Source organism: Meriones unguiculatus, chromosome 4 (assembly GCF_030254825.1).
Source record: "Meriones unguiculatus strain TT.TT164.6M chromosome 4, Bangor_MerUng_6.1, whole genome shotgun sequence".
Lineage (NCBI taxonomy): Eukaryota > Metazoa > Chordata > Mammalia > Rodentia > Muridae > Meriones > Meriones unguiculatus.
Genome location: NC_083352.1, coordinates 679,770 through 751,858, shown reverse-complemented (window position 1 = coordinate 751,858; position 72,089 = coordinate 679,770).

Genomic DNA, 72,089 nt, shown 5'->3' with positions numbered 1-72,089 from the left:
ATCCAAGGGAGGATGCATAAATCTTACCTCGAAGGAGAGATAGAACAGGCTGAGGTAGTGGCTGAAGGGAGGGGACAAGGTAGAAAAGGGAGTGCAGAGTGTTAAAAGGGTGGTGCATAGACCTCAGGAGTGCAAGGGCTAGCAGACAGAAGGACTCTAGAGAAAAAAGAAACTAAGAATATGGATATCACTGTGACAAGCTGGAGACCTAAGTCAGGGTAGGCTCCTGGGAGAATATGAGGTGTACTCAAGCAGAGATTCCTAGTATCAGAAGACATAGAGACTGAAGAGAACATCTACTAACTAGACTAGTATCCTAGTAGAGGGAAGGAAAACCAATCCATCCACAAAATCTTTGACCCATAATTCACCTTGGAATAAAAATAGAGTAGAGAGAGCAGAGTTTGAGGAAATTCCCAACCAATGCTTGGTCCAACCAAAAACCGACCTTATCAGAGTCCCAACACCTGGCACTATGAATGATGCTCTGCTAAACTTGCAGACAACAGCCTGACAGAGTTGTCCTCTGAGAGATGCTACCTAGCAGTGTCTCAAAACATATGCTGAGACTCACAGCCAAACATTGGATGATACTTAGGGTGTCTTGTGGAAAAGTAGGGTGAAAGAAAAGGACCTGGAGGTGACAGAAGTTACACAAGAAGACCAACAGAGCCAACTAACCAGGATCCAGAAGGCCTTGCTGAGAGTGAAGCATCAACCAAGGACCCTGCATGAACTGGACCAAGATGTAGCAGATGGGCAGCTTAGACTTCATGTATGCCCTTTGATTGATTTGGGCTGGACTAACTTGCCAGGTTTTTGATCATTACCTCCTGGTGGGACCTCCTTGCCAGGCCACAGGGGAAGAGGACATGCTTAATCCTGATGTAACTTGATGAGTTGGGGTGGATGGGAAAGGAAGCAAGGGAAGGGAATAGGGAAGGAGACTGGGAGGTGAGGAGGGATAGAACTACAAAAAAGGATGTAAAGTGAATAAAAAAAAATTTAAAAAGAAAAAGAATAAAATAATTTATTTTTCCATAAACATAAAAACTATTGTGCACTCCATTCTTGGAAAGAAATAATGCATATGTATGAATATGATATTTTTCTGTTCAAGGTATTGTAGACTTTAGTTGTTCATAAATTCACATATTGGCCTTAACCTTCTAAACAATAAGTTAAGTTATAGAAGTTAAAGCTACCATGAGAAAATAAACAGAAGTACATGTTTGAAGTATGTTAATTTATTCCCAAGCTCAGGTTTTCAGTGTCTTCTAAGACTCAGCACTCACTACATTAATAACAGGCATTGTTTGTCCTCCAGTCAAGCTAGAGTCATCAACAATGCTCTGAACTTTTCCAGGTAGAGGGAAGACGTCGGAAGGAAGAAAGAAAAAACAATCTTGGCACACTTAAGATCATGCACTTGATAAAACTGTTTTCTTAGCCAGACACAGTGTGAAATTCTTTTCATGGATTTTAGCCTGAATAATTTGATCAGATCTCCATTCAGCATGCTGCCCATGCTGCTAGGCAACTCTACAAGACTTTTCTCCTGACCAAGTTTTTTTCTACTGACCAAACGAGAAGATTAACAGAATTAGGTGTCTCTTATTTTTCTCTTTTCTTTTCTTTTTTTTTTCTTTTCAGCATCATTACATCTATTCCTCAACTGGGACATTCTTTGGATTAGACCAATTTAAACTGTTTTAATTTATGGTTTTGGTTTGTTAATTCTAGCCACTTTTCTTCCATTGCACATGTTCAAATACCTTAATATTAGAACATGCAGCTCATGCATGGTCCTTGGTTGATGCTTCAACCTTGCAGTTGTAAGTTACTCAACAAAACATGATTTGACTTCAGTTGGTCAGACTTTTCTTTCATTCTCTGAAAGGTAAAAAACTGGCTGTGGTGTAGACCTTCTGAAAGATACATCCTTATTAAGGAAATATTTTTCTTTTGGTTCTAGATTTTTCAACTTCAGTAGCAGCCAAATCTGAACTGTTTGGTTAAGGTACTGATTTGGATAAAAGAAAGAAAAAGGAAAGACTGGGGGAAAAAAACATGTAAGTTTTATGATATGTGTGTGTGCAGCCATTTTTTCATTTATCCTAATGTCAATTCTAATATAAAGATTTGTAATCCATATGGCTTCTACCTTTACTAACATGCTACTGATGAAATCATTGCTTAGATTCAGCTGCCTTTCAAGTCCGCACCTGCAGAACTCAACATTCTTCATGCCTATCAGAAGTCGTTTTCAGCACTTCACATTTTCTACCCACAATGTGTTTTGAAAAACTCAGCTCCACATATTTGACCATCTTAAACTGTTAGCAAAAAGCCTGGTTCTGGATCAGGTGCCATCAAGCCCTCTTGAGAACTTACTTAAGATTTTGGTCCAGATTTATAATGACGTAAGATCTTTTGTAAAACACCACCTCTCTCTCCACAAGGCACAGTGATAATCACAGAAGATGAGGAAGGAAGATTGTAGTTGTCAGATGTCATAAAAGTCCACATAGAGACATTTTTTCCTGAACATAACATGCTCATTACAAACATGAACTCACAGACACTTTGACTACATGGACAAGACTGCACAAAATAAAATCAGCCACAATCTCAACTTAGGCAGGGAAAAAATTCATTAAGTTCAGTCCTAGATGAGAATCTATTGGCAATTTCAGGCTAAGTATTCTTTAGGGATGCAGCTCTAAGTGCCAATAGATAGTTTTACACAAACATGCATACCCAGGAAGCATTATGCTTCTTTAAAAGAAAAAAAAAATCCACATATATCTGTTTTTAAATTTTATTATTTTTTATATTAATTATAGTTTACTCACTTTGTATCCCAGCTGTAGCCCCCTCTCTCATTTTCTCCCAATCCCTCCCTTCCTCCCTCATCTCCTCCCATGCCCCTCTCCAAGTCTACTGATAGGGGAGGTCTTCCTTCCCTTCCCTCTGACCCTAGCCTATCAGGTCTCATCAGGACTGGATGCATTGTTTTCCTCTGTGGCCTGCCTGGTAAGGCTGCTCCCCCCTCAGGGGGAGTTGATCAAAAAGCAGGCCAATCAGTTCATGTTGGAGACAGTCCCTGCTCCCCTTACTAGGAAACTCACTTGGACACTAAGCTGCCATGGGCTACATCTGTGCAGGCATTCTAGGTTATCTCCATTCTTTGTCCTTGGATTAGCAGTCTCAGAAAAGACCCCTGGGCCCAGATTTCTTGGTTCTGTTGCTCTCCTTGTGGAGCTCCCAACCTCACAAAGTCTTTCTATCTCCCCCTTCTTTCATAAGATTTCCTGCACTCTCCTCAAAGTTTGGTTAAGAGCCTCAGCATCTGCTTTGATACCCTGCTGAGTTGACTCTTTTAGAGGCCCTCTGTGGTAGGTTCCTATCCTGTTCCCTGTTTCCTCCCTCTTCTAATGTCCGTCCCATTTGGAGGGAAAATATTTGGGGAATATAAAGAAAGAATCAGAGTAGAAGAAATAAGGGATAGATTTGTTCAAACCATGTTATATACTTTTATAAAATTCTCAAAAACAAAACAAAACAAAACAAAACCCTCTGCTGTATCACACTTTAACCTTAACAGCCCAGCAGTACTGGAGACCCTCCAACTTATCCTTATTCTTTGTATTTATTTTCTAAATAAGAATATGAATTTGCTTATTTTGGAATAAAAGAATGCAAGCTTGGTAAGTATCGAAGTTAATGTCATAAACTGATTGTTCCATGCCAATCAGGGCCAATGCTAAATAGAAATTCCACTGTTCTTTAGTATCAAAATGAAAACCTCTTTATTGAAAACACCACGAGTTCCAAGGCAATGTTGCAAGCCAGTGTTACTCAAACAGTCCCTAAGACAGTGCAGACTGGCTTCAGAGCAGAGGCAACAAGCTAAGTCTCAGGAAACTGGTTTCTCCAGACACTTTAAAGTTATGTGGATCTTAAGCTTTGCTTTCCCTGTCTAATCCCAGTGAGTAGTGATTATCTTTACTCCTGACTTACAATGTCTTCCCATCCACCACATTAATTCGATCTCATAAAGCATAAAAGATTGTGTAATTATACCACAATTTCTGTATCCATTCCTCTGTTGAAGGACAGCTAGGTTGTTTTCAGATTCTGGCTATTATAAATAAAGCTGCTATGAACATGGTTGAGCCAATGTCCTTGTTGTATATTTGAGCCTATTTCAGATATATGCCTAAGTGTGGTATAACTGGATCTTGAAGAAGCACTATTCCTAATTTTCTGAGAAAGCACCAGATTGATTTCCAAGTGGTTGTACACGTTTATATTCCTACCAGCAATGGAGGAGGGTTCCCCTTTCTCCACATCTTCTTCAGTATGTGTTGTCACTTAAGTTTTTGAGCTTAGCCATTCTAATGAGTGTAAGGTGAAATCTCAGGGTTGTTTTGATTTGCATATCGCTGATGACTACGGACATGGAACATTTCTGTAAGTGTTTCTTAGCCATTCGATATTTCTCTATTGAAAATTCTCTGTTTAGCTCTTTACCCCTATTAAAAATAAGTAAATCAGGAAATTTTCAAGCAAGTGGTGGGAACTAGAAAAGATCAGCCCATAGACTCAAACTCAGTCTCCAAATGAGGACCCTAGTAAGGGAGACAGGGGCTTTCTCTGGAATGAATTCAGTGGCAGACTCTCTGATCACCTCCCCCTGGGGTGATGCAGCCTTCCCAGGCCATACAGGAAGACAATGAAACAAAGTTCTGATGAGACCTGATAGGCTAGGGTCATATAGAAGGGGAGGAGGCAAGACCTCCCCTATCAGTGGACTAGGGGAGGGGCATAGGGAAAGAAGAGGGAAGGAGGGTAAGATTGGGAGAAGATGAGAAAGTGGGCCACAGCCTGGATACAAATTGAATAAATTGTAATAAATGATAATAATAATAAAAGAAAAAAGGCATAAAAATTATGCAGTATTGGGGATAAAAGAGACTTGAAACTGAAAACAGCCTCATATTTTAGTCCATGTAACTTCATGCATCTTTTATGGAAAATTCTCTGGAATTTCACAGGCACCTCATGAAAGGTCTTCTTGTGTGCCTCGCTGAATTCCCCAGTATTTAGTACAGGTAAGCAAACCCCCAGCAACACCAGGACTCTCTGTTCACGTTAGAGGACTGCAAAGTACAGATGTTTACCAACCTTAGCTTGCCTCTGGCTTTTGTTATGAACTTAAATGTGTTTCCTCTATGAACAGCGAAATTTGGAGCAAAAACCCTTGAAGCTCAGTTGCCTTACTTTTCTGCAGTGATCTCCCAGTCCTAAAGAATGAGGAAATCAGTGGGAAGTTTTCTACTAGACATGGTGATTGTGAGATGACATATCTTTAGCATAGAGTGTGATGCTTCTAAGAAATATATTTCAAAAAAAAAAACTGAAAAAAAGAAAACCTCTTTATTATACTTTTTCTCTTTATTGTGTTTCTTCTTTTAAGACTTTCCTAATTTTAATCAACCAGGAACCATTTCATTTTTTCAATCTGTTTGATTTCTGTTTCCTATCCCTGTGTTTCTCTTTATGTCATATTTGATTTCTTTTTAAGAGTTGTTGATCAGTGGAGTATGTACTTCATCTCTGAGTTGGGGAATTCACATTGCTTTCTTCCTCCTTTGCAGAACTTGTCTCTTGTCTGTAGAGAGAATTCAGGACAGCTGAGACACCAGAGCTGACTTTCCCATCAGCTTGAAACCATCTTAATTACTGGTTCTTGTTAGAATTTCATTATATATTTACAAATCCATTAATACACATACTTAGCAAGTTTTGCATTCACTTTAAAGTATGTTTCTGTAGTACTTCCAATACTCCTAGGCATTAGAGTAGATTTTCACAACATTCTAATTTTATTTTATTGTCAGAAGCAGAACTCTGAAAGAACAATATTTGAGTCAAGTTCAACTTCCTGTATTATATAGATTACCTTTGGTCTCATGGATAATTTCTGGGGATATCAACAATATTTAGAAGAGAATAACATTACAATTAAGAATGCAGGTCCTTCTCTGCTGTCATGAGGTTGACATTCCTAATCTTCATCTTCAGTAAAATCTGTGGAAAAAAAAAGAAAAGAAAAGAAAAGAAAAGAAAAGAAAAGAAAAGAAAAAGGCCCTCACAGACACTGCATTTACTGGTAGTTCCTGCCTTTAAAAAAAGACTAAAATAATATTTTGAAAAAAATCTGTCTTCAAATTATGATTTGGTCAAACTTTGGGACCTAGGGAAATTTTATGACACTTGATGCAATTGCTGTCTTGCATTGCTTTTTGTTTTTAGTTTTAGTCCTTGTTGTCTGGGTTACGACTTTATCCAGTCACCTTTCATACATTAGAATGAACTTGGTCCATTGTCAATATTTTCTTTTGTTTAGTTAGTATATCCACTTTCCAGAAATGAGAATATATTCATCAAGGGTGGAAAAGTCTAAAATCTTCCTTTTTTTTATGCCTGCATATTACTGGTTGTCAGAGTTCTCATCTCCTTACTCTTATAGAATGTGTTCACCTCCATCAGACCCTTCATTCCACAATGAAGGCAATGTGGAAATGGTAGCCCCTAACCCTGACTAGACATGGGTTAGACACATGGGCATTAAATCCAGTGCTGTCTCAAGGGCTGCCTCTAAGACAAGAGATATAAAATCATTTCCAGATTTATTATGCTTAGCACAATATAATACTACCATTATATGTTTATATATGGATTTGTTGACAGCTTGTTAATTCATCTGTTGATTTCAAATATTGTTTTATGAAAAGAAAGCATTCCAGTATTCTTTTTAAAAGCTCATGTTTCATCAGATTGTTGTACATTTTGCCATTCAGTTCCCCAAAAGTTAGTTATGCTAAAAGAGCAAATGAACCATGGTTAGTTTAAAAGGTCGTAACACTGAGTCCATGTGCTGAAGTGAAGCATGTGCCTTAACAGATGAGAGTAAAAATTATGAAAAAGCCCATTCTGTTTACCAGGGGAAGGGGAAAGAGCTCCAATCTGCCATGCAGAAGATTCCACTTACTTACAGTAGATAGATCTGGAGAGTTTTCAAACCCTGTCAAGGACAGAGGTGACCCATTCACTCCAATTATATATCCAAGTAAGAAAGCAATATAAGGCCTTTCTCATGCTAGGATCAAACTCAGGATATGAACTACAGTCTCAGTCTACAAATGACTTTTAATATACGGTCATTAGTACAAAAATGCAGGTTTCTCAAAAATAATACATTTTCCTTTTAAAAATTATTATTATTATTATTATTATTATTATTATTTATTACAATTCACTTTGTATCCTGGCTGTAGCTCCCTCTCTCATCTCCTAGTCTCACTCTCCCTCCCACTTACCCCCTATACCCTTTTCCTAGTCCACTGGTAGGGGAAGTTCTCCTTCACTGCTCTACTACTATCTGACCCTAGCCTAACAGGTCTCATCAAAACTGCCTGTATCCTCTTTCTTCATGGCCCACTAAGGTCACCTCACTAGGGCGAGGTGATTAAAGAGCAGGCAACCCAGAAACTGTCCCTGTTGCCCTTACTAGGCAACCCCATGGAGATTGACTTGCCCATGGGCTACATCTGAGCAGGGGGTCCAGGTGTTTTCCATGTATGGTCCTTGGTTGATTCATCAGTCTCTGTAGGCTCCTCCCTGGGCCCAGATTTTTTTGGCTCTGTTGGTCTCCTTGTGGAGCTCTTGTCCCATCCAGGTCTTTCTATCTCCCCCTTCTTCCATAAGATTACCTGCATTCTGCCCAAAGTTTGGCTTTGAATCTCAGCATCTGCTTCAATACCCTGCTATGATACTGGCATAGAAACAGACTGGTGGATCAATGAAAACTAATCAAAGATCCAGAAATAAACCCACACACTTACAGATACTTGATTTTTGACAAAGAAGCCAACACCATACAGTGGAAAAAAAGATAGCATCTTCAACATATAGTGCTGGTCTAACTGGATGTCTACATGTAGAAAAATACAAATAGATCCTTGTTTATCACCATGTACAAAAATAAATTCCAAGTGTATCTAAAACTCAACATAAAACCAGACACACTAAATTTGTTAGAAGAAAAGGTGGGGAAGATCCTTTACCTCATTGACACAGGAGACAATTTCCTGAACAGAATGCCAACAGCACAGTCTCTAAGATCAACACTTAATAAATGGGACCTCATGAAATTGAAAAGCTTCTGTAAAGCAAAGGACACTGTCAAAGGAAAAATAATACATTTTAAAGCACTTCATGTGACCATTGAACTGAATGCCAGAGAAGGCCTGTGTGAATTTTCTAGGACACTAAACAGCTCTAGAAAGGACAGCTTTAGCTTGTTCAGAATTTTCAGGTGTGGCAGGTGTGGCTCTCTCAGCCTCTAGAAGGCATTTTCTCCTAGGCCAAATCATAGTGTTTCTACACCAGGTCATACCAGCACATGTTCTCAGTTCTCAGATTCAGGTCGCCAAACACAAGCTGGAGCAAATTCCAAGTTAGTCAAGGAACAATATTTATAAACAAAGACATCAGTGAGGAAAAACAAATGAGGACTTCCCAAAACTCCCTGGGAAAACACTTGGACTATACACTTTTTAAAACTGTCAAAGGAATTTGGTGTGAATTTTTCCTTCCATTCTATGTGAATAGCAGGTTAAACTAGTTTATAATCCATTTTAAATTAAAATGACAGACTGACATTTCCTAACACCTAGTTTCACTTGTTGACCATTCTGCCAACAAATACTTAAAAGACTATTAAGTCACCACACAAAACAAAATTTGGAACTGTACATCTAAAACATGTTGAGAGTTATGCATTATTACCAGTTCTATAAACAGTAAATTTATGTTTAATTAGTCAGTCATCTTCCAAACTATGTATACAGACTGGTTAGTTTAGTATATAAATCAACCCAGGAATAGTTAATATTTGCTTCATGCCACAGTGCCTTAACTGTTGAAGATATAATCATCAAACCAGTTTCCATTCTTAAAGTCTCTACTGTTACTGTGTCCATTAAAAATAATAATAATTAAAAAATCACTTCTCAACATCATACTGACCTCCAAGTATTTATTTCTCCATTTCTACTCCCCCCCCCACACACACACACTGCCTGTATTATAAACCTTTCCTTTCTTGGGGATGGAATTCACAGTCCATATTCTGGTCAATTTTTTTGGAGTACACTTTTTTTTTCTTTTTTCCTCCCTCATACTTGAAAAATTAAAACCAGCCATTAATCTAATAACCATCTGGTTTCTGTATATTGCTGGCTAAAATCACACAAGAGGTGATTCATCACCAGCCAGTGCTTCAAACTCAATTTAGACATCACTAAAAGTCTCCCTGTCTCTCTATCTTCATCCCTCCTCTTATCCCCTTCTTTCTCTTCTCCCTGCCTTTCTCCATCTCTACCTTCTAAATAATATTTTTATAATTTTAAGTTATTTCTGATTTTTCGCTACGTTATATTTATTCCCTGATAAAATAACCATTTGTCCTTAACAAACTTAATTCTGTTCCTTGAATAGACCATCCGAACTCTTCCTTCTGTCTCACATTGCTCTTACAATTCACAGGACTTACCCTCGTCTTTTCTTTTTTTTTTTTTTTTTTTTTTCCTCTTCTGAAAACAGAAGAAACACCTTTTCTCATAGAGAATGTGTCTACTTAACTCTTTGAGGACAGGCCTGTAATCACCTTTGGCTGAATTCCTGTTGAACTCTCAGTCCCTCTCTTGTTGCCAGTACCATCTCATCACACAAGCTGGTGCAATAAGTTCTATTAAATAAAATAGAGAGAGAGAAAAAAAGACAAAACCTGTGTGTGTCTTCAAATACTCAGACATCTCCTTCCTTTAAAGATCACATTGTTTCAACACCACTAGCTCATTAACTCTGTTCTTAAGTTTCTACTCTGTGTACCAATTTCAATCTGGAAATGTGAATTTTCTCCTTCTTATTCCAATTAAAAGCTGATTGTGCCAAAGTCACCAATCACTTACATATTTCAAGTGTAATAAATATTTCCCATTTTACTACCAAGTAGCAACTGTGAAACTGTTGATGACTTTTTATTTCTTTGGGTGCTTTTTTTTTATAATTTTATTTTTTTCTTATCAGTTACATTTTTTTAACTTTAACTCTGTATCCCAGCCGTGTCCCGATCCCTCATTCCCTCCCAGTCCCTCCCTCCCTCCCTCATCTCCTCCCTGCCCCTTTCCAAGTCCACTGATGGGGGGACCTCCTCCCCATTCATCTGATCCTGTTTAACAGGTATCTTCAGGATTGGCTGCAAAGCCCTCCTCTGTGGCCTAACAGGACTGCTCCTCCCTTGGGAGTGGGGAGGCTAAAGAACCAGTCATTGAGTTCCTGTTAGAAATAGTCCTTGTTCCCCTCACTTTGTGAAACCAATTGGTTACTGAGCTACCACAGGCTACATCTGAGCGGAGGTTCTAGGTTATATCCATACATGGTCCTTGGTTGAATGTCAGTCTCAGAAAAGACCCTGTGCCCAGATATATTTGGTCCTTGTGGAGCTCCTATCCCCATCAGACTAACTCCCCTTCTTTCTTATGCTTTGGGTGCTTTTTTATTGATTTAGTATGGACTAAATATTTGTATCATCCTGAAATCCATATGTCAAAACTTTGCATTTGGAGATGGGTCCTTCAAGGAAAGAGTTAAGTTTAAGTAGTATAATATTGGTATTAGATAGATAAGAATGGTGTTGTAGTAAAAAGAGACCTCTACTAATTTTTTTACCTGTCATCTATATTTTTAATCTCTTCATAATTTATGATCTATTATATCATCTCTTTCATCTATTATATGCCTAAAGCCTATTATCTTTCTGTCATGTATCTCTCTAACTTCTACTCATTTCTTAATCATCTACTATCACTTATTATCTATTATCTGACATCATCTATTTGTCTGTCTGCCTGCCTTATCTATCCACCTCCTTAACTATCTATCTCTCCCATCCTACATTTTCAGAAGGAAGGCATATAAAGACCAACTAGATATATGGAATCTAGAAGGAAAGATTTCACTAGCTACCAACCATGCAACCATAGACTTGACCTTGGATTTCCAGCCTCCTGAACTATGAGAAAATATATTTTCATTATTTAGGTTACTAAATGTGTGGTATGCTATTATGTTCATACTAACAGATCCATAACTATCCTTTTCAGATTCTCTTCTAACTCTTTCATTGCTTCTTTACATTCCCAGCTTCTCTGCCTTCATTTAACTATGGAAATTTCTTACAGCTAAAGGCCTGCTTTCTCACATATCTTCTGCCAAAGCATTCTGAATGTCAGGACTTCTGTCTTGTTATCCAGTGTATCCCTGCGACTTATTACAATGTCTTAATAAATTGTTCAATTAGTAAATGGCAAACACACAAATTGTGAACTTCGACTTATTATTTACTTAAGCAAAGAACAAATATAAACTTTTTTATGTCTCTTGCTATTTCTCTCTTTCAGTATATGGTCAATGAGTACAAAAGAATCGCATTTTTAATGAGCACACATAAAATGTTTTTTAATTAAAAATGAACCAATTATAAGCAAATATCTGAATATTTGTAGATTGACCTTTGACTTTGAAGTTTGACATCATTTGTAGCTAATATTGTATGATTTTTTTTTTTGCTCAAACCTCATTCCTAATAAGTGAGTGGCATATGCCTTTCTCATCTTCTCATTATTTCCATGCCATTATGAACATTTTGTGTCCAATCTAAGTGCTCAGAAAAATACTCCCTTTTATAAAAATTAATCTTTTTCTCTGGTGTTTCTTTTTTTGGATATAGCATGTCCTAACTACAAAGAAAATAAAACTGCCACATCACATTTTATATATATTTATTATGTTTTTATTATTTATAACCAGAGGAATTAGAGCATATGAAATAGCCTGCTATCTAATTACAAACAAAAAGAATTAAAGATCAAATAGTCTAAAAATAAAGGTATTGATAACTATTCCCCTTTTCAAACAGATTATAAATAATAGCCCAATTTAACAAGGTAACATTTGGTTAGACTGGCATTCATTTTAAACTATTACCAAAGTAGCATAGCATTGAGCTTTTCAGTTAGTCATGAGGAGTATCAGTTTACATGTGCCTTGAAGGCTTTCCAGGATACCTGCCACATAAAGATTAAAATCTCTGGACATTAGCCACCTTTTTCTCTATTCAGCAAAACAAATTTAAAACAATCATTTAAGTTAAATATTGGCCTCCTTAAAAGCACAGTAATAAGATAATCTCAAGCAATCATGGGTAAATTTTCTCCTTTCTGGGCTCATGGTGAGTAACTCAGGCTCACAATACTGAGCAGCTGTGCTCACAGCTTATTGCTGCCAAAGCTACAGAAAAACAGACTAGCTCCTTCAAAATTAGTCAAGGAAAACTGTATTCCAGAGTATTTCATAGAGTAGATGATCTACCCATCCTTACAGGTCAATCAACAAAAATACTATGGTGAGTAAAGGGTTAGTTAAAACTGTGACACTTGGCAACTCCACAATAGCAGGATTTTTTTGGGCTGAGTAGCTCTTGCTTTTACCTTATGAGCCTACACTGAGGTCTACTCAAAAAGATGCAATAATGCACACTGTGAGGTCTTTTAGGAACTTTTTCCCCCAAAACAGTGTTAATTGCTCCACAGATTTTATTATTTTTTAATGAGAAAAATGAATACCAGAGGTTACGTCTATAATTTTAAATAATTAATAACTGACTGCATTATTTTGATTTGTTTTTATGTCTTCTTTTTCCCCATTTTCTATTTCTTGTCTTTTCCTTTGCTGGGTATTCACCCTCAGAAACATTGTTGAAATAAGTTAAAAAAAAAAAAAAGGTAAAAGATTAGTAGATCAATAAATTGATAGACCTTTAGATAGATTGATGGGTAGATAGATGAAAAACAGGTATATAATAGATAAATATACATACACATATTAAAGAATACATATATAAACATGTATATGCATATATGTATACGTGCATGTGTGTAGTATGTGTGTGCAAGAGAGACTTGCCCTTCCAACTGCTTCCTATAGCTGAATTATTTTCTTTTGTTGAGGACATAAACCAAAAAACATATCTCAAATAATACAATTTTACCAGAGTGGAAAGCATAGGGAAGTACCTAACGAATATTAGGAATGATATCCAAGTAAGATTTAAATCATAGCAATTTAGCAGCGGCCGGTATCCTCTGGCTACAGATCCATACTGACACATAACTTAGTGTAAATCATATGTGAAATCTGCATTCTCACATTACTCCCCTTACTGACTTTCTGTGACAATCACTAAGTATATATTAGCTGGCCTAATCCTATTTTCTATACTCAGTAAAACCATAATGAATTCATTCTCTATTACACTGGCAATAAATAAAGAAATGCAATAGAGATAAGCAGTGTTGATTTTCTTGGGAAAGAGGGTGTCTGTGTTGATACTAAAAAATCCATCTATTACTTGAACATTAAACTAAAGAATTATTAATTAGTTATACAAGTTAAAAATAAACATAACCATATGCTCAGTCTCAAAGTGGGGTCCCTAGTAAGGGGAGCACGGACTTTCTCTGGCATGAACTCAGTGGCAGGCTCTCTGATGACCTCTTCCTAAGAGGTGCAGCCTTGCCAGACCACAGAGGAAGACAATGCAGCCATTTTTGCTGAGACCTGATAGGCTAGGGTCAAATAGAAGGGGAGAAGAACCTCCCCTACCAGTGGACTAAGGGAGCAGCATAGGGAGAGAAGAGGGAAGGAGGGTGGGATTGAGAGGAGATGAGGGAGGGAGCCACAGCTGGGATACAAATTGAATAAACTGTAATAAATGATAATAATAATAATAATAATAGAAAAATTAATATACATGATGGCAAAATTAATTAATTAAGATGGTAGAGATATTTTAGAAAGTATGTTACAGTGCAAAACAGGTTGTAATTATAAGCATCTTGTACAAAATATATAGAAGAAGTTGAAGATGTAGGTATAATACTAGCAATAATATTTAGCATTTGTTTAAGCTTTTACATTCAAAAAGTTCAGCTCATTAAGTCCTCACATAAATAACTTGTTTTCTTATCACTTGCTAGGTGTTACCTGTTATTACTTTTGCTATTTTTGTTCTAGTTGTTATATGTGTTTAAGTAATCAAGTTGGAAATAGAGATATAATATAGATAGACCTTAATGCCTAATATTAACCACACAAGAATAGAAATAGGTGGCTGTGGAATATTTGAGTACTAATTCGATGAGTCTTAGTGATATGCTGTCTTCCTTGCAGGTTACAATTCCCATAGGTTGTAAGAGGATTTTGAATGCTAAACCACTGGTCCTTGTGGGTCTCTAATAACAAAGGGAACAAGAAAGCAGTACTGTAGGTATGAAAGGCTACAGGGAAGGATATGGCATTGAACCTCCTTTCATACACTCCCAGACACACTCTGTGGAAAAATTACCAAAATCAAAGATGCTCACCTGCAGGTTCAAACCAATCTCCCCAGGATGCTTTTGTCCCACTGTCCTGCAGCGCCTTCATCTGTAAGGTGAAAGTGATGATGGGATTGATCTCTGAGAACAGTCACTCAGCTGATGCCCCAAAACACTAGCCCCATTTATTGAGGTTTTTAGGTCACCACAAAATTATTTTTTTATAGCCCTCTCTTTCACTGTGACTCTTAAGCAGATTTCTCACTATTATAAACTTCTTTCTTGGTTGAGATCGTTAAAGGCAATATTTTAAAAGAATAAAATAAACATTCAAAATTTATAGATAACATGTTTCAGATAAAAAATGAACTGTGTGTTGTAAGAAGTACAGGCAAATCTTAGACAAAGAAATAAAGGGTTTTGGACCAAAAAAATTATACTGCTTTCATGCCAAACAAAGTAATAATAAATGTGAAGCTAGCAACTTTATTATGGACTAAATTATTTTAAAGAAGTCTATCCTTTGTTTCTAAATATGCAGTCCTCTAAAAGACAGTCCAGAAGAAGAAAAATTGAGGAAACAGGAAAAGGCAGTTAATGTCATGAGACAAAAAAAGCGATGTGAATACTACTACTAATAATAATAAATGTTAATCAATTGTTAATATCCCGAAATTTTAACAGATTCTTATAACTCAGACTATTCACCTGAAAGTTTTGTTCTGCATCTTTGTATACATAGAAAAATAAAACACTAATTTCCATGATCCTGATATTTCAGAGAGCTGAAGAATGTTGAAGATAATGAACTGGTGACTTAGAAGACACTAAGAAAGAGGGTATCTTTTTAAAAACTAATAATCAGACTAAAAAAAATCACGGTAAGTAGAGCATATTTATGCGTGAGGAAATGCATATGTCTGTCTGGGAGAAATCCAGAGCATCTCAAAGGGACAATTAAATTTCTTACCATACTATAAGGGAGGATTTTTTTTTCATTTTAGTATAACACTTTATCAAGTAGAAACACTGATAAATATTCAATAGATGGATAATCAGGAACACATAATTTTTCTAGGGGCTAATTATTTATATTTTAGTTGCACACTGGTATTATGATGTTCCTAGTAAAGGAAAGTGCTAATTTATATGATGCTATATACTTTAGTAGTATAGGAAGTTTCTGTTTTATTCCTTGTCAAGGAAGTTGGACTTGTCTTAGCAAAAAGAGAGGAATGTATTTTAAGGCATATGCTATTTCTAAGAAGCAATATTTATTCCTTGATGGCATTTTATCAAACAATTTAGGATTCTCAAGTCAGTTTTGTAGAATCTTGTGTGACTTCCAACTTTTTGTGAAAACTGTAAGAAAATCCTATTGACTTTCACATCATTGTGTACATTATTATCATCAAAACATTATTTTAAAATGTTTTCTTTCCCATTCTCTTTCCTCTCTGCATTCTTTTTTTAACTCTTATAAAGATAAACATTTAATTGGAGCTGGCTTCTATATCATCATGGTAGAAAGCATATCTGCACACAGGCATACATGGTACTAGAGAAGTAGCTGAAAGTTTTACATCTGGACCAGCAGGCAACAGGAAGAGAGCCTTCTCTTCATTCTTCATCTTCATCGTCTTCTTGTTGTTCTTTTTCTTGTTGTTCTTGTTCTTGTTCTGCTTCTGCTTCTTCTGCTTCCTCTGCTTTTTTTTTTTTATTCAGTTTATATTCTGATCATATCTACCTCTCTGCTCTCCTTCTGGTCCCACCCTTCCTCCCTCTTCTCTCTGTCCCCACCACTCCTACCTACTTCCCAGAAATGGAGAGCCCCACCCCAAATCAACTCACCACAGCACATCAAGTCTCATCAGGACTGAGTGCATCCTCTTCCACTGAGGCCAGGCAAGGCAGCCCCACCAAGTGGTCTTGATAGGAAAGCAGATAAAAGAGTCCAGGTCAGATACAGCCACCCCCCAGCCTCCCCTTACTAGGGAATTCCACAGAATACCAATCTGCCCATTGGTAGATTGTGTAGGGGGCCTAGGTCCAGTCCATGTATGGTCATTGATTGTTGCTTCAGTCTCTGCAAGCCTTCTTGTGGAACTCAAGATAGATAAATCTGTATTCTTTCTGTTCCTCTTTCCCTCCCTCCCTCATTCCCTGTCTGTCTTTGCCTGCCTCTCTCTCTCTTGGTTAGTTTTTAAATTATAATACTTAAAAATACAGGACACAATCTTCCAAGCCTAGGTTTTTGTCTTTCAGTGAGTAAAATTATTCTTTAGAGCATGATAAAAAAATGAATTAACTGTTGCAACAAATGGTAATAATGTGGATTCTTTTTCTTCTTCTTCTTCTTCTTCTTCTTCTTCTTCTTCTTCTTCTTCTTCTTCTTCTTCTTGGGGTGGCAACAGATGGGATTTTTTTTTGTTAAACAAGTGTGGAGTGAAAAATATTCTTATAGTTAGTGATAGCTTAGGTGCCGATGATTTCACAGGTGTAATAGGAAATTGTTACTACTTTTATAATCTTAAAATACTTGTAACTTCTTTAAAACACAAAAAAAACTGTTTTCCCTTCTAAATCTTTTTCTAAAGAAATATGTACATATTTGTTTTCTTTGAAGTTGTGCACTTAACACTGTGCTGAAAAACCCAGAACTATCTTATTATAAAAGCTGCAACTTTAGTTGATCAAGATAATATTTAATCCAAACTGGTTTTTAAAGTCTTACTGTAATTTTTCCCATTAAATCGATGCTCTTCTTTAAGTGTAGACTAGAAGTGTATCCTAAATTTAGGATTTTGCTTTCTTATCCCAATTTTGTACTTTTCACTAAAATGAATAAAATAGAAGATAAAGCAAAAATATGAAATATACTTCAAATAATTCCACTTATTGAAAACAATATATGTTTTGTCACTGGGTCTGGTGATAGCTGAAGCCATTTCCTTTTTATTTTTTTTTCCTACAGCCATCCCCAATGAACAAATAGATTCTTTTTTTAAACATTTTTATTTTAATTTTTATTAATTACACTTTATTCATTTTTCATCCCCCTGTAGCCCCTTCCCTCCTCCCCTCCCAATCCCACCTTCCCTCTCCTTTATCCACACATGCTCCTCCCCAAGTCCACTGATAGGGGAGGTCCTCCTCTCCTTCCTTCTGATCCTAGTCTATCAGATCTCATCAAGAGTGGCTGCATTGTCATCTTCTGTGGCCTGGTAAGGCTGCTTTCCCCCTCAGGGGGAGGTGATCAAAGAGCAGGCCAATCAGTTCATGTCAGAGGCAGTCCCTGTTCCCATTACTATGGAACCCACTTGGACACTGAACTGCCATAGGCTACATCTGTGCAGGGGTTCTAGGTTATCTCCATCAATGGTCCTTGGTTGAATTAGCAATCTCAGAAAAGACGCCTATGCCCAGATTTTGAACAAATAATTTTTTAAATGACCACTATAAAGTCCTGTCTTGTAAATACTAGTCATACACCATGTACAGAAAATATTCCTCAGCTCCAGAAAATCAGTTGTATTATGGCACATTTTGCTTTCTAGATTTATAGAACTTTCCAAATTTCCATAATAATCATGATGTAATGAACTCTCTTGGTAAGAGAGCCAGAGGCTCTAAAATGAATTATTTGGTTTAAAGAGGAAAAAAGTGAGTGAACATAGACACAATATTAATTTGTTGCTCACACTGAATTTCTTGGTTTCCTTTTCTGTTATTAAAATATTCTATGATTATTTACATAGCACATGCAGGTTTTCTACCAGAAAATATGCCATAAAATAAAAGGGCACGCTGGCATCTCATGTGCATTAAAAGTCATCGCTGTGTGAAGTGATATATTTGCTAAAATTAAAATGCATTCACCAAATTCATTTTCTCTAGCCCTGTGCTAGTAGCAGAAGCTCAAACCAAACAAAGCAAGCCAATATGCCCCCTGCCACAGTTTCAATAACAAAGTAACAAATAACAAGCTTATTAATATATTTATAAAAATATCTTCTGTGGGTTTCTTATGCATGTATGGCAACTCAGTAACAATATGAAATTTCTATTTTAGGATTAGCACAGAGTAATATTAGTGTATATAAATTACTAACACTTCGGAGATAAGTGGCTCCTAAATTTGTTAAGCCCTTTCTTTTGTTATATATGAAATATTCATATCTATTCTATGAAAATACCTAGGTTAATTCTTTTAATTTAAAAAAAAATGTGTGTGTGTGTGGCATATTTTGGGAGATGAGGAGAGCATAAAGCCAACAATCTCAGGGGTTGATCATCATCTTCTATACTGTTTGATAAAAGTTCTCTTACTATTCATCACTTTATATGACAGGCCAGTTGACTCCATAATGTCATAAATTCTCCTGCCTCTACCTGTGATTATTCATTCTAAGTCCTAGGATAACAGGAGACATTACTAGAATCCTAGTTTTCTAGAGTTCTCAGATTCCAAGCTCAGATCCTCACATTTGCATGGCAGGTGCTATGTCCCCAACTCATTTTTTTTTCCTTGAATTTCTGTGTAAGGTAGGATGGCCTTGTATTTTGGATCCTCTACTCCAGAAAAACTAGGATTACATGTATTCAGTATGTATTGAGAATCAGTACATGTGTTCAGTAATGAGAAATAAACTCAAGGTCTAATGAACGCTTCAAACACTTTACCTCCAACCTCAAATCTAGGCTATGACAAATGACTATGGTCCCAGATCTGTATATGTTCATGCCAGAAGTAACACAGAGAACCAAAACAGTAAGGCTGAGCACCTCAAGACACTGGTGAGGCCTCATGCTGTCATGCATCTATGAGCCTGTGACAGTAATTTTTCTCTTGCTTTAATTAATTTCTTGTTCTATTAAAAAAAAAAAAAAGGAATGTCATTTGAGTTAATGTTAAAATAGAATCAGGTTTTCTGACCATAAAAAGATAAGAGAGCTATTCATGACACTGAGAACAACTTGTGAAAAGACCAATAGAGCTGTTAAAACTGGGAGCCATTGTGTTAGGGGATTAATTCTAAGAATCTAGTATTCAGTAGGGGGTCAAATGGCATAGAAAACGAAGCTGTAAGACTATGTGGAAAAGGTAAGAGAATTCCTCAAATGACATACTGTGGAAGTTGGACTGCTTTTTGTCATTGCTGGTGGTAAAGATCCATAGAGAACTTTAGATCTAAAGTGTTACAGTGAACTTTTTACTGTAGATTACTCTCATAGCAGGATAAAGACTGTCTTTGAAATGTGAAAGACTAAATGCAAGAAAATACAAGGTTTAAGTTGTGGTGGTTTGAATGAGAATGGCCCCCATAGGATACTATTTGAATGCTCGGTCACCAGGGAGTGGCACTATATGAAAGGATTAGGATTAGGAGGTGTATAGCCTTGTTGGGGGAAGTGTGTTCAAAGGCCCATGCCAAGCCAGTCTCTCTCTCTCTCTCTCTCTCTCTCTCTCTCTCTCTCTCTCTCTCTCTCCTCTATCCCTCTCTCCTCTCCACGCCCCCCCCCGCCTGTGGATCAGAATGTAGCTCTCAAGTATTTCTGTAGTACCATGCCTGCCGTGCCCTGCTGCTGTACCCATGATTATGGAATAAACTTCTGACACTGTATATAGGCAATCCCTTAATTAAATGTGTTCTTTTATAAGAAAAAAAGAAAAGAAAAAGAAATGTCCCAAAAATATGAGATGAAAAAGAAATGCTCTCCTTTATTTTCCTTCATACAGTGCTTATTTCTATTATGCATCTAATACTGTCAATTTATTCTTTTAAAATGATCTCAGGTCTCCAAACACCCCCAATTTTGAAGTGATTTAAGCTGTGCTTTATTTAAAACCTGCCTTTGATAAAGACATTCTTTACATTCTACAAGCAAAAGCATTTGCCAGGAAATGTGAGGAACCTGTCAAAGCAGTGACCTAAGTAGATGCAACTATATTAAGATTTTAATATCTCCATATTGGAGTGGTTCACAATCAGTCCAGTTATGATGGCACTTTTCTTCTATTTCTTCAAGTCAGGATAAACTCTTTTTGCTCTGTCTTTAATTGTCATACCTGAAAATGAGTTATTTGCTGTTTTAGTTTCCTTAGCCAGAGGCTGAGTCATAGTACAGGCAATTTGCTTCTAGAACGTCCTTGGGGACTTTCTTTACTTCCTTGCTTTCAGCTACCCTGTACGTGCCATTAGAGAGCTCTGCCATCATTCCAGTGCACATTTCCATCAGGGCTAAAACTGAATTACATGAGGTACAGCTTCAAAGTTGGACTCATTCAGTGTTACAAATGATTCTTAGCTGACAGTGATGAAACCCCTCAAATGTCTGATGGGACATTGTTGACAAAGATAAATTTCTCAGCATGTTTGCAGGCAGGCATTTGTCTGAGTTTAGGAAAAGTCAGTCATTTGAGAACTTCAGTGTACAGGTCACCTCTAGATGAAAACTAATTTCAACTGTTATCAGCATTTAATTCTTTTTTATTCAATAATGACTATAAGATTGATAAACTTAATACTCATGCCATAATAAAGTAGTGGTACACTCACTTATTAAATGACCTTATGAGGAACATTCTCCAGCATTTCAGAGGTCCTGCAGCAAGTAGCATAAATGCATTATCATTTTAAATTCATTTTAATAATTGATTATCTACCTTTTCTATGAGATCAAAAGTTCTGAAGGATAATTTAAAATGTAAATAATTGAATAAACTCCATATGTTCTGTCTTAAAGAAAAATACAATTACTATTGACTATTAAGAAAGAAGTATTTATTTTCCCAAATGGGAACTGATCATTTCACGTATTTCTATTAACTCTATCAGTTGATCTCAGACTTTAAACAAGGACCTCCACTCCAGAACTGATCCCACTTGTGGGTCTAGCCTCATCTTCTGCTTAAATGATTTGCTTAAATAATGAGAACAAAGCTCTGTCACTCCACTTGAAGGCTCTAGGCTCGCTGCCTTCACAACGTGCTTCCTCTCTATGTGCGTAAACCTTTCTCAGTTCCAGGTGTGGCTCAGAGCCCCATCCCAGTTTAAGAGATTCTCAAGACAGGAAAGGATGCACTTCAGCCCATCACACCTGGAGCTTGGACCTTCCCTCTTCATGTTTCTATGGAGACATTTCTGCTGTTAGCCACATTTCCATGACAAAACTAGCCTCTTGAGCACAAATATTTCTTACTAATCTTTTATTCCCTTGGCTTGATGAGGTGCTTGACTTACAGGAAGCATAGAATGAATGGAAATTGACCTTAGCTGAACTTTCTGGAACAAGCTGGCTCAATGAGATTAAAAACTACTTTCCCCCAAATAGCCCATCACAGCATTCAATCTTTAACAGATTACAACTCTTTGCTTAAAAATGACAAAATAATGATAAGCAAAATAATACTCCTTATTTTGAATTTGCCTGTTTTTATCAAACAACTGAACGGCAGGCATTTAAACTATTTTCTTGCATGTATTTTTCTGAACGTTGTACCTGGATTAATTTCCTAACCAAAGCTGACTATATAATTGATCTGTATTTGCTTCAGTAAGAAAAGAAAAAAAAAAAAAAAACAATAAAATTACTTTTTTTTTTCATTTTGGGCATTTCAGTTCCACATATGTTTAAAATTAAGCTCATATAATACCTCCTGGCTCAAATTATTATTAATAAAAATATAAAATCTCCAAAAGTAGAAACTTGGTAGCCAGTCCACAAATTCTTGCACTTAGTTCAGAAGAACTGATCCTATAATAAGCTGGGAAATTCGTGTTCATGTTTGTTGTTGAGAATATATGCATCTTTATCTTAATCACAAAAAAATTCAAATTGAACTAAAAATATTATTGCACAATGATCAGAGTAAAACATTGGCAGGCACTTATCTGGCCATCCTTTCACCTCAGACAAGGGAGAAAGACAAGCTCAGCCCTTTTACTATAGCCTCATATAGTTGGTACTTGTGTTATAAAATCATCAAAAATAACAAACACATTATAGTCTAATATTATATAAATATTTAAGACACTAGATCAAAAGGAGCCACTTAGTATTTTACAAAGTGGTATATCTAAAGCACAAAACAAAGAAATGACAGAAAAGCCATTTATGAAGGCTGACTTGGACTTGCAGAAAGACAGTGTAATAAGCCCTGAGTGATGACTGCAATCAGGTGTCTATGACAGACCACTGAGATCTGAAATGAAAAACTGAATTATTACTACATAAAAACATTGAGTTTCATTGCTGAATTGATTCACATATTTATGAAAATTTAGTTACATTTAGGAGTTATATTGAAGGTCAAATAATAATACTGAATTCTTTTCGCCTATTTCTTAGCTGGTGAGGACTTCTTTCTGGACCTAGAAGCTTAGCTTGTTTCTTCATGTTTCTAAGAAAGTATAGATTTTCTGGAAGGACACAGGGCCCAAGACATGGTGACAAAGGAAGAGAGAAAGAATTACTCAAGAGGGCTGCCCCCACAGCTGGATCAGACATCAATGATAAAGCTAGCTGTCATCCATGGTTTACTCTGTGAACTCTATGTTTCCTCTGGACTGTATTGAGCATCTCACTGTCCACTCTGCATCATAATTCTATTATTACTGCTTCATTTTCTCTTTTCAAGAAATTTATTCCTATATATTTTGTTCAATAATCCTGAAAATGAGCTATTACTTTATACTTTAGAAAGAAAAGATAAAACAAGTACCTAATACCTCAACCTGCTATGGTCAGTGTAGTGTGGCCTTGTGCCTCCCTTCTATTTCTAGAACAGCCCAAAAGGAGAGAAATTATTTTAAAAAAAGAAACAACAAAAATTGTTTTGAACCAAGTTCCACTACACTGTTCTCTTATATTGGATATAGAGCGGCATGCAACACAATCAACAGTGCAAATACTGCTAGCCGCCAGCTTGCTCTAAGATCAGTCCATTCTTATTGTTTCGTTTTTGCTGCTGCTTTGCATTTGCTGTCACGTTGTCAGGTTATGTCATTGCTATGTATGATACTAAAATTCAATCACAAAGTCACATACTAACATACCAGTAGTCATAACATACTAAAGAGCAACATGGAAACCCCATGTCATCTGTAGTTTTATCATAACTTTCAACATTTAATTTGAAGTTGGAAAAATCATGAATGAACATGAAATTCACAAATTGCCAAAAAACTGCATGTAAATATGGTTCTGATCTAAGAAATGTTCTTTCACTCATTCCCTAAGTAATTGTTAAATACCTAAAAATTCTTTTTTCAGCTTTATTTAATATTTTTCCATATCTTTATATAACAAATATGATTAAAGTGCTTATACACTGGCTATCATTTTCTCTTAAATAAAATAAGAAAAGACATTGGAGAAACAAAGAATATTAATTTTTTTGTTTATGTCTTTCCAGAGAGCCACTTTTTTTCCAAATGAATAATTAATTATTGAAAGTTAGTTGATATGCTTTCAACATTAGCCAGATGATGCAGGGGATGTTTTTGTTAGTTTGGCCTCTGCTCCTAAAATGGTTAGTTTAAATCAGTTAGTTAACGGTAAAACAAAAAACAAAAACAAACAAAACCTTCTGTAACAACTGACATTATCAATGGATTGTACACAACAGAAGCGGACTAAATTAATGGTATTTGCTAGATCTTAACCTTGAAGTGCCAATTCACTTGCCAAGAACAAGGAGGCCAGGGTGGGGGACAGTTAAGAACATACTAAAATCTATGCTCCTAAAGAAGCCAAACAACAAGGAAGGTGCTAGGGAAGATGCTCACTCCTCATTCAGAAGGACAAACGAGATAGACACCAGAAGCAGAAGACAGGGAACAGGAGAGGAGCCTACCACAGAAGGCCTCTGAAAGACTCTACTGATCAAGGTAACGAAGCAGAGGCTGAAACTCATAGCCAAACTTTGGGCAGAGTGCAGGGAATATTATGAAAGAAGGGGAGATAGAAAGGCCTAAAGGGAACAGGAGCTCCACAAGGAGAGTAACAGAAAAAAATAAAATAAAATAAACAAACAAACAAAAAAAAAAAAACAAAAAAAAAAACCTGAGCCCTGGGGCCCTGAAGAGAATGCCACCCTAAACAAGGACAATGCATGGAGAGGACCTAAAACCCCTGCTCAGATGTAGCCCATAGACTCAGTATCCAAATGAGGCTCATAGTAGGAAGAGCAGGGGCTTTCTCTGGCATGCACTCAGTGGCAGGCTCTCTGATCACCTCCCCGAGTGTGTGTGTGTATGTGTGTGTGTGTGTGTGTTGGTTGGGGGTAGCTGAGGAAGACAAAGCAACCAGTCCTGATGACTAGGACTAGGGGAGGGGCATAGGGAAAGAAGAAGGACTCAGGTGGGATTAGGAGGAGACAAGGGAGAGAGCCACGGCCCGGATACAAATTAAATAAACTATAATAAATGATAACAATAAAAAAGTAATTCAAAAGATGTAAAAAGAAAGAAAGAAAGAAAGAAAGAAAGAAAGAAAGAAAGAAAGAAAGAAAGAAAGAAAGAAAGAAAGAAAGAAAGAGAATATTTTGAGTAGAGCAGTTTACAATTACCAAACTTACTAAAATAAATTCGGTTTTTGGAATTTAGTAATATTTCTATTTAATTCTACTGCTGAAGGTACAAAGAATTATAATTTTTGAGTCTTTTTAAAATTTATGTTTTTTTATTGCCTTGAGCTGAAAATTAATGGACTTCCTCTTCCTTTCTTTTTGGAGTACTTGTCTTCTAAAGGTTTGTTTAATTTTGTTTTATGCATATGTGTGTTTGCCTGCGTTTGTATCTGTGCACCACATACATGCGGTGCCGCAGAGGCCAGAAGAGGGTGTCATATGCCTAGAACTAATGTTATAGAATATTGTGGGCTGCCACCATGGTGCTGGGAATCTAATCGCAAATTTCCTGGAAGAGCAGCCAATGCTTGTAATTGCTGAGTTGTCACTCCAGCCCTATCTATAATCTCCTTTGAACTACACACACACACACACACACACACACACACACACACACATTATTTGCAGCTATTGGTTTAGTCTCTCCTACCTTCCCACATCACATGATGCTATGGGTTGTAGAACTTAGTCTTCTGTGCCTCCATCATGTATTTCTCCGTATCACCTAGCTAGGGACTTATAAAAATAAATGTACTTTTTTTGCTTACAGTGGTTACCCAGGCCTTTGAATTTTGTAGATGCTTGCTAAACACTGACTAAGTATATACTGAATATAGAAAAATCATGTTTTGTTTGTTTGTTTGTGTTTTGTTTTTTGTGAGACTCCTGCAACTTTTCTCTAACTAATTGATGTTGCACCACTCATCAGGACAGTTCTTGGAATGGCTTTGGACAGACTCAGTCGTCTCTCCATTTCCTATTTATACTTCTCAAGAATAACTGGACAGTGTATCAAGCATCATGACATTGAAATAAGTTGAAGCTGACTGAAACAACATAGATGCAGTTCTACCATTAAGACAGGAACTTTAACCCAATGAATCACAAGCTTCAAGGTATGTGAGGTAAACAGAGCTGCATTTGGAGTCCCCTGTGACTCAAGTACATTACCAAAACAAGACTACGAACACTGGGAAGCCTCCTCAGGCCTAGTCACAAGGTTTCTCTTCTCTTAACTTCTCTTTACAGATAGTAATACTTGTTTTGTGTAACATACTGTTGATAGTTATGCTACACTTTGATGTACTTTCAAGCCTGTGTCCAGTATGTAGTAAACTGTTCTGCAACCTGTATTTGAGACCAGTAGAGTCTCATAACTGAAAACTCAAAACTATATTTGAGATTTATAAACACAATCTTCTAACTGCAAAGTATTTCCATGCATAGTTCTAACAAAATGTGAGTCATTTGTTTGAGGTTCTAATTCTGAGCAAGAACCAAGGTTTATGTCTCAAAATTCACACCTAAAAATATTAAATAAACTTTTAATCCCCAATTAAGTGAGAAAATTTATTCTGTGTGTTCTTGATTAACAGAATATCAAGTGTGTTCTGCTTTATCAAACATATTTAACATATTAAACAGTCAACTTCAATTTTTTTCTTCTGTGGCAAATTTATAGGTAACATCATTCTTAAATCTCTTTCAAGCTGTTACATTTTTGAATCAAAAAATAACCATTGCTATTCCCCCTTGATCTTCTGCCCTGAGGAAGCCCACAGTGGATCAATCAGTATCCTAGCAGGAACATGACAGCTTAATGTGCCGAGCACCTGAAGGCATTAAGCTCATTCAGTCTCTACAATGAGCAATTTGTATCCTAAAATTCCATAAATATATGGAGCCCAGACCCCATATTTATTATCAGGGAAAGTTTAAATTCTTCATTATATTGCTACTTTATGTATAATTCATAAGTAGTTCATAATCTTTTATTTTTTCATTCTTCTTTCTCTTCATCTTTACTTTCTTCTTTACCTTCCTTTCTTTCTTTTTAATTTCTCTGTTGAGATAGTATCTCTCTGTGTGACCCTAGCAGATCTAAAACTTTCCACAAAGACCAGACTCCTCTTGAACTCACAGAAATTCACCTGTACTGCATCCCAAGTGATGGGATTATAGAAAAGGGCCATTATACCCAATTGTTAACATTTTCTTCTTGTTTATATTTTGAAAATCCATCATTACTTTTGTTTTTCAGTGTTAATAGCTGTATATATCATCTTCATTGTTTAAAACTACATTATCTCTAGGAAAGGCATAATGTGAGACAGGGCGAATATGCAGAGAGAAGCCAAATGAAAGTTGGAAAATAAAACCCTTGAGGCCCATGACCCAGTTGATTTTGAGGATTGAGGTTCAGATACATCCGTTTTTATTAAATAGCCTCAATTAGTTTCCTTTAAAATAAAGTTTGCCAAATTCAAGATGGACTTAAAACCAATTTGGTAAATCATTAAAAACTTCCAGTAATAATACATATTCATATCTAACCAACTTTTTTCTTTTTTACTTATTTTAGCTACATATCTTCTGATCACATCTGTTTTAGCTACTTAACTTTGCAATTTGTGTCAAACATGTCCCAACTTGAAAAAACATTTATCTATAACTGAAAGAACAATATAACAACAACTACACAACTATTCCCTCTTTCTTTAATAAGATTTTCTAAATACAAGTGTAGCAAGAAGTGTGTATTTATAATGTATTTAATATATTTTATATGTTGTTATTTGCTTCACTTTCTTCATCATGGCATTCTAGTAAAGGTTCTCTTAATTTTCTTTTGCTATATCCTCAGAGTATATATTCATTTATAAACATTAGCGCTTGTGTATTTCTGTACTTGAACAGTATAAATTGATTGTGTTTCTCTAAAACTTTCATCTCATGAAAGACAACATATTTCTGTAACTCAAAATGTAGGAAAACAAAACCATCATATTTTGTTATTGGGGAGTTTAAATGTGACTGACTGTAAGTAGTCTTTTCTGTACTTTGCCATATTTCCCTAGGTAGTTCTCATTTCAAGTTGTTCATCATGCTGTCTAATTTTTAATGATTTGAGAGCAATGCTAACAGCACTCACTGGACTTGGAAACTTTCACTTGTTTTTGGTGTTTGTTTTTTATATATACATCCCAAGGGTGCCTCTTCCTTCCTCTCCTCCCAGTTCCTCCCTTCCTTTTTAAGTACTAAACTGTCCATTCATCTAGTACTAGAGAAAACAGTGATAAGATTCTCATCTGAGAAAGCGCCCGATTGACTTCCAAAGTGGTTGTACCAGTTTACATTCCCACCAGCAATGAAGGAGGGTTCCCCTTTCTCCACAACCTCTCCAGCATGTGTTGTCACTTGAGTTTTTCATCTTGGCCATTCTGATGGGTGTAAGGTGAAATCTCAGGGTCATTTTGATTTGCATCTCCCTGATGGCTAAGGACATTGAGAAATTCTTTAATTGTTTCTCTGGTACTTTCTCAGACAATTAGGAATAGTGCTTCCTCAAGACCCAGCTAGACCACTGCTAGGCATATACCCAAATTTTGCTCAAGTACACAATAAGGACATTTGCTCAACCATGTTTGTAGCAGCTTTATTTGTAATAGCCAGAAACTGGAAACAACCCAGATGTCCATCAACGGAGGAATGGGTACAGAAATTGTGGTATTTTTACACAATGGAATACTACTCAGCAATCAAAAATGAGGAAATCATGAAATTTGCAGGCAAATGGTGAGATCTAAAAAACATCATTCTGAGTGAAGTATCCCAGAAGGAGAAAGACAAACATGGAATATACTCGCTTATATAGACCTAAAAGATATGATAAACATAATGAAATCTATAACCTAAAGAGGATAATCAAGAAAGCAGACATGGGGTATGATGATCTATCCTCATTTAGAAAGACAAATGGGATATGCATTGAACGTATGACAGGAGACTACCACAGAAAGCATCTGAAAGACTCTTCCTAGCAGTGTTCCAAAGCAGATACTAAGACTCATAACCAAACCTTCGGCAGAGTGCAGGGAATCATATGAAAGAAGGGGAGTTTGATGTGTAAAGGATAGGAGCTCCACAAGGACCAAACATATCTGGGCACAGGGTCTTTTCTGAGATGGACACTCAACCAAAGACCATGAGAGGACAAAACCTAGAACCTCTGCTTGGATGTGACCCGTGATAGCTCAGTAATCAATTGGTTTCCCATAGTAAGGGGAACAAGGACTATTTCTAACAGGAACTCAATGACTGGCTCTTTGACCTCCCCACCTCCCAAGGGAGGAGCAGTACTGTTAGGCCACAGAGGAAGACTTTGCAGCCAGTCCTAAAAATGCCTGACAAAACGGAGTCATATGAAAGGAAGGAGGTCCTCCCCTATCAGTGGACTTGGAAAGGGGCAGGGAGGAGATGAGGTAGGGAGGGTGGGATTGGGGAGGGAATGAGGGATACAGCTGGGATACAGAATTAACAAAATGTAACTAATGAGAAAATAAAATTAAAAAAAGAAATAAAAAAATAAAAATAAATAAATAAAAATTTAATTGAAAAAAGAAGAAAATAACTCCAATAAAAAAATGACTTCAACAGCTAAAGAGAAAAATATAAAATGTCTACTGTATAAAGATTGTCCTACTAGTTGTGATTCAATTGTTTGTGTGTGTGTTGCTCTGCTTTAACAATGACTTCCTCCCTTCCTGTGAGACGAACACAAAAATATAATGAAAAACAGCTACATTTTTACCTCCAATTAATGCTTTGACTTGATAAATTCCACCATAAAATTTTATGTGAAATTTCAGGTACTCTCCCTTGCTGCTGAGTGGATGTGAATGTTCCCTGTATCAGCTAAAATATGTAGGGCATTCAAGTTGTACAAGCACAGTTGAGTCTGGATGAAGGGCTGAACAGGCATTGCTGTCTCCTAATCATTAATCCTGGAATTTGTCTTGGCTACATTACGTGCAGAGTTATGCTAAAATTTTCTCTTTTTTACACAGGGATAAATCTTCAATCTTCCATTGCATGGAGGAAAAAAAAGATGAAAGCAATTATATACTTCAAGTTCAAATTTGCCCAGTCCTAATCTCCCATAGAAGAGAAATAAAGTGGCTTAGTGATGGAATTTTGAAGTTTGACTTGGAGAAAGGCATCTGAATCAAATTTCCTATTTAGCTGCTTCTACTTTTTATAATGCCACTATGATAACATTTCTCATGTTATCCTTGTAGCTCCAGTAATGCTTCACAGCTATTCACCCACACACTACAGTGGGGCTGATGTGACAAAGTTCTTTCTTACAGCATAATAGGTTGAGAGCAAGACTTCAGCTTAATTACACTGTCATGAGAAAGGTCCAAAATTAAGTAACTTGATCAAAAATTATAGAGCTAAGAATGGCTGGCTAAACAGAAGCAATAGAAATACATCTTCACAAAATGCTTCCAAAGGTCATAACCATCATTAATAAGATTATATGTCACTACCAAAGTCACCTTTCAACATCCTTTCTTGATAATATTCAATAACACATAAAAAACAAAACTATTTAATTGACTTTGTTGAAAGTTGATCAGGAGAAGATTTGTGTTGACCTGGTAATTATTATCTTTTCACATACAGTTTTAAAAGAAAAAAAATACACAGAGCATGGACAAAGAAAGAGAAAATCTGTAATTTCACTCAACTCTTGTGTACTGAATATTTCATGTTCAGTTCCAAAATATAAGTGGGCTGAGATGGGATGAGGCTCACAAATGTATTCCAAGATGTAACTGGTTTAAAAGATATAAAATAAACTTATTTCAGTTTTATTTATTTTTTTAATTTTTTAACTTTTATTAATTACACTTCATTCACTTTGTATCCCCCCATAAGCCCCTCCCTTCTCCCCTCCCGATCCCACGCTCCCTCCCCCTTCTTCACGCATGCCCCTCCCCAAGTCCACTAATAGGGGAGGTCCCCCTCTCCTTCCTTCTGATCTTAGTCTATCAGATTTCATCAGGAGTGGCTGCACTGTCATCTTCTGTTACCTGGTAAGGCTGCTCCCCCCCCTCAGGGGGAGGTGATCAAAGAGCAGGCCAATCAGTTTATGTCAGAGGCAGTCCTTCCTCCCATTACTAGCATTACTAGTTTTATGTAATACTTGAAATAATTTTAATTTGGATGAGAAATATACTTTAAAACTAAAATTAAAACTAAAAAAAAAAGAAGCTCTACATAAAACCCCAAATATGTGGTGATATTAGCCATTTAGCCATTTTCTATCTCTTTCTGCACACTCATGGGAACCATGGAGTTGTGATGAGTAACAGAAGGTCATCAAGTGGACCCTTTCTTTCTCACTTGTGGCAAATCCTCTTTGTTAGCTCTGAAGTGGAGAATACAGGGAAACAACTTGTGTGGTTTGGATAGCCTTTTAAGTTCCCCCACTCCTGTGAGGCCAAGTGATTGGCTACCTTGGTCCTTGAAATTCTCCATTTCCACTGAAGTAAATGAAGCCTCTCAACCCCTGGGATATACAAGGTAGTTACAGATAAATATTTAAAGTTACATTCTAGTTGAGAAAAGCCAGCCAGTCCCAAAAGCTATGCAATGTTTTTCCACAGGTTCAGGGGCTACTGGTAAAACATGAAGTCGATGAAAAACAAGTGAGGCTATCTTTAAAGGATGGGTCTTTTAAAGATCCAGAAGTAAGGACCATGTAACCATCAAACAAAGAATGGTGACTGAACACTGGAAACACTATGGTAAGGGTACAGAATCATAATCAGACCAGATGTCCTGAATATTCTAGGGGGGATAGAGAATAGTTTCCTGCTTGTTCTTTTACAGAGATGACTAGTGGACAGAGGGGACTAGTAGGCAAAGGATGTGAAGGAATGATGCTAGTAAAGAGCAAGCATTACTGTCAAAATACAGAGTTCTTGACAGCTCAGTGTCCAAGTGGGTTCCCTAGTAAGGGGAACAGGGACTGTCTCTGACATGAACTCAGTGGCTGGCTCTTTGATCACCTCCCTCATGAGGGGTGCAGGTGCAGCCTTTCCAGGCTGCAGAGGAGGGCAATGCAGCCAGTCCTGATGAGACCTGATAAGCTGGGGTCAGCTGGAAGGGGAGGAGGACCGCCCTATCAGCGGACTGGGGAGGGGATGAGGGAGGGAGGGTGGAACTGGGAGCAAATAAAGCAGGGGCTACAGCTTGGATACAAAACGAATAAACTGTAACTAATACAAAAATAGAATTTAATTTAAGAATTTTTTAAAAAGAAAACAGATGAGGCAATAAATAAATACATAAACAAACAAACACACAATAAAGATTAATGAGTCACAAAAAATTGTGTAGTTCTTGGGCTTGGGGCATTCAGAAAGGATTTCGTTGGCTGGCCACAGAGCACCTGGCTAACCCAGGATTTGGCTGGTACAGCTACGATTTCATTGTGTCCTCTTCTCTTGTAGGAACCACCCCTCACTGCACTCCAACTGCCTGCTAAGGCTCACTAGAATATTTGTCAACATCCTTGTACCTGTAAATATGACTTTATTAAAAAAAAAGAAACAGCTAGACAATGAAATTATTAGAGAGGTTGAAATAGGATCATTCTGCAATCACGAGTGATGCTTAAATCCAATGATAAAGTTTACTGTAGGGTACTTTACAAAAACAGGGAGGTAGAGATTGGAATGTTTTAGCCACAACCCAAGTGTGCCTGTAGCTACTAGACAATGCAAAGAACATCAGAATGAAATGAAGTTTTGCTGACTCCTTAGGTTTCAGGACTTGCAGCCTTCAGAACAGTGATTAAAGTTTTATGCTGTCTAGTCATCATACTCCTGGTAATTTGCCGTAACATCTACAGGAAAGGAAAGCATTACCCTTTTTCGCATGATGCAGCTGTGTCTCATGTGCTGTTTATTTGCTTATTGGTTTGTCCTAACCCTAACCGTAACCCCACCCTAAACAAATGTGAAGACAGAGTTTAAGCATGATGGTTTTCCTGCCTAGAACAGTGCCTAACACACGGCAGTCCCTTAATGAGAGTAGAAAATAAACATCTCAGTAACCCACTGGCCAGGTCTACCCTGCTGCACTGCATTTCTAGGACAGATTGACTACACAGTGCCACCCCAAGTGCCTCAATAGGCCTGAGAATATAACACCACTCAACCACTCACATTCTTTACACCTCCCTGTGCCCGCAGCGCTACAGGAAACATCACAAATCCCTCAAAAGAAAAAAAAAACCTTTAAACTTCATAGATTTTGCTATGCCAGAAATGTCACTGTAATTCAATTTTCTAAAAAAATCAGAACTGACTCAAGAAATAGTGCAAGGCAAAAGTACTGGCCTCAGGAATATTATTGAAACAAGTATTGGACTTAAGGTTTCCTGGCTTAATTTGAGAGGGATACTTTGGACTTGGACTTCTTTTCTTCTTTCTTCTTCAACAGAGCCAGCATGCAGCAGCCAAGGGATGCCACATGGTGGTTGCTGCTGCTACAACAGTCACTGTCAAGGTTAACAAGTGTGTACTTAGGAAACCAGTACAGACAGGAAGAGTGATGAGCTTGCTGACTCTGTCAGTGAGAAGCAGAGAGATGTGACGCTGTGTACAAAGGCATTCACTCGTGTCACTACAGGCCTCCAGGCCTGCAAACATGAACACCTGTCTCAGATAGCGGAGTTGAAGGGACTCCTCCCATTCCTGAGTTTTCCTTGCGCCAGGATCAACTCTGGCAACACAAGTGTTTCTGTTTAGAAGAAACAAGGAAAAACACAGCTACAAACAGTTTAATTCAGCTGGAAGCTAAACAAGTGTGCAGGGAGGAACAATTAAAAGCAGGATCGCTCAAGGTGGAAATAATAGCATGTGCAGGAGAAACTGTACTTTTATGAAGAAGACAAGAAAGACTCCAGAAGGTAGAAGGAGAACAAAACTTAAGGAGGATCACTCGTGACGGGCATTTGATTGCCATGGGCTTAGGCAATCTTCATGCCAACTTAGAGGTCACACCATCAAGAGTTAGAGAATTTAAGTGACTGTCTCATATCACAAGAAAAGCAACTATGATGCCAGCAGTTTCCTTAGCATCTATCTGTCTGCCTATATCAAATTATAAGTACAAATATTTTACCCTTCATAAAAGAAATTGGCCCCAGTTTTCAAAACTATTTTGACCTTGTGACTAAAAGAAATATAATTTGCAAATTTGTCTGTATACCTCATGAATATGACAAAGGAAAAGAAAGTAACTATACACATAGGCACCTAAGAAATATCCAGGAAAAGACAGTTTGTGTTATGGAAAAAAGATGACAAAAGGTGGGAATTTTTGGATTCACCTCTTACCTCTGTGACTTTGCATATAATTAGTACATTCTCAGAAGCACTTTTACTTATCTAGTTGATGGTAATAACGTTCATAAGGATATCAAAAAAAGTAGCAATCAGTATGTTCCAGGTTGTCTGGTAACTTTTACCAAGAATTCAAAGCAATTAGAAAAATGTATATATTGCAGGATCATAGGTGTAAAAAGTTGTAACATGTGGAGACAAAGGAGGCTGCCACCACTGGAAAACTCAGAAGGCAGAGGTGGGCAGAATAGCTGAAGATGACTTAAAAGTCAGATTATTGGGAATTCATGACTGATATCCAATAAACCTAGGTTAGACAGTATGATGAATCACTTAGTAAGGCACACAGAGGTTTGGTAGCTGCAACAGTTAATCTTGTCATTTTATTGGGATTAAAATTATCTAGAATACGCACCTCCAGATAAGTCTGTGAAGGTGTTTCTGCAGAGATTTAAGTACAGTGGGAAGACCAACCATGAATACATACATCACTACCTCATGTGCTGGTGTCCTAGACCAAAGGAAAACAGGACAAAACCTGATGGTCACTACCGTTCATACCTCTCTGCTTCCTGAATGTAAATGAAGTATGGCCAGCCTCATACCTACCCTTCACTGTTCTTTCCCTGCCATGATGGTATTCCCCTACATCACAATCCAGAATAAGTCCTCCTTTAGGGTGCTTTGTCACAGTACAAAAATAGCAATAATTAACATGATAGCTATTAAATTTTGATTACTGTGTACATCCTTTACCTAAATCCTTTACATTTATGTAATTATGTGATAACATGAAAGTACTATTTAGATTAAAATACTTTAAAAACACTAGCCTACATACCTACTTTAAAAAAAAAGTCTTGGAATTTGTTTGAACTTGGGATATTTATAGGAAAGCTTTAAACTTAGTGATATAATTTAAACTACCTAACATATAGCATGTGAATAAAAACATGCTTCTCTTTCTGTAGCTGTCTCCTGCACTGATTCTAACATTGATTGATGCATAATTTGCAGTATCAAAGTATCAAGACCACATTTCTTCACTGACTAAATTATCTAATACCTTATAAAGTTTTGTTTGTTGACCATTTCCTTGGATCACTAAAATTTATTTTGTGATTTCAAGTATTCTCTGAAAGTTAGATGTATATTACAGAAGTTGACAATCAGCAAACTTCCTGAACCTACTTTGTGCTGCCATTACTTGCACTGTTTCATTCCTGAGACAAAATAGATTTGATGGCTTTTTAAATTTTTTCTTGTATTATCTTCACAGATGTCAAATTACTTACTAATAATTCTGCCTAGAAATTATCTATGATTCCAGAGAGAGAGAAGCTACAAATTTATTCAATAATATACCTGCCTAATTATTTTTCTCTATTTTTAAAACTATAATTCTAGATGATGTTTCTAGTAATTAATTCTACTTAAAAACTCAAATATCTGGCTTATACTTCTCTGCCCATAGTGAGTACTGGTGCTTAACTACTCAGTGCATATATAGATAGATATTATATAGATATTATATAATAGATATATATAGTATTTACAGTACATATATATGTATACTGTATATATCTATATGTATCCACATACAAGTTAAGCACTAAAACTAAATAATATACATTTCCAGTAGATAGCATTCTCTGAGGAGCTATTATAAGCAGAGTTCAAGATTTGTCCTTTCTGTGGGTCAAAAATTATGACACAAGCCATTCAAAAGTGGGGTATTTCATACTAGGACTCAAGAGTTTTGTGTGTGGAGATGTGGAATTAGCATAGTATTATATTTTCTTTTGTGGTCTACTTGGGTCATGTTATCTTTGGGATAATTTTTGTTTTCTTTTTTCTTCAGATATTGGCAAAGGCCACAATATAGATGCTTTATAACTGCTAATTACCATTTCCTGTCTATGATTCTCTGATAAGGAAAGCCTTCCTGGGGCTTCTAAGTAGACAGGCATGAAGAATAACAAGTCAGAGGACAAAGTTATATTCTAAAGCCCTCTAAAGTGATATCAGTGAAAATTGTATTTTGGATGCCAAATTTTACCAGCATTCTTAATTTTTCTGATAGAGTTTATCCAATTATTATATGAAGGTTGAAGGCAAGCCTTGTTGGTTTTATCCAGAAGTGAATTTTGAACCGACAACACCTTTGTTGTGAAATAGAAAAATCAGTGATATGTCTACCAAGAGGAAGTGTTTGTTAGATGCAGTTTGAACCAATTATTTAATTCCTACCCATCTAATTCTCATCTCTGCTAATGTCAGATCCCATGTACAGAATTTCTAATCAGATTTAGGAACAAACAATATTTAACTTTCACTTCTATATTCTTTGGCAATAGCACCTTTAACAATCATTCATTAATATGTCTAAACGCATTTTTAGAATTTAATAAAAATAAAACATGGGTACCGTACCTATTGGTTACCTCCTCTTCTGTCACCTCCGCTATTGTAGGTCTATTTCTTTTGGGGATTATGTAGAGTTTGTAATGGATTTGGAAGAGAAGGAAAGAGGCATGGGAGAAAAGAAAAAAGGAGGCAAACTTCTATTCATTTATATTGAAAGACAATTTTATAAATAAATAGCATCCACACATTTGCAAGAATCACTAGAATATTTATCCTTGTTTTCAGTGTATTTAATTTGTTGCTTCTCTCAGCCTAAAACAATCTTTAAATTAAAAGAAGAAAATAAGTTAAATGGCCACTAAACTCTAGAATCATATTCTCCAAACATATAGCAATGTGAATTTAAGTTCAATAAATTTGTCTGAATTTTGAAAGTCATTTCTTTAGTGACCTGAATCACGTTTTAAGTGAAGGGGATCATCTGTAGTTTAGCATCCATTCTGTTGCATAGTCATGTCAGGGGCAAAACGTTCTCATGAACAGAAATTATCTCCAGAAATATCATAATAAATATGTCAGTAGAGAATTAATTCACCGAAAAGCGACTAATGAGGCACAGAGAGGGTCTCCTTCCCTCCTCTTTTCTGTGGTAATTCTTATTTAAATGGCCCTACACGAGGTTTTAGAAGGAAATCAGCTTTACACAGCTCTTTGATGACCATGCGTACTGACTGTGGCTACTCTGACATGAAGAGGTGAGAGAGATGACAGGGCATTCTGGGAGTCAGGAATCAGGGTCTCAAGGTTCACACTAACCAGACTGGCTCACAAATGTTGAGAGTTTTAAATTACTTCAGAGAACTTTCTAACACAACAACCTGAGAGAGGAATTTGACAAGAGCACTGTTCATTCAGAGTCCAAGGCCATCAGTGAGGGAGTACCAGTAACAGCCTATGTCACTCTCTGAGAACCTATCCATGAATATCCAACTGCAAGCTTCAATACCAAGAGGTGATAAAGAAGGCTTCTGGACCGCCCCAGGTCTTGAGGTTTATCGATTTTATTATACATGTTTTTTTTTGTGATGGATTGAGTAGTGCCAGGATAGAAATCAATTTATAGATAGATTTTTTAATTTAATTTAATTTTTTATCATTAGTTACATTTTATTAACTCTGTATCCCAGCTGCATCCTGCTCCCTTATTCCCTCCCAATTCTACTCACTCTCCCTCATCTCCACCCTGCCCATTTCCAAGTCCACTGATTGGGGAGGACCTCCTTCCCTTTCATCTGACCCTGTTTTATCAGATATCTTCAGGACTGGCTGCAAAGCCCTCTTCTGTGGCCTAGCTGGACTGCTCCTCCCTTGGGGGGTGGGGAGGTCAAAGAGCCTGCCATTGAGTTCCTGTCAGAAATAGTCCCTATTCCCCTTACTATATGAAAGCAATTGGTTACTGAGCTACCACAGACTACATCTGGGCAGAGGTTCTAGGTTATATCCATACATAGTCCTTGGTGGAGTGTCAGTCTCAGAAAAGACCCCTGTGCCCAGATATATTTGGACCTTGTGGAGCTCCTATCCTTTCCCCATCATACTAACTCCCCCTTCTTTCATATCATTCCCTGCACTCTGCCGAAGGTTTGGATATGAGTCTTGGTATCTGCTTTGATACACTGCTAGATAGAGTCTTTCAAAGGCCTTCTGTGGTAGGTTCCTGTCATGTTACTTGTTTTCTCCTACATCCAATGTCTATCCCATTTGTCTTTCTAAGTGAGGATTGATCATTTTACCTCCTGTCTGCTTTCTTGTTTATCTTCTTTAGGTGTATAGATTTCATTATGTTTATCATATCTTATAGGACTATATGAGTGAGTATATACCATGTGTGTCTTTCTCCTTCTGGGATAAATCACTCAGAATGATCTCTTCTAGATCCTAACATTTGCCTGCAAATTTCATGATTTCCTCATTTTTGATTGCTGAGTAGTATTCCATTGTGTAAAAATACCACAATTTCTGTATCCATTCCTCCGTTGATGGACATATGGGTTGTTTTCAGGTTTCTGGCTATTACAAATAAAGCTGCTACAAACATGGTTGAACAAATGTCCTTACTGTGTACTTGAGCAAATTTTGGGTATATGCCTAGGAGTGGTATAGCTGGATCTTGAGGAAGCACTATTCCTAATTGTCTGAGAAAGTACCAGATTGACTTCCAAAGTGGTTGTACCAGTTTACATTCCCACCACCAATGGAGGAGGGTTCCCCTTTCTCCACAACTTCTCCAGCATGTGTTGTCACTTGAGTTATTCATCTTAGCCATTCTGATGGGTGTAAGGTAAAACCTCAGGGTCGTTTTGATTTGCATCTCCCTGATGGCTAAGGATGTTGAGCAACTCTTTAAGTGTTTCTATGCCATTCTATATTCCTCTACAGAGAATTCTCTGTTTAGGTCTGTATCCCATTTTTTAATTGGATTGCTTGATTTATTGCTTTTTAACTTATTTAATTCTTTATATATACTGGATATCAGCTCCCTGTCAGATATAAGGTTAGTGAAGATCCTTTCCCAGTCTGTAGGCTGTCCTTTTGTTCTGATGACAGTGTCTTTTGCTTTATAGAAGCTTTTCAGTTTCATGAGGTCCCATTTATTGATTGTTGCTCTTAGAGCATGTTCTGTTGGTGTTCTGTTCAGGAAGTTGTCTCCTGTGCAAATGAGTTCTAGGGTCTTCCTTACTTTTTCTTCTAACCGATTTAATGTGTCTGGTTTTATGTTGAGGTCTTTGATCACCTTGAACTTTAGTTTTGTGTAGGGTGATAAATATAAATCTATTTTCATTTTTCTGCATGTAGACATCCAGTTGAACCAGCACCATTTGTTGAAGATGCTGTCTTTTTTCCATTGAATGGTTTTGGCTTCTTTCTCAAAAATCAAGTATTCATAGGTGTGTGGGTTTATTTCTCGGTCTTCTATTCAGTTCCATTGATCCTCCTTTCTGTTTCTATGCCAATACCTTGCAGTTTTTATTACTATTGCTTTGTAGCACAGCTTGAGATCGGGGATGGAGATACCTCCAGATAATCTGTTGTTGTACAGGATCATTTTGGAGATTCTGGGTTTTTGCCACAAGCATTTCTATCACATAAGGTTAAACAGATTTTCTTTTCAGGTAGTTGGATTTCTACAGCTAACTGGAAGTGATACATCTTGCCTGATGCCTAAGAAACTTGGCAGTCTATAAGCAAGAATTTGAATCAAGTGTTACCTGTATTATCTGAGATACACACACACACACATCTTTTAGGGATATGATTGTGGACACTAGAAATAGAATTGGCGGAGATGTGGAGGGAGTTGGGGAGGAGATGGTGAGTGAGAAGAGTAGAAAATATGTGAACAAGAGTTGATTGCACGGTGAATGAACCATGGAGTGGGAGAACCTGTAGAGCAATGCCTTGTCCCATGTTACTTCTGACAACTGAGCCTAGTAATATTAGTCAGGGATCTAGCTTATTTGTCCTTAGCCAGGGTTCTTGATGACTTTTTTAAATATTTATTGAATGGTATTCAGAGCTCTTCATAATCCACCCCAGACTCCATTAAAAATCTGTCATCTGAGCTGAGAATATATGAACTCATCATCTGATCATCTCCCTTGACTTTCTCTTCAAAATGAATATCTTTCCATATGTTATCTAATCTTTGCAAGCTCACAGGTGGAGGTGTCTCTGTCTACTCATCATCAATGTGTACATTAGGTATCCTTCTTAGTACTTAAAAAAAAATAAATTTCTCCCTTAACCTGAAAGGTTAGGTTTTTACTTTACCTTTCTATATCTAACTCCTGTATACCTTCTTAGCATATCTAAACTCTTCCATTAAAAAAAAAAATCTTATATCCTTCTCCAGTGTTCTTAATCTTCAATTTTGCTTTAGATGTTTTGTGATTCTATGTATCCTGGAGTATCCCCTCTTGAAATAATGTTTGTAAATAATTATAAACAATTTAGCATTAAGAAAGAAGATAGACAAACTCTTAGTCAAACTAACTAAAAGGCAGAGAGATAATATCAAAATCAGAAATGAAATGGGGGATAAAACAATAGACATTCAGTAAATCCAAAGAATCATTAGATCTTATTTCAAAAGCCTGTACTCCACAAAATTTGAAAATCTAAATGAAACAGACAATTTTCTTGATAGATTCCACTTAACAAAGTTAAATCAAGATCAAGTAAAAGAGTTAAATAGTCCTATAATCCCCAAGGAAATAGAAGTAGTCATTAAAAGTCTCCTATCCAAGGAAAAGCCCAGGATCAGAATTCTATCAGACATTTTTTTCCTTTTCTTTTTCTTTAAAAAAAAAATTTTTTTATATATTACAATTTCTTCACTTTGTATCCCAGCTATACCCCCTCCCTCATACTTTCCCAGTTGTGCCCTCCCTTTCTCTTCTCCTCCCATGTCCTCTCTAAATCCACTGATAAGGGAGGTCCTTCTCCCCTTCCCTCTGACTTTAGCCTATCAGGTCTCATCAGGACTGGCTGCATTGTCTTCCTCTGTGGCCTGGTAGGGCTGCACCCACCCTTAGGGGTGCATGACTGAGTTCATGTCAGAGACAGCCCATTTTCCCATTACTAGGGAACCCGCTTGAACACTGAGCCTCCATGGGCTACACCTGTGCAGGGGTCCTAGGTTATTTCCATGCATGGTCCTTGATTGGAGTAGCAGTCTCATAAAAGTTCCCTGTGCCCAGAATTTTTTTCTCCTGTGGAGGTCCAGTCCCCTCCAGGTCTTTCTATTTCTCCCTTCTTTCATAGGATTCCGTGCACTCTGCCCAAAGTTTGGTGAAGTCTTAGCATCTGCTTTTATACTCTACTGGGTAGAGTCTTTCAGAGGCCCTCTGTGGTAGGCCCCTAACCTGTTCTCTATTTTTTTCCTCTTCCGAGGTCTCTCCCATTTGCCTTTCTGAATGAGGACTGAGCATCTAACCCAGGTCCTTCTTCTTGATTAGCTTCTTCACATGTACAGAGTTTAGTATGATTATCCTATATTATATGTCTAATATCCATTTATAAATGAGTATATACCATGTGTGTCTTTCTGCTTTTGGGATATCTCACTCAGGATGATCTTTTCTAGTTCCCACCATTTGCATGTAAATTTCATGATTTCTTTGTTTTAAACTGTTGAGTAGTATTCCATTGTGTAAATGTACCACAATTTCTGTATACATTCCTCCGTTGATGGACATCTGGTTGTTTCCAGGTTCTGGCTTTTACTAATAAAGCTGCTAAGAACATGGTTGAAGAAATTCCTTGTTGTGTACTTGAGCATATTTTGGATATATGCCCAAGAGTGGTATAGCTGGATCTTAAGGTACCACTACTACTAATTTTCTAAGAAAGCACCAGTTTGTTTTGCAAAGTGGTTGTACAGGTTTACATTTCCACCAGCAATGGAGGAGGGTTCCCCTTTCTCCATATCCTCTCCATAATGTATTGTCACTCAAGTTTTTTTATCTCAGCCATTCTGATGTTTGTAAGGTTAAATCGCAGGTCGTTTTGATTTGCATTTCCCTGATGACCTAGGACTTTAAACATATCTTTAAGTATTTCTCTGCCATTCAATAGTCCTGTATTGAGAATTCTCTGTTTAGCTCTGTAGCCCATTTTTTAATTGGATTACTTGATTTGTTGTTTTTTAACTTCTTGAGTTCTTTATATATTCTGGATATTAACCCTCAGTCAGATAGAAAGTTGGTGAAGATCCTTTCTCAGTCTGTAGGCTGTGGTTTTGTTCTAATGTGTCCTTTGCTTTACAGAAGCTTTTCAGTTTCATGAAGTCCCATTTATTGATTGTTGATCTTAGAGCCTGTGCTGTTGGTGCTCCGTTCAGGAAGTTGTCTCCTGTGCCAATAAGTTCAAAGCTCTTCTCCCCTTTTTCTTCTAACCAGTTTACTGTGTCTGGTTTTATGTTGAGCTCCTTGATACACTTGGACTTTAGTTTTGTGTAGGGTGATGAATATGGATCTATTTGCATTTTTCTCTATGTAGATAACCATTTAGACCAGCACAATTTGTTAAAGGTGCTGTCTTTTTCCCATTGTATGGTTTTGAGATCTTTGTCAAAATTAGCTGCCCATAAGAGTGTGACTTTATTGCTGGGTCTTCTATACAATTCCATTGATCCACCAGTCTGTTTCTATGCCAGTACCATGCAGTTTTATTACAGTTTGAGATTAGGGATGGAGGAGATACCTCTAGAATATCTTATATTGTAGAGGATTGTTTTAGCTATTCTGGGTTTCTTGTTATTCCATACGAAGTTGAGAATTTTTTTTTTTCAAGGTCTGTAAAGAATTGTGTTCGTAAGTTGATGAGAATTGGATTGAATCTGTAGATGGCTTTTGGTAAGATGGCCATTTTTACTATGCTAATCCTGCCGAGCCATGAGCATGAGAGATCTTTCCATCTCTTTCTTCAGAGACTTGAAGGGTTTTTTGTTTGTTTGTTTGTTTGTTTGTTTGTTTCATACAAGTCTTTGACTTGCTTGGTGAGTTACACCAATGTACTTTATATTCTTTGTGGCTATTGTGAAGGATGTTGTTTCCCTAATTTCTTTCTCAGCCTATTTGTGTGTGTGTGTGTGTGTGTGTGTGTGTGTATGTGTGTGTGCACGCGTGTGCACGCGCACACAGGAAGGCTACTGATTTTCTTTGAGTTAATTTTGTACGTAGCCACTTTGGTGAAGGTGTTTATCACCTGTAGGGATTTCCTAATACATTTTTTGGGGTCATTTATGTATACTATCATATCATCTGCAAATTGTGATACTTTGACTTCTTCCTTCCTGAATTTAATCCCCTTGAACTCCTTTAATTGTCTTATTGCACTAGCAAGGATTTCAAGAACTATGTTGAATAGGAATGAAGAAGAGTGGGCAGCCTTGCCTTGTCCCTGATTTCAGTGGGATTGATTTAATTTTCTCTCCATTGGGTTTGATGTTGGCTATAGGCTTGCTGTATATTGCCTTTACTATGTTTAGGTAAGTTTCTTGTATTCTTGATCTCTCCACGACTTTAAACATAAATGAATGTTGTTTTTTCTCAAATGCTTTTTCATGGTGGGAAGATTATCATTTGTGGTTTTTTTTCCTTTCAATTTTTTTATATGGTGGATTACATTTATGGATTTCTGTATAATGAAACACCCCTGCATACCTGGGATGAAGCCTACTTGGTCATAGTGGATGATATTTTTATGTGTTCTTGGATTCCGTTTGTGAGAATTTTGTTGAGTATTTTTGTTTATTTGTTTGTTTGTTTATTTTTTAAGTTTTATTAATTACACTTTATTCACTTTGTATCCCCCCTGCGGTTCCCTCCCTCCTCCCCTTCCAATCCCACATTTACTCACCCTTCTTCACACATGCCCCTCCCCAAGTCCACTGATAGGGGAGGTCCACCTCTCCTTCTTTCTGATCTTAGTCTACCAGATCCCATCAGGAGTGGCTGCATTGTCATCTTTTGTGGCCTGGTAAGGCTGCTCCCCCCTCAGGGGGAGGTGATCAAAGAGCAGGCCAATCAGTTTACGTCAGAGGCAGTCCCTCTTCCCATTGCTATGGAACCCATTTGGACACTGAACTGTCATGGGCTACATCTGTGCAGGGGGGTCTATGTCATCTCCATGCATGGTACTTGGTTGAAGTATGAGTCTCTGGAAAGACCCCTGTGTTAAAATTTTCTGGTTCTGTTGCTCTCTTTTTGGAGTTCCTGTTCTCTCCAGGTCTTACTATTTACCTCTTCTTTTATAAGATTCCATGCTCTTTGCCCAACAGTTGGCCATAAGTCTCAGCATCTGCTTTGATAGTCTGCAGGCAGAGCCTTTCAGAGGCCCTCTGTGGCAGGTTGTAACTTGTTTCCTGTTTTCTTCTTCTGATGTCCATCCTCTTTGCCTTTCTGGATGGGGATTGAGCATTTTAGTCAGGGTCCTCTCTCTTGATTAGTTTCTTTAGATGTACAGATTTTAGTAGGTTCATCCAATATTATATGTCTATAAGAGTGAGTATATACTGTGTGTGTGTCTTTCTGCTTGTGGGACAGCTTACTCAGGGTGGTCCTTTCCAGGTCGAACCATTTACCTGCAAATTTCATGATTTCCTTATGACTCAATGTTCATAAGGGAGTTTGGCCTGAAATTCTCTCTTTGTTGGGTCTTTGTGAGGTTTAGGTATCAAGGTAATTGTGGCTTCATCAAATGAGTTTGTAGTGTTCCTGCTGTTTCTATTTTGTGGAACAGTTTGAAGAGAATAGGAATTAGCTCTTCTTTGAAGGTCTGGTAGTGCTGGGAGCCAAGGCCAGCTAGTGGAAAGTTACAGACAGCTGCAACAAGGTTGTAGGTGAGAGATTTACATTTCCGGAACCTATGAGACATCTGTGTGTCAGGCTAGACATTGTGAGATATCTTGGCTGACATTCTTATAGTATCTCTTTTAGTAAACATTCTTGCGGTGTTCTGTATCATCATTAATCACCCTGTTATGTTTTGTAAACTATATTGCTGACACATTTTCCCTTCCTGCCTTCTCCCTATAAAGTTGTGTGAAATTTTTCAAATAAACGAGAGCAAGATCAGATTATAGACTTGCTCTCATTCTTTGTGTCTCCTTGTCTCTATTTCATTCTTTTTTGCCCCTCCTTAGGAACCTGTTGAACTCCTGCTGGACGGGACATGGTAGAATTCTGTGCTGAAACCATCTGGGAGACTTGTGGTGACATCTTCTATTTCTGTAGGGGATATAGGACTACTTAATTTATTTATCTGGTCTTGATTCAGCTTTGGTAAGTGGAATCTATCAGGAAAATTGTCCACTTCATTAAAATTTTCAAATTCTGTGGTATAGGCTTTTGAAGTAAAACCTAATTGTTTGGATTTCCTCAGTGCCTGTTGTTATATCCCCCTTTTCTTTCTGATTTTGTTGATTTGGATAGTGCCTTTTAGTTAGTTTGGCTAAAAGTTTGTCTATCTTGATTTTCTCAAAGAACCAGCTCTTGGTTTCATTGATTCTTTGAATTGTTTTTATTTATTGAAGATAGAATTGGAAAAAATAAAGAAAACATAAACAGAGCCACGAGTTTCATTATTTCTAGCAATCTACTCTTCTTGGGTGTGTCTGCTTCCCCCGCCCCCCCCCAGGGCTTTCAGGTGAGCCATTAAGTTCCTTTAATGAGATGTTTTGAATTTCTTCTTGAAGCACTTAGTGCTATGAACTTTCCTCTTAGCACTACTTTCATTGTGTCCCATAAGCTTGGGTATGTTGTGCCTTCATTTTCATTGAATTTTAGGTACACTTTAATTCCATTCTTTATTTCTTCTCTGACCAAGCTGTCCTTAAGTAGCGAATTATTCAGTTTCCATATGTTTGTAGGCTTTGTGCTGTTTCTGTTGCTGTTGCGGTCCAGCTTCAGTCCATGGTGGTCAGACAGGATAAAAGGGATTCAATCTCCTTGTATCTGTTGAGGCTTGCTTTGTGACCAGCTACACTGTCCATTTGAAGAAGGTTCCATCAGGTGCTGAGAAGAAGTTAAATTCTTTTGTATTTAGGTGAAAAGTTCTGTAGTTAGCTCCATTTGATTCATGACTTCTGTTACAGTCATTGTTTTTTTTTTTTGGTTTTTTTGTTTGTTTGTTTGTTTGTTTAATTTCTGTTTTGTTGATCTGTCCTTTGTGGAGAGTGGGGAATTGAAGTCTCCCACTATTAATGTGTGGAGATCTTTGTGTAGTTTAAGTTTTATTAATGTTTCTTTTACAAATATTTGTGCTCTTGTATTAGGGGCATAGATGTTCAGAATTAAGATGTTTTCTTAGTGGAAATTTCCTTTGATGAGCATGAAGTGACCTTCCGCATCTCTTTTGATTAATTTCGGTCGAAAGTCTATTTTATTAGATATTAGAATGGCTACTCCTGCTTGCTTCATGGGTCCATTTGCTTGAAAAACTATCTTCCAGCCCTTTACTCTCGGGCAACAGCTATCTTTGTGACTTAGGTGTGTTTCTTGTATGCAACAGATTTTGGGGGCTTGTTTACACATCCATTCTGTTAGTCTGTTTCTTTTTATTGGAGAACTGAGTCCATTGATGTTGAGAGATGTTAATGACCAGTGGCTTTTAGTCCTCTTATTTTGGTGTTGGTTGTGGTAGTGTGTTTGTGTGCTTGGCTACTTTTAGTTTTGCTGTAATGAGGTCATTTATTCCCTGTGTTCCTATAGCTAGCTTTCCTGGGTTGTATCTTTCCTTCTAGTATTTTCTGTAACACTGGATTTGTCAGTAAGTATTGTTTAAATTTTTGTTGTTGTTGTTGAATATCTTGTTTTCTCTACCTATGATGATTGAGTGTTTTTCAGAGTATAATAGCCTGGGCCGACACCTATGTTCTCTTATGGTCTGATATATCCATCCAGGCCCTTCTTACTTTCACAGTCTCTGTTGAGAAATCAGGTATGATTCTGATGGGTTTGCCATTATATGTTACTTGGCCTTTTTCCCTTGCAGCTTTTAGTATTTTTTTCTTTGTTCTGTATACTTAGTGTTTTGATTATTATGTGGTGGGAGGATTTTCTTTTCTGGTCTAATTTATTAGGTGTTCTGTAGGCTTCTTGTATGCTTATAGGCCTCTCCTTCAAATTGGGGAAATTTTCTTCAATGATTTTGTTGAAAATATTTTTCTGGGCCTTCGAGACAGGAATCTTCTTTTCCCTCATTTTCTATAATTATTGTGTTTTGTCTTTTCATCTTGTCTTGGATTTCTTGGATAGTTTATGTCAGGATTTTTTTTAGATTTAACATTGTCTTTGACAGATAGATCGATTTCTTCCATTGTATCTTCTACACCTGAGATTCTTTTTCCCATCTCTTTTAGTCTGTTGGTTATGCTTACCCTTGTGGTTCTTGTTTATTTCCCTAAGTACTTCCATTCCATGATTTTCTCCATCTGTGTTTTCTTTAATTTTTCCAATTCTGTTGTCAGATCTTGAATCATTTTGTTGACTTCCTTCACCTGTCTGACTGTATTTTCCTACAATTCCTTCACCTGTTTGTTTGAGCATTCTTCTGTTTCTTTAATTTCTTTCAGTGATTTATTTATTTCCTCTCTGAAGATCACAGCTGTTTGCCTGTATTTTCCTCTATTTCTTTACAGATGACCATAATCTGTTAGACTTTTCCTTCTCTATGTCTTTATTCATTTTATCTGTTTCCTCCATTATCCTCTTCATAAGCATAGATTGAATTTCACTTATGATAGGGTATCCATGGCTACTTGCCCCCTGGACAGCTGGGTTCTGGTGATGCCATATTACTTTGCCTTTTGTTGGTTGTGCTTTTATGCTGCCCTCTACCCACCTGGCTGTCTCAGGTGTTGGCTGTCAGTTTCTGATCTCTGGTGGGATCCTGGGGTGGGGAGAATCCCTTTGGCAGGAGGATGGTTGTTCCTGAAGACTTCCTCAGCTTTTTGGGTATAGTCACTGAATAGCAGGTGCTTCTCAGGAATTGCCACAGCTCACCTCAGGCTTATAGACCTGTGTGGTAACTATGGTCGGTGGTAGTCAGGGGCTCTCATCCCACCAGGAGACGTCCTGGAGACAGCTTCCCTGCTGCTGGGTTTCTTGTTCTGAATTTAGTGAGCTGCTGCTGCTGCTATTAAACTTATTTTGCTGAGCTCAGCCCTCTTGAAGAACCAAAAAGCCCTTCGATTTGGTCAGTTTAGCTAGGGAGACAGGTTGCCCTTTGGAGTAGTGTCTGGGGCCCAATCCCTTGGATCCCAGGCTTCTGTTGGTCTAAGGTTGGAGCTCTGTGTCCCAGTACCCAAAGGGTAATCAGTGGCAGGTGAGTGCAGCATTCATGTGTATGGCAGGAGGTAGAGCCTGAAGCCTGTGGGAATCTAGAAACTTTTCCAGGGATTAACTGGGTGTCCTGATGTTTCTCCCACTGTGGGGTTTCCTCCCAACAGGGAGACCCTGTCTGTGGCATTTTGCGGTCTACTGTTCAGTGTGGGATAGTGAGTAGAGCATGTAACATGAGCAGGTAAACGGCTCCACACTGGGGACTGGGCTCCTGGAGGGACCCAGAAACTCCCCCCCAGAACTTTTAAGGGTGGGGGTGGGGAGTGGGGGGAGGGAAGGGAGGCAGTTTCAGCTGGGTACCCTGAGGTCAGACCTGATGTTTCCTTCACTGTGGGTTTTCCTCCCACTGTGGGTGATTTAGGGCCCACAGTTCTGTCTGGGATAGTGAGTTGGGTACACAGGCAGGTCTCTGGGTTTGCAGCTGAGTGCCAGCCGGGGATTATCTGAGTGACCTGAGGTCAGTCCCGATTGATTCCTTCAACATGGGGTTCTCTCTCAACTGGAAAACCCAGTCTCTGTTGTTGTGGAGTGTCTGTTGTTGACTGTGGAGTCCACAGTTCAGTCTGGAATAGTGATCAGAGGATTCCAGCATGTGTCACTGGGCTGGCAAATGAGAGGCTGCTGGGACCCAGGAACTCTTCAGGGGTTTAGCAGGGTGACCGGAGAATGGACCCAATTGCTTCCCACAAAGTGGAGTTTCATCTCAGCTGGGAAACACAATCACTGGTGTTTTAGGGCCCAGAGTTCAGTCTGTTGGTAGCTGTGCAATCACTGCTGTCCTGTTTGTCCAACACAGTGTCCTCTCAGTGCCTCCATCTTGGATTCCCCCCTTTATAAGATTTTCAAAGAAGAGCTAATACCCATAATTATGGCCATAAGATTATTTTGTAACTGTATGCCTATAAATATTCTTTAAGCTATTCCACAAAATAGAAACAGAGGGAACATTGCCAAACTCATTCTACGAGGCCACAGTTGCCCTGATACCTAAACCACACAAAGAACCAATAAAGAAAGAGAATTTCAGACCAACTTCTCTTATGAACATCAATGTAAATATACTAAGTAAAATACTTGCAAACCAAATCAAAAATATCATCCACTGTGATCAAGCAGGCTTCATCTGAGGCATGCAGGGCTGGTTCAATAAATGAAAATCTATTAACAAACAAAGAAAAAAGCATACATGATCATCTCCTTAGATGCCAAAAAAGCATTTGACAAAAATCCAACACCCTTTATGTTAAAAGTCTTGAAAAGGTCAGGGATATAAGACACATAACGAAGCACAATAAAGTCAATGTTCAGCAAGCCTATAGCCAACATCAAATTACTTGGAGAGAAACTTAAAACAATTCTCCTGAAATCAGGAACAAGATAAAGCAGCCCATTTTCTCTATATGTCTTAAACATAGTAGTTGAAGTTCTAGCCAGAGCAATAAGACAATTAAAGAAGATCAACAAAATACAAATTGGAAAGAGAGAAATCAAAAGTCATTCTTCACAGATGATATGATAGTATACATAACTGACTCCAAAAATTCTACCAAAGAATTCCTACGGCTAATAAACACCTTCAGAAAACTGGCTGAATACAAAATTAACTCAAAAAACAATCAGTATTCCTCCTGTATACAAAAAGCAAATAAGCTGAGAAAAACATTAGGGAAACAACACCCTTCACAATAGCCACAAATAATATAAAGTATCTTGGTACAACTTTAACCAAGCAAGTGAAAGACCAGTGTGACAAAAACTTCAAGTCCTTAAAGAAAGAAAATGAAGAAGATAACAAAAGATAGAAAGAAGTTCCATGCTCATGGATTGGTAAAATTAACACAGTAAAAATGGCCATTTTACCTAAAGGAGTCTACAGATTTAATGCAATTTCTATCAAAATTCGAACACAATTCTATACAGAACGAGAAAGAATGATCATAAACTTCATAAGGAAAAGAAAAAAAAAAACCAGAATATCCAGAATAGCTAAAACAATCCTATACAAAAAAATAACTTCTGGAGGTAACTTCATTCCTGATTTTAAGCTGTATTACAGAGCAGCAGTAATAAAAATGGCATAATACTGGAATAAAAATAGACTGTTTGATCAATGGAATCAAATCAAATATCCAAAAATAAACCCATACATCTATGGGCACTTGATTATTAACAAATAAATCAAAACCATACAATGAAAAAAAAACATAGCATGTTCAACAAATGTTGCTAGTCTAAATGGATGTCTGCCTGTAGAAGAAAGACTGCAAAAAGATACATATTTATCACCCTGCCCAAAACTCAAGTCCAAGTGGATCAAAGACCTCAACATTAAACCAGAAACAGTAAATCTGTTACAGAAAAAAAGTGAGCATCAGCATTGACTCATTGGCAAATGGACAACTTCCTAAACAGAACACCAACAACAAAAGCTCTAAGATCAATAATTAATAAATGGGACCTTATGAACCTGAAAAGCTTATGTAAGGCATAGAACACTGTCAATAGAACAAAACAACAGCCCACAGATTGGGAAAAAAATATTCACCAATTACACATACAACAAAAGGCTGATATCTAAAATATAAAAACAACTCAAGAAATTAAACACCAGCAAACCAAATGATCCAAGTTTTAAAAATGGTCTTTCTATCTCCCCCTTCTTTCATAAGATTCCCTGCACTCTGCCCAAAGTTTGGTTATGAGTCTCAACGTATGTTTTGATACCCCCTAGTAGAGTGTTTAAGAGGCCCTCTGTGATGGACCTGGAAGGGACAGGAGCTCTACAAGGAGAGCAACAGAATCAAAAAATCTGGGCACAGAGGTCTTTTGTGAGACTGATACTCCAAACAACAACCATGAATGGAAATAACCTAGAACCCCTGCACAGATATAGCCCATGGAAGCTAAGTGTCCAAAATAGTTCCCCAGTAATAGGAACAGGGACAGTCTCTGACATGAACTAATGGGCTGGCTTTTTGATCTCCTCCACCTGAGGTACAAGTCCACAGAAGAAGACAAAGAAGCCAGTCCTGCTGAGACCTGATAGACTAGGGTCAGATGGAAGGGGAAGAGGACTTCCTCTGTCATTGGACTAGGGGAAGGTCATAGGAGAAGAAGAAGGAAAGAGGATGAGATTTGAAAGGGATGGGAGAGGGACTACAGCTGGGATACAAAGAGAATAAACTATAATTAATAAAAATAAAATAAAAATTTAAAAAATGGAGTAGAAAGGTAAACAGAGAATTCTCAACAGAAGAATCTCAAATGGCTGAAAAGGAGTTAAAGAAATGTTTAATGTCCTTTGTCATCAGAGAAATGCGAATCAAAATGACTTTGAGATTCCATTTTACACCCATCAGCACATACTGGCTCACGCTGGCAAGGAAATAGAGAAAGGGGAACACTCCTGCATTGCTGGTGGGAGTGCAAACTTGTACAACCACTGTGGAAATCAACCTGGTGCTTTCTCCGAAAATTGGGAATCGCTCTAACTCAAGACCCAGCTATACCACTCTGGCCATATACCTGAAAGATGCTCCAGCATACAACAAGGGCATTTGCTCAACTATGTTCATAACAGTTGTATTTGTAATAGTCAGATACCTGAAACAATCCAGATGTTCCTCTACTAAAGAATGGAAAAAGAAACTGTTGTACATCTACACAATGGAATACTGATCAGCTATGAAAAACATGGATATCACGAAATTTGCAGGCAAATGGAAGGATCTTGAAAAGACCATCCTAAGTGAGGTAACCTAGACCCAGAAAGACACATATGGTATATACTCACTTATAATGTATTGTAATAACCATAAAATACAGGATAACAATAACCATACTGAAATCCACAGACAAAAAAAGGCTAAGTGACAAGGAGGACCTTAGGGAGGATGATTAACTCTCATTGAGAAGGTTAAATAGAATAGACACCAGAAGCTCTTGAAGAGAGGGAATGAGGTGAGAGAGGAAGCACAGAGAGAATGATGGTGGAGATAAGACCTGTGGATGGGAGTCAGGAGGAAAGAGGGCTTCTAGAGAGAAGAGAAACCTTGGGCACCGGCATCTCTGTAACAAGCTGGATATCTAAGTCAGGGTATTCTCCTGGGAGGACATGGAATGCCTGTAGCTGAGACTCCTAGTAGCAAGCCTCATAAGACTGAAGAGGCCACCTTCTAACTAGATTGGACCCCTAGTGAAGGGAAGGGACATCAACCCACCCACAAGAACTTGGATCCAAAATGTATCCTCCCTATGAGATGTGCAGAGATAGAAATAGAGAAGCAATTAAGGGAATGTCTAAACAATGCCTGGCCCAATCTGACACCCACTCTATGGGAGAGAACCAACCCTGGACACTATTGATTCTCAGGTATACCTGCAGACAGGAACCTAGCATAGCTGTCCTTCGAGAGACTCCACCCAGTAGTAGATAGATGGAAACAGATGATGAGACTCACAGCCAAACACTAGGCTGAGAGCAGGGAGACTTATGGAAGAGTCAGGGGAAGAATAGAGGAGAGGGGACAGGAGTTCCACAAGAAGACCAAGAGAGCCGACTAATCAGGACCAAGCACCAGCAAGGACCATATGTGAAATGTAAATAGGCCCCCTATCAGTCTTCATGTGGGTTCCCTAGTAATAAGAGCAATGTCTGTCTCTGAATTGGACTCTATTGTTCTTGGAAGTGTCTGCCTGGTGAGACTGCCTCTCCAGTACACAGGAGAAGAGGATATGCTCAGTCCTGATGGGACTTGATGTTCTCTGGTTGCTTGGTGGGCGGATCCCCTTTTCTGAGAAGTGGGGGAGAAGTTAGAAGGAAGAGGGTAGGACCAAGATAAGAGGAAAGAGAGGACTACAATATGGATGTAAAGTAAAAAATAAATAAATAAGCAGATAAATAAACCAATAAATAAATAAATATATTGACACATTTACAAAAATGTTTATATAACCCAATATATGCTTCTGGAGCAAATAATTAATTAAAACATGACAAGTATAGTAACTATTACAATTTGGGGATCATAATGAATATTGATAATGTTTTCTATTATTAACTGCCACATGCTACAGAAATGTCTGTAATTTCTGTAACTGTCCAGTTGGAAGTAGCTGTAACTATATAGCTTGCTACATTTCTTTTTGTTACTGAAGGAAATGCTGGCCTACAATTAGAAATTAGTAAAAATGAAGACAGTCTCGTATCCATTGTTGGAAATTCTCTATAGTTATCTTCATGAGAACGTGGTCCTCCCCTGTCCTTACTTTCTCATCACTTGTTTTTATTCTTTCTTGTTTGGATTTAGTCTCTATCCTTTGTGATGATGAATTGGGTAAAAACACAAAATGAATCTCAAAGTATCTTATCAGTTCATATCTTACCTAATCTATAAATTATTCTTACACATGCTATGCCACTCTGCGGGCAGCCACTTTCATTCTCAACAGATTGTGTTCTCTCAACCTATTTCTACTCACGTAGAGCTGCTTAGATGACACATTGCCCTGAGATACTAGCAAAATGATACTGTACACCCAAATCTTCCCACTCTTTGGGACTAAAAGATTTAAAGGAACCTAAAAGCAGAAAATAAATGAACATTTACAAGGTACTTAATTGTGGTAGCATAACACAAAGTTAACACATCATATTTTATTTACCCCTTCCAACAATCCAAAAATTATTTCTCTTTGAAGAATATGCTTAGCTAAAGTGAGATGCAGAATTTTTATATGAATCAGCTATTTTTTATTATTTTTATCATTTATTACAATTTATTCTATTTGTATCCAGGCTGTGGTCCCTTCCCTTGTCTCCTCCAAAATCCACCCTCCTTCCCTCTTCTCTCCTATACCCCTCCCCTAGTCCACTGATAGGGGAGGTCCTCTTTCCTGTCCATCTGACCCTAACCTATCAGGTCTTATCAGGACTGGTTGCACTGTCTTCCTTTGTGGCATGGCAAGGCTGCACCATCCAGGGAGGAGGTGATGAGAGAGCCTTCCTCTGAGTTCATACCAGAGAAAGCCCTTGCTTCCCTGACTAGGGACCCCACTTAGAGACTGAGTCTATGGGCTACATCTGAGCAAAGGTTTTAGATCCTCTCCATGCATTGTCCTTGTAGGGAAGATGCTCAGCTCTCATTAAGAAGGGCAAATGTAATAAACATCAGAAGCAGGAGAAGATAGGGATCAGGACAGGAGGCCTCTGAAAGAGGGACTCTACTGATTGAGGTATTGAAGCAGAAGCTGAGACCCATAGCCAAACTTTGGGAAGAATGAGTGGAATTTTATGAAAGAAGAGGAGACAGAAAGACCTGGAGGGGACAGGAGCTCCAAAAGGAGACCAACAGAGCTAAAAACACTGAACCTTGGGTACCCTGAAGAGAATGATACCCCAACCAAGAACAATGCATGGAGAGATGCAGAATCTTAAAGTAGCTTGCTCCAATTGCTCAAAGCCAGGTTGGGCACTGTAGAACCAGCATCTAAGCCAGAGAACACTTAAAATGACTTTTCTCTGTGGGACAGTTGTTCCTATGTCTGAAGCACATACACTTTGGTCAGATGGAGCACTTTCAGGAAAGGAGAGCAAGACAAGGATCCAGACAGAGCACAGTTCTCACTTGTCTCAGTAGCTTATCTCTCTCTTGTTGTTACCTTTATACTCAACTTTCCCAATATCTCAAAAGGGTTTTGTTCTCTCCTCAGGATAGATCTGCCAAATGAGTTCAATTGTAGAGATCATGCAAAACTTCAGTTTGGAGATTTGCTTTTGTTTGCTTTGTTTTTGTTTTCCTAGGACTCACAAATGCTATGTAAGTATTCTATCACAGGGCTACACCCTTACTTTTGGGGGGAAAATGTAAAATTTTGTCAGTGCATATCGACAAGGGGGAAACAATAGTCCTATTTCACCCAAATTACTTTTTTATAGAAAAATTTTTATGCCAGAAAATGACCTGCCTTCCCCTGCTCAATTTGATGCAGAGCAAAGCAGGTATTTCATTTCTCTTATTTGGTCACAAATGACACATTGGCTGAACTGTGAGTTAATCTATACTGGCCAGCAGTCTTGCTACCCTTCTTCAGGGTAGGGTGTTCAGGAAGCTTAGGAATGTCACACATGTCACTCACAGCACTGTCCTTGGTCTCCAAGCATCTACTTCTCTAGAGGAAAGAAGACGGGTCTTAGCCATAGCTCAGACTATGGAGTCTGCACCTCCTTTGAACCTAACATCTACCATCTGGACCTGGTTATATTAGGTACTCAATCTGTACTTTGCTTCCTTGATTCTAAGGGGACACTAAAATGCTTTCCCCCATAAATTCATTTGGGGAATTTAATAGGGCAGAAAACTTGAAATGTCTGTAGCTCTTGGCTTGAAGAACCTCTGTATGATGTTTTTCTTTTTATTCTATACTCTTGCTAGTCACACCAAGTCTCTTCCAGTCCAATTTTTATAGAGATAATCAAGAGATATGTAATATATATAATAAAATAATATGATTAAATATAATAATATTATATATATTATTTCCATATAAATACTAGCCTATTTCAGCATTGAAAATCACTGGCTTCTGATGCAATAGAGATAAAATATTTTTGTTAATATATAACTTTCTTCAAGATTTTATCTGTTTTGGAATATTCTAGAAGTTCTTTGCCACCTTCTCAGTACCATGCAAATTTGTCGCCTAGAAAAAAATGTTTTTGATGATGATTATAGGTTTGTCATTTCATGTATGGAGAGTTTTAGTCACTGAAATGTTAAATAGCTTTTCTGAAACTTTCTCAGGCTTACTTTTCATTTAATAAGCCAGGATTTGGTATGTATTCACCCTTGCCTCATCTCACTCTTCGATATTTATAGATAATTGACAAACCATGGCATTTCTTTTCTTTACAAAAGACATGTCTTCCTGGCTAAATTAAAATTCTGGTGATCCAATTCATTTGCTTAACCCAACAGAACAAAGAATTGATTTCTTTCCATTTTCAGGCATGAGAACCCTGTTATGTTGTATTCTTACTCTGAATTGTAACATTTCAGTTCCTGTTTGCACATACTTTATATGCAGAACTTGAATGTTACCTGAAGGATATTAAAGTGGATTTAGTGGTAAATAGCCCATTTCTAGGAAATATGTCTTGTTGCCTCTTAAACTCCTCTTTTGTTTAATGTGCTTATTAGTATTTTCCTAGAATCATGCTGAAACTTCATGATGACACATTTCTGCTGACAGCCCTGAACTTTCAGACAGAATCTGGTCAAATTAGGTGAGAGGGAGTCTTTAATTAATGCTCTAACATTGGGATGAAAACAAAGAATGAGTAAGTTGTAAGATAGATCTGGCTGTCACAACAAAATAAAATAAGAACCCCGAAGTGCTCTGCCCCAACAAGCAACTTCATCTTGTCTTACAGGGTACATTTCCATGCTCATACAGTAATAAGGGCTGAATATGGGCTTGGAGATTACAGAAAAGTATGTAATTTGGAAAGAAGTAGTGGGTCAATTATCTGCAGAGATTCTTTTCACAGAACACCCCAGTGCCTCATTCCTATCTCTGACATTAGAGCTGCTTGCAAATCTCTAATGACCTTACAATCACTACGAAGGGCTTGAAAGCATCCATGTAATTATGGCTTGTGATAAACAATCTGAAAAAAGTTACTCCTAAATGAATCCCTAAAGTCAGTCCTGACCATGGTAGCTCTTCTTTAAAATTGGGAAAAATTGACCTTATACTGCCAGGAAACCCCTGAGAAAATAAATTAAACACCACAGCCTAGGCTAGGTCTCTCTTTCTTTAGGGGTGACAGATTTCAGAGTCAGAGTATGGCTATGAATACAGCCTGGTAAATCCAATACTTTGCTACAAAAAAGTTCTAACACCTGAGTTCAAGACCAACTGAGGAGTTAGCAGTTTTTCTGACCATAGCTCTCTATCAAAGTTGTTTACCACCCCTCCTTTTCTGGATATTCAAATGATTCTAAAACAGTAATTTTAATCAATGGCCATTGAGCACTTTCTCCTTACTAGGTTTTTCCTGTTGTTAGAAACACAGAAGCAGCTACGAAAACTGAAATCACTACCTTGATAAAAGAAAATCTGTGGGGAGTTCAAGATGGTAGCAAATGGCACACCCCATAAATGAGGGGCACAGGATCCCAAACTTTGAAATTGGTGAGTTGGTGGGGAGGGCAGCTGAAGCCAGAACATCAACATTGAGGCTTTTTGCTCAGCTGAAGTGACAGTGGTTGCCCCAAGCATGAGCCTCTGTGCTCAGTGACTGAGACTGCAGAGGCAGCTGCCCCAAGTACAAATCTCCTACACTTTCATTTTCCCCATGGGCCCAAATCTAAGAATGGAGAACAGAGGGAACTCCTGTTATTTCTGAGTAAGCCAGCAAGCAAGTGAGTGCAAGCAGAGCCCCAGATCCAGGGTCCCTCTACCTTAGCAGCCAGATAACAGATTTCTCCCACCCACACACCCACTGTGAGAAACACAAGGATCCTTGGGACAACATTCTCAACATGGAAGCCCCTGTTCTGTGGATCTCCTGGTGGAGTCTAGGCAAACAATTCCTAGATGGTGCAACCCAGACATATCTGAATACCTTGAAGACAGAAAGGACAGACTTGTGGGCCACTGAGGCATTCATGGCAACTGTTCATGTTCGTTGTGCCCATACACAGTGCCAGAACCACCACTTGCACTTAAACTCCACTCTTGGAGGAATCTACACACTACACACTCTAGCACCTTGTCCTACATGGCACAATTCCACACACACTCCCGCGCTTCTTAACATGCATCTGCAACCTTCCTCCCTTAGCTACAGCTGAAACACCAATATCCACTCCCTAACCAGTGGTCCTCTTTCATCTTCCTGAAGAATATTCCATACCCCAGAGACAGACAGACCCAGTCTAAAATACAGACTTTAGGAACAAACAGCAAGGTTACAGATAAACAAATGGCTAGGGGTTTGCCTAAGGACATATCCAATACAAATAAGGACATCATGGCTTCACCAGCAACCCCCAAAATCAATGGATATCTTAAGTCATTGGAAACACAGGAAAATAATCTCAAATATATGCTTATCCAGTTATTAGAGGAACATAAAAAGGAAACAAAGCTCCCAAATAAATACAGGAAAATAAAGCCAAACAAATAGAGGCACAAGTAGAGGCATATTGAGAGGAAATGAACAAAGCTCTCAAAGGAATACAGGCAAATACAGCCAAACAAATGGAGGCACAAGTAGAGGCATATAGAGAGGAAATCAACAATAACAACAACAACAACAAAATAGAGGCCACCATGGAAAGACAGGAATACAAAGTCTAATAGAGAAAGGAAATGGTCCAAGACATGAAAACAGTATTAGAGGCAATAAAGAAAAGACAAACAGAGGAAATCCTGGAGCTGGAGAATTTGAAGAAAAGATCGGGTACCACAAATATAAGTATCACCAACAGAATACAAGAGATGGAAGAGGAAGAGAGAATATCAGGCACTGAAGATACAATTGCAAAATTGATACATCTCTCAAAGAAAATGTAAAATCAGAAAAAATCCAAATAACATCCAAGAAACCAAGGATGCCATGAAAAGATGAAATCCAAGAATATTAAGAATAGACAAATAAAAGAAGATTCCAAGCTCCAAGATCCAAAAAACTTTTTTAAGAAAAATCATAGAAGAGAAATTTCCCAATTTAAGGAAATAGATGTCCATAAACATACAAGAGGCCTTCAGATCACCAAATAGACTAGACCAGAAAAGAAATTCTTCATTTACATAATAGTCAAAACACTAAATCTGCAGAACAAAGAAAAAAAGTTAAAAGCATCAAGGGAAAAAGTCAAGGAACAATAAAGGTAGACTTATCAAAATCATACCGGACTTCTCAATAGAAACTATGAAAGCCAAAAGGGCCTGGAAGATGTCATGCAGATTCTAAGCAAAAACAGATGCCAACTCAGACTACTATACCCAGCAAAGCTTTCAATCAACAAAGATGGAGAAAACAAAATATTCCATGACAAAACCAAATTTAAACAATATCTACACAGCAACCCAGCCCTACAGATGATACTAGAAGGAAAACTCAAATCTAACAAAGTCAACTATACCCAAGAAAACACAAAATGTAGATAACTTCATAAAAAATATTAAAAGAAAACGAGCATAAAAACACACTATCACCAACAAATGCACAATTAAAGGAAATAACATTCATTGGTTACTATTATCTATCAACATCAACAGACTCAACCCTCTAATAAAAAGACACAGACTAAGAGAACAGTTGCAGATACAGGATCCAACATTCTGCTGCATCCAAGAAACACACCTCTGCAACAAAGATAAACACTACCTCAGAGTAAAGGGCTGGAAAAAGGCTTTTCAAGCAAACAGACCCAGAAAACAAGCTGTTTTCTATATAATGAAATAGGCTTTCAACCAAAATTAACCAAAAATGATGGGAAGGGGCACTTCATTCTCATCGAAGGAAAATTCAACAGGAGGACAATCACATTCACAATCCTGAACATCTATGCCCTAAATACAAGAGCACCTGCATTTGCAAATAAAACAGTATTAAATCACACATCAAACCCAACACCACAATAATGGGAGATTTCGACACTCCACTCTCAATAAGGGACAGATCATATAGGGAGAACCTAAATAAGGAAATAATGACACTTACAGAGGTCCTAAATCAAATGTCTGCATAACTTTTCACCCAAACTCAAAAGAGTATACCTTCTTTTCAGCACCTCATGGAACCTTCTCAAAAATTGGGCATAGAGTCAGACACAAAGCAAGCCTCAACAGATACAAGAAAATTGAAATAATCCCTTGTATCCTATCAGACCACCATGGCCTAAAACTAGACCTCAACAACAACAGAAATAACAAAAAGCCTACATACTGTGGAAAATAAACAACTCTCTACTCAATGACAGCTTGGTTAGGATGAAATGAAAAAAAGAAATCAGAGACTTCTTAAAGTTCAATGAAAATGAAGACACATCTTACCAAAATTTATTGGACACAATGAAAGCAGTACAAAAAGGAAAGTTCATAGCACAAAGTGCCTCCAGAAAGAAGTTTAAGACATCTCATATAAGCAACTTAACAGTACACCTAAAAGCCTTATTAAAAAAAAAAAAAAAAAAAAAAGCAGACACAAATAAGAGGAGTAGACAACAATTGGAAAAAATCAAACTCAGAGCTGAAATCAATGAATTAAAAAAAAGAAAACAATTCAAGGAATCAATGAGACCAAGAGCTGGTTCTTCAAGAAAATCAACAAGATGACAAACCCTCAACCAAACTAACTAAAAGCCAGAGAGAAACTATCCAAATCAGCAAAATCAGAACAGAAAAGGAAGACATAACAACAGACACTGATGAAATCCAAATAATCATTAGGTCTTACTACAAAAGCCTATATGCCACAAAATTAGAAAATCTAAATGAAATGGAAAATTTTCTTGATAGATTCCATTTACCAAAATTAAATCAAGATCAGGTAAATATATTAAATATCCTATATCCCCCAAGGAAATAAAAGTAGTCATGAAAGATCTTCCTACCAAAAACAGCCCAGGCCCAGATAGTTTCAGCAGAGAATTCTACCAGACATTCAAAGAAGAGCTAATTCCATTTTGCTTCAAACTATGCCACAAAATAGAAACAGAAGGACCATTCCCAAACCCATTCTTTGAAGCCACAGTCACCTTGACACCTAAACCACACAAAGACCAAACAAAAAAGACAACTTCAGACCTCTCTTGCGAACATGCAAAAATACTCAATAAAATACTTACAAACTGATTCTAAGAATACATAAATGATACCATCCGCAATGACCAAGTAGGTTTCATCCCAAGCATGCAGGGGTGGTTCAATATATAAAAATCCATCAATGTAATCCAGAATATAAACAAACTGAAGAATTAAACTACATGATAATCTCCATAGATGCTGAAAAAGCATTTGACAAAATCCAACATCCATTCATATTTAAAGTCTTGGAGAGATCAGGGATACAAGGCACATATCTAAACATAGTAAAGACAATAAACAGCAAGCCTGTAGCCAACGTCAAACTAAATGGATAGAAACTGAAATCAGGGACATATCTCTTCAACATAGTACTTGAAGTCTTAGCTAGAGCAATAAGACAACTAAAGGAGAACAAGGAGATTCAATTTGGAAAGGATGAACTCAAATTATCACTATTCACAGACATTAGTATAGTATTCATGAGTGGCCCCAAAAATTTAACCATGGAACAGATTCAGCTGATAAACACCTTCAGCAAAGTGGCTGGTACAAAATTAAGTAAAAAAATAAATAAATAAATAAAATTAAAAAAAAATAGTAGCTCTCCTCTATATGAAAGACAAAAAGACCAAGAAAGAAATTAGGGAAACTACACACTTCACAATAGCCACAAATAACATAAGGCACTTTGATGTGACTCTAACAAAGCAAGTGAAACACCTGTTTGAAAAAACCTTCAAGTCTCCGAAGAAAGAAATAGAAGATATCAGAAGATGGAAAGATCTCCCATGATGATAGATTGGTAGGATTAACATAGTGAAAATGGCCATCCTTTCAAAAACAATCTACAGATTCACTGCAATTCCATCAAAAGACTAACACAATTCTTTACAGAACTTGAAATAACAATTCTCAATTTTTTATGGAAAAACAAAAAACACTATTGCTAAATTGCTAAAACAATGCTATACAACAACAGATTGTCTGAATTGCTAAAACAATGCTATACAACAACAGATTGTCTGAAGGTATGTTCATCCTTGACCTCATGCTATACTACAAAGCAAGAGTAACAAAAAAAAAAAAAAAACCTGCATGGTTCTGGCTTAGAAACAAAATGGTAGATCAATGCAATCCAACAGAAGATAGGGAAATAAACCCACTCACCTATGGATACTTGACTTTTGATAAAGAAGCCAAAATCATTCAATGGAAAAAAAAAAAGACAGCAACTTCTGCTGGACTCACTGGATGTCTACATGCAGAAAAATGCAAAACAAATCCAAGTGGATCAAAGATCTCAACATAAAACCAGACACACTAAATATATTAGAAGAAAAGTTGGGGAAAGTCTTGAAATCATTGGCACAGGAGACAACTTCCTAAACAGAACACCAACAGCACATGCTCTATGATCAACAATCAATAAATGGGACTTCGTGAACCTGAAAAGATTCTGTAAAGCAAAGGAGACTGTGATCAGAACAATACATCAGCCTATAGGCTAGGAAAGGATCTTTCACAATCCTGTATCTGACACAGTGGTAATATCCAGAATATATAACAAACTCAAGAATTTTAAAAGCAACGAATCAAGTAATCCATTTAAAAATGGGATACAGAACTAAATAGAGAATTCTCAATAGAGGAATATCTAATGGCAGAGTAACACTTAAAGAATAGCTCTATTTAGTTGATTTACCTGGTCCTGGTTCAGCTTTGGTAAGTCAAATCGATCAAGAAAATTGTCCATTTCCTTTAGATTTTCAAATTTTATGGCATATAGACTTTTGAAGTAAGTCCTAATGATTGTTTGGATTTCCTCAGTGTCTGTAGTTATATCCCCTTTTTCATTTCTGATTTTGTTGATTTGGGTGGTGTCTCTCTGCCTTTTAGTTAGCCTGGCTAAGGGTTTGTCGATCTTGTTGATTTTCTCAAAGAACCAGCTCTTGGTTTCATTGATTCTTTGAATTGTTTTATTTGTTTCCAATTGATTGATTTCAGCCCTGAGTTTCATTATTTCCAGCCGTCCACTCCTTCTTGGTGTGTCTGCTTCTTCTTTTTCTAGGGTTTTTAAGTGAGCCATTAGGGTGCTTGAATGAGCTGTCTCGAATTTCTTCTTGAAGGCACTTAGTGCTATGAACTTTCCTCTTAGCACTGCTTTCATTGTGTCCCACAAGTTCAGGTATGTTGTGTCTTCATTTTCATTGATTTCTAGAAAGACTTTAATTTCTTTATTTCTTCCCTGACCCAGCTGTCATTTAGTAACAAAAACCCAGAACCCCTGCACAGATGTAGCCCAGGGCAGTTCAGAGTGCAATTGGGTTACATAGTAATGGGAAGAGGGACTGCCTCTGACATAATCTGATTGGCCTGCTCTTTGATCACCTTCCTCTGGGGGGGGGGGGGGGGAGCAGCCTTACCAGGCCATAGTAGAGGACAATACAGCCACTTTTGATGTGAACTGACAGACTAAGATCAGAAAGGAGAGGAGAACCTCCCCTATTAGTGGACTTGGGGAGTGCAATGCAAGCAGAGGGAGGAGGGAGGGTGGGATTGGGAGGGGAGGAGGGAGGGGCTTATGGGGGGATGCAGAATGAATAAAGTGTAATTGATGAAAAATTTAAAAAAAAGGGAAAAAAAAGAATAGCTCCAATTTTGGGATAGTGCAGGGAATCTTATGAAAGAAGGGGGAGATAGTAAGACCTGGAGGGGACAGGCGTTCCACAATGAGTGCAACAGAACTAAAAAATCTGATCACAGGGGTCTTTTCTGAGACTGATACTCAAACCAAGGACCATTCATGGAGATAACCTAGAGCCCCTGCTCAGATGTAGCCCATGGCAGCTCAGTCTCCAAGTGGGTTTCCCTAGTAAGGGGAACAGGGACTGTCTCTGACATGAACTCAGTGGCTGGCTCTTTGATCACCTCCCCTGAAGATGGAGAAGCCTTGCCAGGCCAAAGAGGAAGACAATGTCGCCAATCCTGATGAGACCTGACATGCTAGGGTCAGATGGAAAGGGAGGAAGACCTCCCTTATCAGTGGACTTGGAGAGGAGCATGGGAGAAGATGAGGGAAGGAGTATAAGATTTAGAGGGAATGAGGGAGGGGGCTACAGGTGGGATAAAAAGTGAATAAACTGTAATTAACATAAAAAATAAAAATTAAAAAAGAAATGCCCAAAGTTCTTAGTCATCACGGTATTGCAAATCAAAACAACTCTGAGATTTCACCTAACACCTATCAGAATAGCTAAGATCAAAAACTCAAGGGACAATACATGCTGGAGAGAATGTGAAGAAAGAGGAACCTTCCTCGATTGCTGGTGGGAATGTAAACCGGTACAAATACTTTGGAAATCAATCTGGCTCTTTCTCAGAAAATTGTGATAGTGCTACCTTAGGATCCACCTATACAACTCCTAGGAATATATCCAAAATGTGTTCAACAAGGACATTTGCTCAACCATGTTAGAAGCAGCTTTATTCGTAATCACCAGAACCTGGAAACAACCCAGATGTCCCTCCACATCTGGGTTGAATACATCTGGGTGGAATACATGCAGAAATTGTAGTACATCTATACAATGGAATGCTACTCAGCAATTAAAAACAATGAAATCATGAAATTTACAGGCAAATTGTGGAAACTACAAAATATCATCCTGAGTGAGGTATCCCAAAAGCACAAAGACACACATGGTATATACTTACTTATAAGTGGATTTCAGAAATATAATGTAAAATAAACGTACTAAAATCTGTACATCTAAAAAAACTAAGCAAGAAGGAGGACCCTAAGTAAGATGATCAATTTTTATTCAGAAAGGCACACAGGATGGACATGGGAAAAGGGAAAAAACAGGGAAGATGACAGAAGCCTATCACAGAGCAACTTTGAAAGACTCTACCCTGCAGGGTATCAAAGCAGAGGCTGAGACTCATAGCCAAACTTTGGGCAGAGTGCAGGGAATCTTAAGAAGGGGGAGAGAGAAAGAACTGGAGGAGACAGGAGCTCCCCAGGAGAGAAAGACTCCACAGGAGTCTTTTTTAACGTTTTTATTATTAGTTACATTTTATTAACTCTGTATCCCACACCCTCATAAGCTCCCAATCACACCCTCCCTCCCTTATCTCCTCCCTGCCCTTTTCCAAATAAATCCACTGATTGGGGAGGACCTCCTCCCCTTTCATCTGACCCTGTTTTATCAGGTATCTTCAGGACTGGCTGCAAAGTCCTCCTCTGTGGCCTAGCAGGACTGTTCCTCCCTTGGGGGGGGGGTGTCAAAGAGCCTGCCATTGAGTTCCTGTCATAAATAGTCCCTGTTCCCCTTACTATGGGAAACCAATTGGTTACTGAGCTACCACTGGCTTCTTACTAGGGTACCCACTTGGAGACTGAGCTGCCATGGGCTACATCTGTGCAGACGTTCTAGGTTATCTCCGTGAATGGAGATATCTATTTCCTTGGTTGGAGTATCAGTCTCAGAAAAGACTATGACCAAGGACCAAAAAGACTCCAACCAAGGACCAATATCAACCTGCATAATATCTAGGAGATAACCTAGAACGCCTGCACAGATGTAGCCCAATGGCAGCTCAGTCTCCAAGTGAGTACCCTAATAAGAGGAATAGGGACCATCTCTGACATGAAGTCAGTGCCTGGCTGTTTGATCACCTCCACCTGAGGGAGGAGCATCCTTTCCAGGCCACAGAGGAAAACAATACAGCTAGTCCTGATGAGACCTGATAGGCTAGGGTCAGATGGAAATCGAGGAGGACCTCTCATATCAGAGAACTGGGGGAGAGGCATGGGTAAAGAAGAGGGAGGGAGGGTGGGTTTGGGATGGGATGAGGGAAGGGCCTTCAGTTGGGATATAAAATGAATAAACTGTAATTAATTAAAAAATTTAAAAAAATGAGACTTGGTGGGGACAGGAGCTCTACAAGGAGAGCAACAGAACCAAAAAAATCTGGGCTTAGGGGTCTTTTCTGAGACTGATACACTAACCAAGGACCATTCATGGAGATAACCTAGAACCACTGCACAGATGTAGACCATGGCAGCTCAGTTGCCAGTGGGTTTCCTATTAAGGGGACCAGGGGTTATCTCTGACATGAATTCAGTGGCTGGCTCTTTGATCACCTCCCCCTGAGGAGGGGCAGCCTTACTAAGCTTGGAAGACAATGCAGCCAGTCCTGATGAGATCTAATAGGGTAGGGTCAGATGGAAGGGGAGGAAGACCTCCCATGTCACTGGACTGTGGGAGGGGCATGAGAGGAGAAGAGGGAAGAAGGGTGAGATTGGGAGGGAACAAGAGAGGGAGCTACAGCTGGGGCACAAAATAAATAAATTGTAATTAATAAAAATAAATTAATTAAGAAAATAAAATTTGTAAATTGTAGTTCTCAAATCCTCATTGCTGCACTAAAAGCTCACAAAATACACACTTTTGCCTTCAATGATTCCTCACTTTTATTTGGCCTGAATTCTCTACCGGCATAGGCTGATCTACTTAGCCCAGACTGCAAATTCCTCCAGTACAGGGACTTGAACCCATTTTGAACTTGCTTTGTCAAGTGCAGAATTCTGCCTCCCATGGCTGCTTAAACCAGTTTTAAGCAGCCCAAGCAGTAAGGTAGTATCTAATTATCCTAAGTGACATCAGTTTATTATGTAGCAAGAGCACAATTGGATGATTTGAGTTATGTATTTACAATCAGTGTTCTTAAATAGACTAGCCAAAAATAAGTAGCCATACTGAGACAAGGCTGTAAATCTTAGCTTTTCCATTCTACTGCTCAGAAAAACAAACAAATGAACAAAAAACAAAACAAAAAAAACGAGGTGACATAAAAATATGAATACATTTTTCTCTAGTGTATATAGAAAGTATTGTGACTAAATGTGACTTATTAATATGTTGAACAAATCAACATATTATTCCTGGTTGGAATACTTATTCACAGCTAGTATTTTACACCATGCATTGAATAATAACACTGCCGGATACTCAATAAATGGGGGAGTAATGTACATGGATGTGATGCCTGCCTTTGGGTTCTTGTCTGTGTTGTTTGATTTTTGTGATTTTTTTTCAGGACAGTTTGTTAACCACTGTGATTCCTCACCAATAAAGCCTAATATTTCAACCCCTGAACTTTATTAACCAGAAAACAAAGTAATGCTGTTTATCTCTTCAAGCTGCATTATAGTCATAATCATGTGTGAAATAATATCAACCTGAAGAAGTTGATAATTGAGATTCAACAAAAATAGTTGGACAATTGGTGTTAACTCATACCACTTAGAACTAGCTAAGCACATCTCAAAATCCTGTGCACGAGTCAAGAAACTAACAACCAGCTAGGACACCATGGCATGTGCTGAGGCTTAATTTCTACAGATATCTGAGTGAGGATGAAAGACACAAGAGAAAGGAGAACAACTGCAGGCCTAGCAAATGTCAAGAACCTTTGGCACAACATTTTCACTAAAGGATTATAGTATATCTTGTTATTAATTGGTTGATTGGGGATGTAAATATCTTCAAATGCCTTTGTAATCACCAGTACTTAGACCAGCTGAATAATTAAGAGAAAGCTTGTGTGTTGTGAAATAATTTGTGCTTCGCTCCTCCCTCCAACTTTGCTGAGAACATCCCTGCTACCCTATCATGGCCACAAGATATCCCAGATCTTTCCCAGCTAAAGAACATCAGAAAGGAAATCCTAGATGACCCAGGATCTATAGAATCTCAACCAGGGTGACACACAAGAAATCCATCCCATGGCTACATAATAAAGATGGAGAGAGCATGAAGAAGACATTTATAATAGATGAGACAAAGGGCTAGAAGAGAAAAGGTGTGAACAAGTAACAAATCTAGGTCCTGCCTCATTCCTAGATTTGTACATTTGAAAAAAAAAAAACATGGATGTTCTTATGATGAAGCCCTTATCCCATCACTCCTGTAGCCAAGCTGAGTAAAAACACAGATGCACAAGAGAAAAAAATGAGCCACAGTTGTGACTCTGGGCAGTATTAAGCTAAGCAGTCAACCACTTCAAGGCTCTCAGGCAGAGAGATCTCCAGTCCTTGGCTTAGCAGAAGATTACTGCATATACAAAGCCTGGCATGCTTATACATAAAGGGCCCATACTCCACAGTTCTGCCACAACCATCCATCTCTTTTAAGACTCCAATATAAATACATTTGAAGTGTAATCTCACACTCCATATTCTTTTTTATTTTAAAATTTGTATTTATTTTTCTTTCATACTATATACCACAACTGCAGCTTCCCCTTCCTCTACTCCTCCCAGTTACCCTCCCAATAGCCTCTCACCCAGATCCTGTCCCCGCCATGTCTCCCTCCAGAAAATAGCAGGCATCCAGGGATGCCTTAACACAGTACAACAAAATACAATAAGATCAGGCACAAACCCACATATCAAGTCTGGGCAAGGCAGCCCAGTAGGAGAAAAAGGATCCCAAGCACAGGCAAAAGAGACAGATATCACCACAACCACTGTCAGGATCCCTCACAAAACACTTCACCTTCTTTATCAATAGAACTTCAACCACTGATATTTTTACTTCCTTTCAATTGGATGTATCTAAACTACCAACTGGAAATCCATGAAATATTTTAATGATCCAAAATGAAATTATGTTTCAATAAGTCAAGGTGATATCTGAGTGGCTAAGAATGAGCAATGTGCAATATTTTTGCAGCCATCAACTTTAGTGAGATGTGAATAAGATAGTATCAACACAGAAAGCATACAGAATTCCAAGGAATTGTCAACCCATAATAATCCTCTTATCCTCGTTTAGGCAGGTTAAACTTGTGTAGGTCCCGCCTCATTCCCAGACCATGTTCCAGATTTCTGACCATAGTCAAAGGTTGGAATTGATCTGATATCTTCTCATATATAACAAAAACATTTTACAAATAATCTCTAAAGTATTTGCTTTTTAAGCCAGGCAGGGTGGCACATGCCAGTAATCCCCATACTCGGGGAGGCAGAGGCAGGCTGATCTCTGTGAGTTCGAGGTCAGCGTGATCTACAAAGGAGTCCAGGACAGCCAAGGTTACACAGAAAACCCTGTCTTAAATAAATAAATAAATAAATAAATAAATAACAAAGAAAATGTCAACCAAAGTGGTAGCCCAAAGGCATAAGCTACTCAGTGTTGTACTTATAGGCTTCCACTATTTCAAATAAATCTAAATACAAACAACTTCTATACAGACACTGAATAAATATTTATTAAGCCTCTATTACACGTCAGAAATTCTGTTTGATGCTGACAACAGAACAGGGCTCTTGCTCTCATAAGGCTCTACTCTGCTGAGACCAGAGACATAGAACTGAATGGCAAGTATTTAATGACTCAAACTGTGGTGACAAGCAGCAGCGTGATAGAATAAAGTTGATTAGGATTAGTTATAGTTTGGAAATACTAAAGAGGCTTGCTATTTATAGAGGTGTTCTCCTGTACCTTCCTATAAGAATATACCTTGCTCAGAAGTTGAAACCAAACACAAGATTCTTCAAAATTCTGGTAATAGCATGCCATGTAAGCCCTATTCTCTTTACCAAATTCTGAGAGCCATACATTATTGACCATAAATACTACAACCTAGGGTGGACTAACAGGATATCATCATCTAGTACACTGGAAACCCTTTGTTTAACCCTTTTTTCTCCCTCTCCCGGACTCTGATAGTCACTATTCTATTCTCTACCTCTTTAATTTTCACTGCTTTCCTGTAAACAGTCTCAAGGATTGTCTTTCTATAACTGACTTTCTCCATTCATTTTAACATTTTTTAACTTTTATTCAGTTCTTCCTCTGGATTTCCTTGTTTTCAAAGATGAAGTAATATTACAGTTGTATATGTGGCACGTTTCCTCAATCTTTTCATTTGTTGAAAGATATGTAAGTGGCTCACACATCTCTTTTTTTTATGGAAAAAAAAAAAAACTTGGCATGATCCTAGCCAACAGAATGTATTAAAAAATCAGCTAGAATCACCCTGCACAAAACTGAAGTCCAAGTGGATCAAAGACCTCAACATAAAACCAGACACATTAAATCGGCTTGAAAAAAAAGTGGGAAATACCCTAGAACTCATTGGTTCAGGGGAAAACTTCCTGAACAGAACACCAACAGCACAGGCTCTAAGAGCAACAGTCAATAAATGGGACCTCATGAAACTGAAAAGCTTCTGCAAAGCAAAGGACACCGTCATCAAAACAAAGCGACCACCTACAGATTGGGAAAGAATCTTCACCAACCCTTTATCTGACAGAGGACTCATATCCAGTATATATAAAGAACTAAAGAAGCTGAAAAGCAGCAAACCAAGTAATCCACTTAAAAAATGGGGAACAGAGCTAAACAGAGAATTCTCTGTAGAGGAATACCGAATGGCAGAGAAGCACGTAAAGAAATGCTCAACCTCACTAGCCATTAGGGAAATGCAAATCAAAACAACCCTGAGATTTCACCTTACACCCATGAGAATGGCCAAGATCAAAAACTCAAGTGACAACACATGCTGGAGAGGTTGTGGAGAAAGGGGAACCCTTCTCCACTGCTGGTGGGAATGTAAACTTGTACAACCACTCTGGAAATCAATCTGGCGCTTTCTCAGACAACTAGGAATAGCGCTTCCTCAAGATCCAGCCATACCACTACTGGGCATATATCCAAAAGAGGCTCAAGTACACAAAAAGGACATTTGCTCAACCATGTTTGTAGCAGCTTTATTTCTAATAGCCAGAAGCTGGAAACAACCCAGATGCCCCTCAACTGAAGAATGGATGCAGAAATTGTGGTACATCTACACAATGGAATATTACTCAGCAATGAAAAATAAGGAAATCATGAAATTCACAGGTAAATGGTGGGACCTGGAAAGGATCATCCTGAGTGAGTTGTCCCAGAAGCAAAAAGACACACACGGTATATACTCACTCATATAGACATACAACATAGGACAAACCCACTAAAATCTGTGCATCTAAAGAAACTAAGCAAACGAGAGGATCCTACCTAAAACGGTCAATCCCCATCCTGAAAGACAAAGAGGATGGACATCAGAAAAAGAAGAAAATGGGAAACAACCTAGGAACCTACCACAAAGGGCCTCTGAAAGCCTCTGCCCTTCAGACTATCAAAGCAGATGCTGAGCCTGATGGGCAACTGTTGGGCAGAGTGAATGGAATTTTAGGTAAGAACTGGGAAATAGTAAGAGCTGGAGAGGACAGGGCCTCCACAAAGAGAGCAACAGAACAAGAAAATTTGAACACAGGGAACTTCCCAGAGACTCATACTCCAACCAAGAACTATTCATGGAGATAACCTAGAACCCCTGCACAGATGTAGCCCATGGCAGCTCAGTCTCCAAGTGGGTTACATAGTAATGTGAAGAGGGACTGCCTCTGACATAATCTGACTGGCCTGCTCTTTGATCACCTCCTCCTGGGGGGGATCAGCCTTACCAGGCTATAGTAGAGGACAATGCAGCCACTTTTGATGTGAACTGATGGACTAAGATCAGAAAGGAGAAGAGAACCTCCCCTTTCAGTGGATTTGGGGAGTGGCATGCATGCAGAGGGAGGAGGGAGGGCGGG